The sequence below is a fragment of the Oncorhynchus kisutch genome, linkage group LG23, assembly GCF_002021735.2.
Source record: "Oncorhynchus kisutch isolate 150728-3 linkage group LG23, Okis_V2, whole genome shotgun sequence".
In the NCBI taxonomy this organism is placed as follows: domain Eukaryota; kingdom Metazoa; phylum Chordata; class Actinopteri; order Salmoniformes; family Salmonidae; genus Oncorhynchus; species Oncorhynchus kisutch.
The window spans coordinates 29,778,984-29,851,072 of NC_034196.2; the positions used below are offsets into that span (position 1 = coordinate 29,778,984).

The 72,089-nt window shown below is 41.1% G+C and overlaps 1 protein-coding gene across 1 annotated transcript; it reads right to left on the minus strand.

Moving 5' to 3' along the window:
* Positions 1-23,500: 23,500 nt before the first annotated feature.
* On the minus strand, positions 23,501-38,818 carry LOC109868523 (protein CutA homolog). Its single transcript, XM_020458142.2, has 6 exons — positions 38,410-38,818; positions 36,945-37,093; positions 32,546-32,605; positions 24,396-24,441; positions 24,233-24,282; positions 23,501-24,093 (listed from the first exon to the last, which is right to left on the minus strand). Exons 1-6 carry the CDS (start codon positions 38,512-38,514, stop codon positions 23,991-23,993), a joined length of 513 nt encoding a protein of 170 aa, XP_020313731.1. The 5' UTR covers positions 38,515-38,818; the 3' UTR covers positions 23,501-23,990.
* Positions 38,819-72,089: the final 33,271 nt, after the last annotated feature.

Consider the following 72,089-nt stretch of genomic DNA (forward strand, 5'->3'; position numbering starts at 1 on the left):
ATTAACTTGCAGGGGATGGGTTAAGCTACCTAAATGTGAAACCATGCGCTCACTGGGTTCTCACGCGTGCAATATCCCATGTTAAAATTTCCCCTATGTCCTATGTGTTCATTCTCCTATATTTTACTGCAACGGAAGCATATAGCCTACAGTAGGCTAGTTGTCAGACACACATCTCACCATAGAGAGAGAGAGAGAGAGAGAGAGAGAGAGAGAGAGAGAGAGAGAGAGAGAGAGAGAGAGAGAGAGAGAGAGAGAGCGCATGTGTGCGGGTAATGTGATTGTTGACAGCTGCTCCAGTGACATTGCCAGTTTTCTCTGTAAAGCTGAAGAGATATTCCCCCGTTCTTTGTTCCCTCCACAGAGACCAATGACAGCAGCGCCAACACTGTGCTAGTACCCTGACTGACATGGCAGATTAAACTGTCCAGTCAGCGGTATGCTGTAGCCTATGCCGGGGGATATGCAAGGCACACTTAACCAGCATGGCCACCACAGCATTCTGCAGCGATATGACATCCCCTCTGGTTTGCGCTTAGTGGGACAATCATTTGTTTTTCAACAGGACAATGCCCCAACACACCTTTAGGCTGTGTAAGGGCTATTTGACCAAGAAGGAGAGTGATGGAGTGCTGCATCAGAAGACATGGCCTCAACAATCACCTGACCTCAACCCAATTGAGATGGTTTGGGATGACTTGGACCGCAGAGTGAAGGAAACGCAGACAACAAGTACTCAGCATATGTGGGAACTCCTTCAAGACTTGTTGGAAAAGCATTCCAAGTGAAGCTGGTTGAGAGAATGCCAAAGCTGTCATCAAGACAAAGGGTGGCCACTTTAAAGAATATCAAATATATAAAAAAAAAAGTCTAACACTTTTGGTTCCATATGTGTTATTTCATCGTTTTAATGTCTTCACTATTATTCTACAATGTAAAAAATAGTCAAAAATAAAGAAAACCCCTGAAATGAGTAGGTGTGTACAAACTTTTGACTGGTACTTTATATATAATGGATTATGTTTTAAATGCTCACAATGTTGAGGTAATCATTTTCCTGTTTCAAAAATATATTGTTCAAAACAAGCTGTTCAGTTACATTCTAAGCTGCTCCTCAGTGACTCTGCTAACATCAGCTCCACAGGCGCATAGGCCGTAAAACATTGCTTGGGTTGTTTTGCCAGCTATTTGCTATAAGGGGGAACTGCCCCAATGAAATTGCAGGGTTCACAGGATTTCATAGCATAAATTATAACAGCACAAAGTAAATAGACCGTCCTGGGGCGCTCAAATGTGCATTCAGTCAGAACTTCTGGGTCTGCTCTAATCTCCCTCTTAATGAGTCTCTCGCGCCATATGGCTTACTCCCCCACATGAGACTAAATCGGCTCTATCCAGTACAGATGATGCGAAAGCAAAAAGCTAATTGTGATTAACTTGTAAATAAATAATGGCCATAGGAGCCTCAGACCTGATAAACCAGATATCTACATCCAACAAGAGTCGAAGGACAGAGGGCTACACTAGCTACGACCTTGTCATCGTTGGTCTGGTAGGACAAAAAAGCATGACTGTGGCTGGCAAATTTGTTTCCCATGGTCTGGACTAAACCAGTGGACTAAAACAGCATAAAAACGGTTGTATCACAAAGCATAATGAAATTAATTAGCCAGCTACAGTGATTTTGAGAAACATTGATAAATAGTTGTAAACATTTTTTGGGGAGGGGGGTCAAATTAACCAGTTATCTACCTTTTTGCTAAGCAGTTAGCTATAGCTAGGTGGTTCTTTGGTAGCTAGTTTGCTCCCATGACAATTTCAAGTCTTTCTGAACTAATCTGACTAACTCGGAACATATGAAGTTATTTCAGAATTAAAGTTAACTGGCTAGCGCATCATGCTTTGTGACATTATGTTAGCTAGCTGTCTCCTGTTAGATAATGTGTTTTCACTTATTTCATCTGCATGCTTGTTGCATTTTCCCTGGTGCACTCGTTAGCTCGTGAGCTGGCTGCTCGTATTATAATCAAATCTGTTCAAAAGAGTGGCAGCATGTGCAGTAGTGGTCAATCAATTCCAACCACCCTGGGTCCTGGGTATGCAGCCAATCAACGGCCACTAATGCTCTAGTAAAATAAGATGATGCATTGCCAGTTGATGATATATAAAAGGCACTGGAATATGATGGGATGTATAGACATTATGGACAGTATGTAATATATCTGAAGAATATGTAGGATAGAATAGTGTATGTACAGCAATAGTTGAATAGGGTGGCCTTGACTAGCATACAGTATATACATATGATATCAGTTAAACAGTAGGTAAACATTATTAAAGTGACCAGTGCTCCATGTCTCTGTACATAGGGCAGCAGCCTCTAAAGTGCAGGGATGAGTAACTGGGTGGTAGCCGGCTAGAGACAGTGACTAAGTTCAGGGCAGGGTACTGGGTGGAGGCCCGGCTTAGTGGCCAAAGCATAAAATCCAGAAAAACCCCCCCACCTCAAACATGTATCTGAAATAGACTGTTTGCTGTCATACTCATAAAGAGGACGAGTTGGACAATCAGCTGTCTATTTGCATTCATATTTTTAATGACTGGTGTACGTCCACACCATTTTGTTGTTGGGGTACGCTCACAGCATTTTGTTGTTGGGGTACGCTCACAGCATTTTGTTGTTGGGGTACGCTCACAGCATTTTGTTGTTGGGGTACGCTCACAGCATTTTGTTGTTGGGGTACGCTCACAGCATTTTGTTGTTGGGGTACGCTCACAGCATTTTGTTGTTGGGGTACGCTCACAGCATTTTGTTGTTGGGGTACGCTCACAGCATTTTGTTGTTGGGGTACGCTCACAGCATTTTGTTGTTGGGGTACGCTCACAGCATTTTGTTGTTGGGGTACGCTCACACCATTTTGTTGTTGGGGTACGCTCACAGCATTTTGTTGTTGGGGTACGCTCACAGCATTTTGTTGTTGGGGTACGCTCACAGCATTTTGTTGTTGGGGTACGCTCACAGCATTCCAACACAGAAAAGCTGCGTTTTAACATACTTTATTTACATTTTTTTGTAAGGAAAACTCTTTCACTCATATTGTAATTACTTGTACAGTAGGTCATATTTCATAGAAATCTGGAAACCCTGGGCAGTTACTTTAAGCACTTACAAATTCGTAACATATTGTATGAATTGGAATTCGTATCATATACAAATTGCAAAAAATAAGATGCAGTTCGTAACATATCATACAAAATGGATGACGTAGTACACAATTCTGCACATTTTTTGAGGAAACATTTTGGCTCGTGAGCACTACTTTCAAAACTCCTGGCTGAAATAATTCAAAAGCTCTGGAGCATCACTTTAATGTACAGCTATGATTTATATGTCATCACTATTTATTTGATATCACCGTCAGCCTCATGAATAGTGGGTTGGGTTCCTATGAGACTAAATCACATTATTAGCCTTATTTCAGCGTATTGTAGTGACAGGTTGCTGACTGATCATGCCTACTCCAAGTGAGCACCGTCCGACACTGACGTCCATGGACGTCTATACATTCAAGGATTGCAAATGATGTGGTTACCATCACTGTACTGTACAGTAAGAGACAGATGGATAGATAGGCCCACTTTCCATTTTGTCTGGCTACATTTATTAAAGGATCTAGGTCTATACATGGAAAACGTTAACTAAGATTAAATAAAGGTGTTTTAAGTGACTCTGAATTAGTTATGAAGCATTAACAGCTCAACATGGAGGATATGACTATAGGTCTTGCCTACCTGGGAAATGTATTTGTCACGCCCTGACCTTAGTATTCTTTGTTTTCTTTATTATTTTGGTTAGGTCAGGGTGTGACATGGGTGATATGTGTGTTTCTTGTCTCATCTAGGGTGTTTGTACTGTCTAGGTTTTTTTTGTAGATTTATGGGGTTGTTTCCATCTAGGTGTTTATGTAGGTCTATGGTTGCCTAGATTAGTTCTCAATCAGAGGCAGGTGTTTATCGTTGTCTCTGATTGGGAACCATATTTAGGCAGCCATATTGTGGGTGATTGTTTCCTGTGTCAGTGCCACACGGGACTGGTTTGTTTCCATTTCACTTTGTTATTTTGTATTTGTGTCATGTTCAGTCTTTTCTATTAAAACATGGACACTTACCACGCTGTGTATTGGTCCGATCCTTGCTACATCTCTTCAGACGAAGAGGAGGAAAACCGTGACAGTATTTTAAGAAGTCGGTAATGTTGAATAAACTCTTATAATTAAACTTGAAATAATTAGACAAATGCTCTTACTCTGTCATGCTCAAATCTCTGAGATATCATTCACACCCAATGGTCAATAGTAAAACCATATGACATATGGCTCAATGTTTTTTGCCTTTGTGTGTAATTAAACTCTCTTCAGGGAACCAACTAGATAACATGGCAATTAAGTAATGGCTACATCACGTCGCCTGTAGTGCGCTCCCGCTGAGTATGTTAATAAAAAGAGGATAAAATTAACTAACAGCAATTACAATCTCTGCAGAGAAAGAGGGAACCCACTGGGTGGAAAACCATCTAACCAAGGAGGGAGGAGTTCCATTGGCTTTGACTATTTATCCACATGTCACGTTGTCTACATCTGTCTTTAATACAATTTGTAGTGGTGGTGACCACTATACATGTAACTACTGGTGACCATTGTCATATTTGTCAGGGTTGCTGAAAAAACTCAAACTTCTGTTGGAAACTTACGATCTGACAAAAAGGAACAACTTTATTCACCCACTGGGTCAAACAACTGCATAAGAGAAAGACATGTTTACACAAGCCCATATATTTATACCCTCTTTCTAGGCGGGTGCTCCTCCTTGCACATCTGGACAGCAAATACATCTCTGTTGCTAGGCAGGAACTCAAGTGGCAACTGTTCCTTCTCACTTCATCTGACCTGACCTCTGCCCGCATTCATCACTCCTCCCTAACTCACAGCTGTCCTACCTTATCAGTGACTGAAACCAGACTGTTGCCCTTCTCTCCATAGGATACATTTAACCATAACATTTTCTAACAATGTAAACGTTCTGTACTTTATCACTCAGTATTTCCATACACTCAGTTCTAATGTTAACATGAACAACGGTATTTCAAGTTAGAACCCAACAAAACTTTCCTTTTACAGCTCAGTCTTTTACAAACTATTTACAGTGGGACAAAAAAGTATTTAGTCAGCCACCAATTGTGCAAGTTCTCCCACTTAAAAAGATGAGAAGCCTTTAATTTTCATCATAGGTACACTTCAACTATGACAGACAAAGAGAAAAAAAATCCAGAAAATCACATTGTAGGATTTTTTATGAATTTATTTGCAAATTATGGTGGAAAATAAGTACAGTGTAGGATAACTCTAATCTGTGAGGGGACATGCCCAGGTGGCTGGAAGGTTTGTTATTTTAGCTGTCTGATATTGTGTTCTTGTGTATGTCTTAACAGTTTTCTGATTGTACTCTTGCGCTAATAAAGTGATGGCACAGCTCTATGTGAGCTTAAGTCTAATGTTGTTTATAGAAAGTACGAACTGACAGCATAAAAATGGTATGGTACGTACACTGTAGTTGGAGGAAACATGAGAAAGTTATGCTGCTTTGAAAGTTGATAAACTTGTAAAACCACTCAAGGACCATACACATCTGACATTTGTTCGCTTGCTGACTGTGTGGTGTGTTTTGGGGACAACCCGCCAATAGTGCCTGACTGCCAACATTTGCTAGCGTTTGTAGATGACGGGGTTTCCTCATTGGCTAGAGACATTTCTACTCTGAGCCAATCAGAGAGCATGGACCACGCGGACACTTCTTTGAGAGGAGGGTGGAATAAAGAAACAATGACAGCAAAAAAATAGGGAACTTTCCGGTGAGCCATATTTAATTGAACTAGTTTGCTAGCTGGGTCATTCTACGAAATGAGTGTCCCTTTGCATCCCTTTGATATTTTAAGAAGTAATTGTGCACCATTATTGCTTTTTAAAGCCTGTTACATTCAGCAAAGCGCCCTTTTAATATAGACAACATGGATAATTCCATAAATCATATTTTATACCAATAAAGACTAGCTAAAGTGCAGAAACTCAGTATTTTGAAATGTCTCTCAGTGCGTACTCCGTGAATTCTAGGAAGATTTTAGTATTTTATTAGGATCCGCAATTTGCCACATCTTTCTGGGTTCCAAACAGGAAACAAAACACAACAAATAAAATACATATACAATATAACATGTACTTTAAACTCATTTAACCCCTAAATATATGCAAGATTCACCATCATTGTAAAACACTAGTTATTTTGCTTTGACAAAGTAATTTCTGAGGAGCATTATTTATTTCATGTAATTAGTGATTCATAAAAAAATACAAATAATATGTACCTCATTTTAAGGTCAACCCTGTTCCGTGATCTGAACTGTGATTTTAAAATGGTGAATGTCACATTCTGACCTTTATTTCCTTTGTTTTGTCTTTATTTAGTATGGTCATGGCGTGATTTGGGGTGGGCAGTCTATGTTTGTTTTTCTGGTTTCTGTTTCGGCCTAGTATGGTTCTCAATCAGAGGCAGGTGTCGTTAGTTGTCTCTGATTGAGAATCATACTTAGGCAGCCTGGGTTTCACTGTTGGTTTGTGGGTGTTTGTTTCCGTGTCAGTGTTTGTCACCACACGGTACTGTTTCCGTGTCAGTGTTTGTCGCCACACGGTACTGTTTCCGTGTCAGTGTTTGTCGCCACACGGTACTGTTTCCGTGTCAGTGTTTGTCGCCACACGGTACTGTTTCCGTGTCAGTGTTTGTCACCACACGGTACTGTTTCCGTGTCAGTGTTTGTCACCACACGGTACTGTTTCCGTGTCAGTGTTTGTCACCACACGGTACTGTTTCCGTGTCAGTGTTTGTCACCACACGGTACTGTTTCGGTTTCTTCACGTTTCTTTTGTTATTTTTGTATTCCGTGTTCAGTGCTTTCTTTGATTAAATTTATGGACACTTACCACGCTGCATCTTGGTCCGATCCTTACTCCTCTTCAGACGAAGAGGAGATCTGCCGTTACAGTGAAACTATTTCCTTTTAAAAACAAAAAATGTAAAAAAAAACATTTAACTAATATCCAAATCATAGAGCTAGTTCTACCCTTTTTGGCTATTTTCTGTTTTTTTGTGCTGGAAAACTGAGTGGGTCGATAACACATCAAGCATCACAGCGTAGCATCGATGTTACCCATAGACAGACAGGCTGGAATTGTTTTTTACATGTATTTATTAACTTGCATTCATTTGGCACTCCCTGATGCACTCAAGTTTCCAATCCCCCTGTCACAAGAATATTTATGTCTGATTTAAAATGAAATCATCAACCCTGTTACTTTATTTGGCACAATATAGATATAGCAGTTTCGTTGCTAAGATCGGAATGAAATGTCTTTAGTTATTCAGTAACCCCATGAAATAACGTAATTGGCTGAGGTTCTGAGGCGCTGGGGCATCCAAGATAGGCTTGACCTTGGACAGAGCTCTATGAAAGCCTGTGGCATCGATGATATGGCCGAGGTATTCAACCAATGATTGGAAGGATGGACATTTTGTCGTTGCGAACTCGCAGTCTGTAGTCCTTCAATATCTGTAAGGTCACATCCAGGTTCTGGAGGTGGTCCTCTTGATCTTTTCCAGTAATGAGGATGTCATGCAGGTAGTGTTGTTCTCCTGGCAATCCATTCAAGATCTGGAACAGCGCTGGCGTGATTCCAAACGGTAGACGAGAGTACCTGAAGAGATCCTTGTGTGTCACAACGGTCAGTGCATCCTTTGAATATTCATCCATGTGCATCTGCAAGTAGGCTTGTCAGAGGTTGATTTTTCTGAACTTTTGTCGCCCAGCTAAACAACCCGCGAAAAGGTAGTCTGTGTGGTAGCGGACACTGCTCAGCAGATAACACAGAGTGAACTGTGACTTTTTAAAGTCTCCACATATCCCTGGTTCCACCATCCTTCTTAACTCTTAAGTCGACCCCCTCCTTTTTCGAAAATTCTGTTAAAAATCGCGCAACATTTCAGCGCCCTGCTACTCATGCCAGGAATATAGTATATGCATATGATTAGTATGTGTGTATAGAAAACACTCTGACGTTTCTAAAACTGGTTAAATCACGGCTGTGACTTGAACAGAGCGTGTATTTCAGCGAAAAGCGCAAGAAAATCTGGTCACTGAAAACTGAAAAAAGTATCAATCCGCCACTTCCACCGATTGTTAAATGGAAACTAAATTACATAGGGCAGAGATTGCAATTCCTACAGCTTCCACACGATGTCGCCAGTCTCGTCATTTCCGGGTTGTTTATTTCTTGGTCAAACCAACCTGAGAGATCACTTTCCATCCGGTCTCCGACTGGAAGGTATGGAAGAAAGATTTTGGAAGATGATTTGAAATCGTGGAGCTATTGAATACACATCGCCCTGTGATCATTTTGATAGATTATTAACGTTTACTGATACCTAAAGTTGGATTAGAAAAGTATTTCGAAGTGTTTTGTGAAAGTTTATCGTCAACTTTTTTAATTAAAAAAAATGACATAGATGGCTATTTTAGGTATATATGGACCGATTTAATCGAAAAAAAGACCTAATAGTGATGTTTATGGGGGATATAGGAGTGCCAACAAAGAAGATCTTCAAAGGTAATGAAAGTTTTATATTTTATTTATGCTATTTGGGTAGCGCCGGCTACGCGAAATCTTTTGTTTACGTAGCATTCAGGTATTTCGGGGTGTTGCATGTTCTCTTATAATAGCTTCTCATGCTTTCGCCGAAAAGCATTTTAAAAATCTGACTTGTTGCCTGGATTCACAACGAGTGTAGCTTTAATTCCATACCCTGCATGTGTATTTTAATGAACGTTTGAGTTTTAACGAGTGCTATTAGCATGTAGCATAGCGCATTTGCATTTCCAGATGTCTAGTTGGGACGTTTTCGTCTCAGGTAGGAGCAAGGGGTTTAAGGAATGGTACGATGGGTGTAGCCCATTCATTCACGCTAACCAGCTCTAGCACTTTGTTCTTGACTAGAGCGTCCTAGTCAGCCTTGACTTTTGGTCTGATAGCATTTCAGAAACGTTGGTTAACTGTCTGGCTTAATATTAATGTAATGTCTTTCATACTACCCAGCTCTCCATGAAATACTTATCTTTAAGATGGCAGGTAGATCTGTGTCTCCATGTGTGATTGTATGCACCGTGTGATTTTCTCCAGCCACGAATGTCCCAGTAGTGATGGATAGTCTCCTTTCACACGTAGAGTGGCAGCTTTTCAGTTTGCCCGTTCAACGGAACTCTGACCTCAGTGATGTCTCCCAGCTACAGATTCACCTGGATAAGTCTTCAACATGATATGTGCTGGCTGAAGTGGAAGGAGTTTCAATGTCTTTATGTAGACTGTGTCTGACATAAGAGATACAGCTGCCCTATGTCAAACTCCATACGCACCGGCTGCCCCCTAGCAAGGTGCAGCTCCCCAGCTACAGTCAGTATATCCAGTGTGACTTCCTCGTCTGAGTGACTCACATCTGTGTTCTCCTGCTCAAGAGCATGAACATGTCCCTTTTCCTTTCATTGGAATGTCTCTCTATTTTTGTTTCTGCAGGCTCGTTTGATGTGGCCCTTTTGCCACGGGCTCAGAAATCCATGTCCTTATACCAGCATGTAGATACCTAATGTCCCACTTTGCCACAGCGGAAGCATGTGCCTCGATTTCCCCGTCTCTGATTTTCAGTTGCAACTCTGAACTCGTCCTGACAAACCCAACTGCTGAGCCTCTTTAGCAGCTAGTTCCATGGACATACTGACTTCAATAGCCTTTGCTAAGGTCAGATTACTTTCAGTCAATAGTCTTTTTTTGTGTAGCTTCACTCCATAGCCTACATACTAGACTGTCTCTAATGGTGTCATTTAGAACATCATGAAACTGCCAGTGCTCTGATAGTTTATTTAATGCAGTTTCAAACATTGTCACTGATTCTCCCTCTTCCTGATTTCTTCCATGAAACCTAAACCTTTCAGCAATAACTAGTGGTTTTGGTGAAAAGTGTCCTTTCAGTATTTCCACAATATCCCCATACATCTTATTACCTGGCCTGTCTGTCTGTAGAAGGCTGCGTAGTAAATTAAATGTCTTTAGCCCCATTACACAACAAAATGTAGGCACACTTTATACCTCATATGTCATTTGCAAGAACAACATTTTCAAACGGTTTCCATCTTCTGTAACCTCTTTAGACATCTACCAACATACTAGCCCAACACATGATACATTTCTGAAATCCTCAAGTTGTTTCCTAATCACACACAAAACACATTTTTACATCATATTCACAGGAGTCAAAACCATATTTTTGTTGGCATTTGGTAGAGTGGGACAGCAGGTTAGATGAACTGACACATCTTTATTATAGACCCAATTGTACCCCGATGACAATGAAAATGTGGGATTAGGGAACATCTGTGGATTTCGGAAATGTATCATGTGTTGGGCCAATATGTTGGTTGATGTCTGAAGAGGTTACAGAAGACAGAAATGCAAAAGGTCTCCCACTTTTTCTGAATTCACTCAAATAACAGTACTAATAACAGTACTACAAGGAAAAAATGTACAGGATATAGTATTACATTAACCAGAGCCCTGCATAACGTAAGTACAGGGGTCCCTAATGTAAACTGGATCACTTTCCTCCATTGGAAAAGTCTATAAGACTGTCCCACTTTAGCTACTACATGCTGTCCTACTTTATCACTTTAGGTAGCTATGGTTGGTAAAATGGGACAAAACATTTCTGAATTACACAAATTTAGACAATGTTGACAACCTTTTTATGTATTTTGATGCACAAGTATATAGTGTGCATATAGCAATTTGTCACAGTGCATTATTTATGACAGTTTTATTACCTTAACATCAAAACTTTAAAAAAACGCTGTGTGCTTCGGGGGGTGAGCATCTTGTTTGAAGCTTGCTCTGCCCCCCTTTATGATATCTCAACAATGAAGTGATTTGATTTTTATCATGTGGAGACCAACCAGATTTTTGTTTTGAGAGCCCATGCTCTTACAATGGAAAGTATAGGGGCATATCCAAATCTCCCAGATTGCAATTCCTATGGCTTCCACTAGATGTGGAAGTCTTTGTTCAAGGTTTCAGGCTTGTTTCTTCCAAAATGAAGAAGAATAAGGAGTTTTAGTACTGTGATACAGACTTAGAAATTCTTGAATGCGCACATCGCTTTCCTATTGAAAATACTTCTTTCCATATGAAATATTATAGTTTAATTACATTTTAGTGTATGTGAGGATAAAATAGAAACATATTTTGACTTGTTTCAGCAAAGTTTAGAGGTAGCTTTTTGGATTCCTTTCTCTGCATGTTGAACGAGTGGATTTCTCAAATTGATGGCACCAACTAAACTGACTTTTTGGTATATAAAGAAGGATTTTATCTAACAAAATGGCACTACATTTTGTAGCTAGGACCCTTTAGATGACAAATCAGAGGAAGAAGTAAGTTCATATTTAATTGCTGTTTGTGAATTTATGGAACCTGTGCTGGTGGATAAATATTTTGATGTGGGGCGCCATCCTCAAACAATCGCATGGCATGCTTTCATTGTAAACGCCTATTGTAAATCGGACAGTGCAGTTAGATTAACAATAATTTAAGCGTTTAACCAGTTTAACACTCTTGTATGTACCTAAATGTTTAATATCAATGATATTTATGATTATTGATTTGAATTGCGGGCCCTCCAATTTCACAGGAAGTTGTCGACAGGTGTCCCGCTAGTGGGACCCCTAGCCCATAACAATACTTTAAACTTTCTCTTGTCAGACCAAGAAGTAAACGCGTTAGGATTAAGCTGTCCCAGTTCACATGATGTCTAACTCTTTCTGAATTCATCATATATGAGCATCACTGCTCAATACTTTCATCAAACCTTCCAATGTTTCCAACAATTCCAGCCATTTTTCATTTCTCAATAGGCTCATGATTGGCACTCACTTCAATATTGTCCTCAAGCACTGCAATGTTTTCCTCAGTCAAGTGATCTTGATTGATTTCACACGCTGACGTTTTATCCTCAAGTTCGCTCATTGTGCAGTTTTTTTATTCTAAAATTCATCGTACAGTTGAATAAATATCCTTTCCTTTAATCACTGTATATTCCTCCCTTTTTAATCATGTTGTTTTCTGCTCTGACATCAGTCTGAAATCCTTTTCTGCTGTCCATGACAATGCTAACTCTCTCTCCTAGATAGCTCGACACTTGCCTCTGCAATACACTATGCTATCATTAGCCTAGACTGTAAAACAGAAAATAACAGTTTTCAACTTGACAGTGGCTTGCGAAAATATTCACCCTCTTGGCATTTTTACTATTTTGTTGCCTTACAACCTAGAATTAAAATTGATTTTTGGGGGGTTTGTATCATTTTATTTACACAACATGCCTACCACTTTGAAGATGCAAAATATTTTTTATTGTGAAACAAACAAGATATAAGACAAAAGAACTGAAAACTTGAGCATGCATAACTTTTCACCCCCCCCCCCCCAAAGTCAATACTTTGTAGAGCCATCTTTTGCAGCAATTACAGCTGCAAGTCTCTTGGGGTATGTCTCTATAAATTTGGCACATCTAGCCACTGGGAGTTTTGCCCATTCTTCAAGGCAAAACTGCTCCAGCTCCTTCAAGTTGGATGGGTTCCGCTGGTGTACAGCAATCTTTAAGTCATACCACAGATTCTCAATTGGATTGAGGTCTGGGCTTTGGCCATTCCAAGACATTTTCATGTTTCCCCTTAAACCACTCGAGTGTTGCTTTAGCAGTATGTTTAGGGTCATACTCCGTTCCAGTCTCAAATCTCTGGAAGACTGAAACAGGTTTCCCTTAAGAATTTCCCTGCATGTAGCGCCATCTATTGTTCCTTCAATTCTGACCAGTTTCCCAGTCCCTGCCGATGAAAAACATGCTGCCACCACCATGCTTCACTGTGGGGATGAGATTCTCGGGGTGATGAAATGTGTTGGATTTGCGCCAGTCATAGCGGGCGGTGCTCTCTTGGCAGGTTTGTTGTGGTGCCATATTCTTTTCATTTTGAATAATGAATTAAATGGTGCTCTGTGGGATGTTCAAAGTTTCGGATATTTTTTTATAACCTAACCCTGATCTCTACTTCTCCACAACTTTGTCCCTGACCTGTTAGGAGAGCTCCTTGGTCTTCATGGTGCCACTTGCTTGGTGGTGCCCCTTGCTTAGGGGTGTTGCAGACTCTGGGGCCTTTCAGAACAGGTGTATATGTACTGAGATCAATTGACAGATCATGTGACACTTAGATTGACTTTATTTAACTAATTATGTGACTTCTGAAGGTAACTGGTTGCACCAGATCTTATTTAGGGGCTTCATAGCAAAGGGAGTGAATACATACGCACACAGTTTTTTCAGTCTAAAAGTTTTTTTTCCATTTCACTTCACCAATTTGGACTATTTTGTCTATGTCCATTACATGAAATCCAAATAAAAATCTATTTAAATTACAGGTTGCAATGCAACAAAATAGGAAAAATGCCAAGGGGATGATTACTTTAGCAAGGCACTGTAAAAACCTGACTTCTTCTGGAAAGAAAAGTTCCTGTAGGTTGAAGACTTACTCGTCACTAATATTTTGTCATATCTTGTGGGTTTCATAATCACGTCTTTATAACAATGGAATAATGATGAGACAGGAGAAATTAATCAGTTCAACCATATATCTGGAACATGCTCATCTTAACACATGCAAAACTCCATGATGCTTTGTGACACAACCCCAATAGACAACAGTAGGAACTAGCACCAAACAACCAGCTTCCTGAATCCCATCACCTATATGTATGAAAAGTACCTTGAGGGGGCAAGAAAAATATCACTAAATAAAATCATAATTATTGATGATGTTGATGATGTTGTTACTGTCTGATGATGAAAAATCTGATGTTGATTACTTTTACTTTTTTAAATCATTTGGCAGGTGACTGTTGTGGACGTAATTATTGATGATGTTGCTGTCTGATTATTTAGAAAAATCTGATGTTGATTTACTGTTACTGTTGTTATCATTAGGCAGGTGACTGTTGTGGACACTGTTGGCTGGAGTGAGTTTTCTGTGCAAGACACTGAGCAGCAGGAGATCAGGAGATGTGCTGAGTTTGCCCCAGACGCTGTGTTGCTGGTGATCCCTGCAGACCTAGTACCTGCGCTCAGTGGACCAACACCTTGGTCTACTGGGGGATACAGTCCAGAGTCCTCACCAACTCAGTGGCCTTGTGGTTAGTGTTCGCCGGCCTTACGTAATGCTTACATTTTCGGACACACTACTGTTGCACTTTTTAAGTGAAATATTTATATTTTTACAAGATAATTTTATCAGAACTCTTATAGGTCTCAGCAAACTGTTCAGGAATGTCCTAAAATGTTGACATTGATATAACATTTTAGACTGTAAAGACACATTCTCATTACAGGTGCAGCTCAGCTGCTCTCAGAGTTGAGGATGGTGCTTCTGGGGGAGGGGAATGCTGTCAAGAGCTCTACAGGAAACACCATCCTGGACATAAATGCATTTGGGCAGTGGACCTCCAAGCACCAGAAGGCACAGGCTGAGGTGGTAGGAAGCAGAGTGGTGGTGGTAGACACTTCTGGCTGACAGAAGAATTCCACAGCTTTCTCACCCGAGCAAGATATTGTGGACTGGGTTTGTCAGTGTTCCCCAAACTTCATGCTCTCCTCCTGGTCATTAACGTGCTCATCATTCACAGACCCCCAGTGGAGGTCTGTGGAGCGACGAACGGGGCTACTAGGGAAGACCATGGTGCTGTTCACTGGAGCAGACATACTGCAGGGCACAATTATAGAGTAAAAGAAAAAAGCATTCAAAATCTTTTAAGAATTTGTGGGAACAGATATCACATTTTCAACTATAGGAACAGGGGGAATAGCTCTCAGGTCAAAGAGCTACTGGAGGATACCGAGAAGATGGCCCTGAAAACATTGAAATATTCTGCCTCCTCTCTTTTCTGCCACAATGTTAGACTGTCTATCTTCTCCAGCAGCTCTTTGACTTGGGAGTAGTCTTCAAACATCTTCTTGCTGAAAACATGGTACCTGTCTCCACATCTACCAAGCCATTAGAGATCTTCACCCGTTTTCAATGTGCTCCTCTATAGTATTGTCTCCCAGCTGATCCCCTCTGGTGAAGAGAACTATGTTGTTTATCCACACCTTCTCTGCGAGGCAGGCAAGTTGCTCCTCTATTGCAGCTCTTTGTGTCTCTGTGACAGGACTTCTTAAGTCAACAACAATAAGGAATGTGTGGGGCCCAGGGCCACAGAGACACACATCTCTCTATCTCTGATGTGATCAGTTCTGGGCTCTTGGTGAAAGCAGAAGGATAAGTGTGCAGCGAATTCTAAAAGATGAAAAGCTGAAATGAGTGTAACATCCTGGCATTTAAAGCATACTCGATTTTCTAGATTTCACATGCTATAAAACATTCCATTTTTGCATACCTAAAATGCCTACTATATAGAATGCAAGTATGGGTATTCGGACGTGGCCATTGTCTTTTTTCACCAAGAACATTATTTGAAGATAAATAACCATAGACACTTGAGTATTTCACATTTAAAAAACAGTAAGATATTTCCCTACTAATTATTAATTTGTATACTCAACTAAATACTATATACTTTACATATACTCTTGTGTACTATAGTTTTTAAACACTATGATTTGTCCCCTGAAGCTAATGTAACCCACTATATTGCGCTTTTCAGTGGACGGAGATACTCCAGCCTCCTCAGAAGGACATCAGAAGGCCAAACCGGAGAAAACAGCAGGGAGATCACCACTTGGATGGTGGACAATCTTCAATGGGGTCAGAGTACAGGAGTGAGATATAGAAGGAGAAACATTTAGGAGTGGGAGAGAGAGAAATGAGGAGCTGGAATGAGATTGCCAGGGAGTTGTCATCAAATATAGCAGTGAGTTTTTGAGATCATGTTGAGAACAGAGAGCTTACTGGAGTTGTGACTTAAAAACTACTATCACCAGTATCAATATCATGTTCTTTGTTATTGTCAATGTCATTGGTCACCATACTGTTACTGGTTTAATATAGTGGCTCTATATGTCCTGTAAATATTGATTTCACTCAATGTATTTATTTGAAGGATAAATAATACACTGAGTTAGCAACACCTTCCTAATTGTATTTATTTTTATTTTACCTTTATTTAACCAGGTAGGCAAGTTGAGAACAAGTTCTCATTTACAATTGCGACCTGGCCAAGATAAAGCAAAGCAGTTCGACAGATAAAACGACACAGAGTTACACATGGAGTAAAAACAAACATACAGTCAATAATGCAGTATAAACAAGTCTATATACAATGTGAGCAAATGAGGTGAGAAGGGAGGTAAAGGCAAAAAAGGCCATGATGGCAAAGTAAATACAATATAGCAAGTAAAATACTGGAATGGTAGTTTTGCAATGGAAGAATGTGCAAAGTAGAAATAAAAAATAATGGGGTGCAAAGGAGCAAAATAAATAAATAAATTAAAATTAAATACAGTTGGGAACGAGGTAGTTGTTTGGGCTAAATTATAGGTGGGCTATGTACAGGTGCAGTAATCTGTGAGCTGCTCTGACAGTTGGTGCTTAAAGCTAGTGAGGGAGATAAGTGTTTCCAGTTTCAGAGATTTTTGTAGTTCGTTCCAGTCATTGGCAGCAGAGAACTGGAAGGAGAGGCGGCCAAAGAAATAATATTGAGTTGCACCACCTTTTACAACCAGAACAGCCTCAATATGTCGGGCATGGATCAAGGTGTGGAAAGCGTTGCACAGGGAGGCTGGCCCATGTTGACTCCAATGCTTCCCACAATTGTGTGAAGTTGTCGGGATGTCCTTTGGTCCACCACCCATTCTTGATACACATGGGAAACTGTTGAGCATGAAAAACCCAGCAGTATTGCAGTTCTTGACACACTCAAACCGGTGAGCTACTACTACCTACTACCATACCCTGTTCAAAGGCACTGAAATCTTTTGTCTTGCCCATTCACCCTGTGAATGACACATAATCACAATCCATGACTCAACTGTCTCAGGGCTTAAAAATCCTTCTTTAACCTGTTTCCTCCCCTTCATCTACACTTATTGAAGTGTATTTAACAAGTGACATCAATAAGGGATCATAGATTTCACCTGGTCAGTCATGGAAAGAACAGGTGTTCATAATGTTTTGTATACCCTGTGTATGTTTCTGTGAGGAAAAAGCTATATTCTATTAGCCTATGTATTCAGTTATTAGAATAAAAGCATAGCCATGCCAATTGTATCATCTGACAATTTTTTAAATTAATCTACAACAAAACTAAAAACATTTTCAAACCCAACCTTACTTCTTTACAAAAGCTTTTCTCACAAGCTTAGACTTGATGTTCATATAGAGCTTGCCAGCTTGTAGTCCTAAAAAACGGAAATTAGTTAGCATTTTATACATCTAGTTAGTAAAAGGAGAAAGAATAGGATTTTGGAATAAACTCAGAAAATAAGGTCTGAGGTTAAAACCAGCTTGGGAAATCTTGTATGTTTTGTTCTATGAGATAATATCAGTCAGTTAACATGACCTTTATGAATTTTGAAGCTTTAGTGTGATTTATGTGCTTGTTTTGATTTACATAAATGCTTAGAAATTCCCAGTAGGCGACCATTAGTTGATGAAGATAGAACAAAATGTATAATAAGATCTCCTAAGCCTGTGTTTATTATATATCTTATTTTCGCCATTTATCCAAAACCTCTAAAAAAATATAAAAAATACCCATAGGCTTTGGCCAACGTGCCAAGGCGGAGTTAGCCGCCATTAGTGCCTACGAAAATAAGCCATTACATTACATGTGGTCCCATGTGGCTCAGTTGGTAGAGCATGGCACGTGCAACACCAGAGCTGTGTTCAAATATTCATACTATCCACACTAACCGTACTATTTGTGACGTGAATTTAGTATATAGTATGCTTATTGGTCATAGTATTGATATAGTTAGTATGCCAAAAATTCCCAGATGTCGTGCTAAGTTTGCCAAAATATGAAGTATACACGAGGAGGACACTATTTCCGTACTTTAGGGCCCATAATGCAATTCTTCAGGAATTGGGCTTGGCGTCACATCATTTTCAGATTTGAAGAAAAATATGCAACTGAAGTCCAACGATAGCTGATACAAATTCATTGCTTTAACTATTTATGACAAATGTTAACAAAATGTTGAGCAATGTAATAAAGTAATTACTTTTCAAATAAATTACCGTACACGTTATGTTGGCTGACAATTTGTTAGCTACTCTGTCCTTATGGCATATCATTACAGCAGTATGTACCGGTATGTTGGCTAATCACCTTACGTTAGTTGGCTACTTATACATCAAACTTACCAGTATATTATGTATGGGCTATCTAACTAACTACCCAATGTTTATTGATTATTCCAGTCATTCTTAGCTTAGCTAAATGATATAGTAATTGTGCGTTTTCAATGGACGTTCGGAAGCTTTCATAAATTTGCTCTGGCTACCTACTCCGATTTTGATTTCAGAGCCCTCATGCAGTGTTGCCAACTAATTTTCAGGGTAAATTGCTAGAGGCAGATTGATTTGTTGCTAAATTACATTGTGATGTCATTACGTAGAATACACAATAACGTTACTCAAATTGACTGGCCATCTCAACGAAAAATATGATTTGACATTTGTTCAGGTACAGACTCCCACTCTTTTCTGTGCTTCTGGCTGTTGTTAGAAATTGGATATGTAGACGGGCGAGTCGGTCAAGGATCGATTCAGACAAGGTGGTAAATTGTATGACAAGCAACAGTTTATTCAGAGTGAAGATATCTAGAACAGCGTAATTATGGCTCTCCCGCTGGTTCGTACGGAACTGCAGACAAAGAGACCGATACAATCAGTACACCACTTATATATAGAACAGAAAGTAGGTTGATTCTGGAAGATCGGATCTTTGGATTGGTTCAGCTGGGGTGTAGTCTGTAGTCTTCCGCCATTGGCTCAGTTGTCTGTCCGTCATCGTAGAATCCTCTTCGGGCACACAATGTTCAGCTACAACTGAGATTATGTGTGTGCGCGCTGGTTTTGTCAATTAGTGTAATGCGGGAGCTATCCTGTAGGGGACCCCACAGGCTTTACTTTGAGTTGTAGCCCTTTATTAACAATAGTTTGGTCACCTGCATAAGAAATAGCATTTCTCTACACTGTACACATTTGATTGAGAAATGTTATAAGTTCTGTTCAAGATCAAACATTCGTGACAAACTATATTCATTGGGTTTGTCTCGTCGAACCTGTACTACTGCTGCTGCAGTCAGCCAACAATGTTTTACAATTTGCTGAAATTGCTGCTCGCCTGCTGCCTGTGCACGTGCTGAGCGCCTGCTGCTGACGTCACTCACAATGCCCTTTTGGAGCCAGGCACGTGTGTTGTGACTGAGTGTGTGACAGAGAAAATTGTTTTTGTGTCATGCGTGCATTTTAGCCACTTTTCAAAAGTTGCTAAAAGTTCAAAATAAATTTTTAAAAGTAGCTACATTTGTTGCTAGGTGCTGTTTGAAAAAAACTTTGCGAGGGTAGTCTGAAAAGTTGCTAAATCTAGCAACAAAATTGCTAAATTGGCATCACTGCACTCATGTGAGCACAGAATAATGCACAGAATAATGAATTTGGCCGGTGTCAGATAGTCAGTAAAAAATTGTTTTTAAATTGTTGCCAGTAACACAGTTAATCACCAACGCTCTAGATAACATGAAAACTGCTCTAAAAAAAAAAAAAAAAAAAATGCGTAACGCTCTTTACAAACGGACAATCTGACAATGCTCTGAATGTATGAGCGCACTCTGGCAACACAGTCATAAAATGTCTAACAAGTCATCTGTTTATGCTAACTAGCTAGCAAGAGGTTGCATAGCAACAGCATCAACTTCCGGTAGTCCGGAGAAGAGCTAGACGCTCAACTGAAAGGATACTGTTTCGTCTACAGTACACTAAAATGAACTAATAGTATTTAGTATGTAGTATATACTCATTAAGTATGTAGTATACAATATGTTAGTACAGTTATTCGAACACAGCTCAGGGTTGAGCTCAATTTCCGGGGGTGACCACTATGGAAAAAACACACAAATGTATTCTACTATTGTAAGTTGCTCTGGATAAGAGCGTCTGCTAAATGACAACAAATGTAAAAATCTCTTAGGCAATATACCACTTAAACTAGAATAATATGTGAAGTGTTAGAAGTCCAAAGTTATTGGATGTGTGTGATGAGTACCCTACAGTAGCAGTGCCCTCTAATGGCATTGCAATATTACTGCAGCACTTGACAATTTCAAAATAGTGGCTGTAGTGTCCCCATCTAACCTACAAAGCCCAGTCAGTCACTCATTCACGGACATAAATCAGTTAGGACATACTGACCCCTTCCACATCCATCTGCTGACCTTTGGGGTAAAGTAGATTATTGGTAAATCCACAGGAACAAAACCTTGCTTAGCAATGTCGGCATTTCCTTTGTGAGGCCTTGATGCCAGAATTGGGGACTAACCCCCATTCTATCTTCAGCGAGGTAAGCGAGTATGGCTGCATCAAATTATAGAATGGTTTAACCAGCCAATGCTGGTTAAACCATTCTATAATTTGATGCAGCCATACTCGTATGTAAGTCTCAGAGGAAGCAAACAAAACTTCCTCTGACAATTGTACCATGATAAGTCAATCCCCTCAGACTGGGCCTGTTTGAGAAAAATGTTCAGTCAGTCAGTGTACACTATGTTCACTGTGTGTGTGTGTCTATAAACCAGAGCTCAGTACAGTATCCAATGTAAACAGTGACCAGACTGCTTTAATGTTCCGTCTGGGACCTGAACAGCTGGACCTTTATTCTCTGTGCTCTGTGTACCCAGGGGATGTGTTTAATGTGGACACAGCTTCCTCTCTGGATCTAAGAGCCACGGATCACTGGCTAAAAATGCATAAACACAACAAACGACAGTATACATTGAATTTGAGTGGTAGTGCATGCTCCTAATCTCTTCTTCACATAAGGCAAAAAAAACTGAAAATATGGATAGGGTATATGAATGTGGAAATAGATTAAATATGTCTTTCAATAAACATTCTCTTAAAAAAAATATGAACTGTAAAAGCTCCCACCCCACCATCAAATTCAGACTTGTACGTACAACGTATACAGTTGAAGTCAGAAGTTTACATACACTTAGGTTGGAGTCATTAAAACTAGTTTTTCAACCACTCCACAAATTTCTTGTTTACAAACTATAGTTTTGGCAAGTCGGTTAGGACATCTACTTTGTGCATGACAATTTTTTCCCAAAATTGTTTACAGATTATTTCATTTATAATTCACTGTATCACCATTCCAGTGGGTCCGAGGTTTACATACAGTAAGTTGACTGCGCCTTTAAACAGCTTGGAAAATTCCAGAAAATGATGTCATGGCTTTAGAAGCTTCTGATAGGCAAATTGACATAATTTGAGTCAATTGGAGCTATACCTGTGGATGTATTTCAAGGCCAACCTTCAAACGGAGTGTCTCTTGTTGTAGTTATTGTTACATATAGAGACAGATATGACACTATTGTGCAAAGATAGGTATACATAGACCACAAACAAAAAGCGGACAGGAAACCAAAGATTAAACAGACATAAGTGTAATGGCCGAAGCCATACGTGCCTTAAAGTGCATAAGGGCTTAGGGCAAAGAGGAGGAGGTGACCCTTAAATACATGATCTATTATGGAAAAAGCAGGACACCATTATAAAGATTAGATAGAGAGGAACAAACATAAGTGCTTAGGGTAAAGGCCATAAGTGCTTAGGGTAAAGGCCATAAGTGCTTAGGGTAAAGGCCATAAGTGCTTAGGGTAAAGGCCATAAGTGCTTAGGGTAAAGGACATAAGTGCTTAGGGTAAAGGACATAAGTGCTTAGGGTAAAGGACATAAGTGCTTAGGGTAAAGGACATAAGTGCTTAAGGTAAAGGACATAAGTGCTTAGGGTAAAGGACATAAGTGCTTAGGGTAAAGGACATAAGTGCTTAGGGTAAGACAGACATATATTAATTTTAGGACACGAGAGGGTCCTGCCACCATTGTAATCTAATCAAGAGCGGATACAGGCGTTATTAGGCATGAACATGGAGGAAGCCTGGACTGAAAGATAATGGTGGCCGATGACCTGAGGGAAGTAACTCCATTAACATATGGAATGGACTCAGATACTGTGTGTGTATAAATACAGAGCCAGTGCTCTGGGAAGGTGTGTGTTCCGCAGACTATCTAGGCTTCTGATATGTTTGTATTAAAAGCCTATATTGAATTCACAGGTTCTTGTAAGTATTATATTTTGTAACGATCCTCCACGACACTCTTTGCTTGACATCATGGGAAAATCAAAAGAAATCAGCCAAGACCTCAGAAAAAAAATTGTAGACCTCCACAAGTCTGGTTCATCCTTGGGAGCAATTTCCAAATGCCTGAAGGTACCACGTTTATCTGTACAAACAATAGTACGCAAGTATAAACACCATGGGACCATGCAGCCGTCATGAACGTACTTTGGTGTCAAAGTGCAAATCAATCCCAGAACAACAGCAAAGGGCCTTGTGAAGATGCTGGAGGAAACAGGTACAAAAGTTTCTATTTCCACAGTAAAATGAGTCCTATATCACATTAACTGAAAGGCCCCTCAGAAAGGAAGAAGCCACTGCCCAAAAAAACAGACTATGGTTTGCAACTGCACATGGGGACAAAGATCGTACTCTTTTTTTTTTCCTGCTGCAGGAGGGATTGGTTCACTTCACAAAATAGATGGCATCATGAGGCGGGAAAATTATGTGGAAATATCGAAGCAAAATTTAAAGGCGATGCTACCAAATACTAATTGAGTTTATGTAAACTACTGACCCACTGGGATTGTGATGAAATAAATAAAAGCTGAAATAAATAATTCTCTCTATTATTATTCTGACATTTCACATTCTTAAAATAAAGTGGTGATCCTAACTGACCTAAGACAGGGAATTTTTACTTGGATTAAATGTCAGGAATTGTGAAAAACAGAGTTTAAATGTATTTGGTTAAAGGTGTATGTAAACTTCCGACATAAACTGTATGTATCACCTTAAGGAATAAGGAACGCATTTGGGCCATCATATATTACAAAAAGTTATCCTTAGAACACAAATCTCAAACAGTGTTCAAGATTCCCTCTCAAAATGCAGTGCAATCAGCTTTTTGGTTCACAGTGAAACGGTAAACAGAGGTGCTCTGTCATCAAGAGAGAAACCAGATAAGTAAAAGGAATGTGATTTAATCTAACATGAATCTGATGTTTTAGGAATACAATGCAATATAAATTATTTAAAATAAACAGTCTAATGTAACTAATACCTTGAATCAACACTGAATATTATGATTTCATGTTGAATGTTTTTCCGAGATAATTATCTGCAGATCTGGAGCTACAAACTCTTTCAGCTCTGACAAACTGACATTGAACGTTAGAGGTCATGTCAAGCTCGGAATTTCAATGGTAACAACAGGACCTGTATAAAACAGCCAAAACAACTCTGAGTCAATATCAATGTCATGGTGGGAGGAGCTAAACATTTAGTATCTGTGGATCAAGTTCAAAAGCAAGAGTTTGAACTTGGAACCCCTCAAGCCAATCCAAAGCTTGCTGGTTCCCAGCCAATCGCTGTTGCCTTACTCTCCAGTTAACCAATAGATTGGAGATTCACGGCCAATAAGATCACAAGTCATTGAGGATATTCTCCCTCATTGGTCAGTCGTCAGGAACAGCCTCATCCACCCACTTCAAATAGGGCAGGCTCCCGTCCTCCACAGGGAAACTAATCACCTCTGGAATCTCATAGGGATGCACAGACCTGGGGAGGAGCAACAACACATACATTATGTAGCAGGTGCCTAAGTTAGCTTTGCTACTGCCTTCCTGAGACCTGAAGTTCTGTTTCCCGAGACCCAACTGCTTGGGATCATTTCTATAAAAAAACAAATGTAACTTACTTGACATAGTCTATGAGCCTTTGGGTCTTCGAGGTCCTCGTCTTCACCAACTACAATACAGAAAAATCCTAGCTATTACTCTGGAAAGTTGGTTTCAACAACCAGTGTAATACTGAACGACCAGCCAGAGACATGAAAGCATAGCTCTACTAAATAACTTTACCATCAGAATTTCCGTCGCATCTTGAATCTCCCCTTTCCAGTAATACCTATGGGACAAAAAGAAAAACCTTTGGGACATTCACAGTAGTAAACTGTACATGGGTTGTTCAATGAAACGAGTGCCTTTGATATTTTAAGTAGATATTGAGCGCAAATATTGAATTTTAAAAGCATGTTATTAAATGATGTGCCCTTTAATATAGACCACATGGAACATTCAATAAAATGCAGCATTTTGACATGTCCCTTTGTACATCCTCTGTGACTTCTAGGAAGATTTTAACTCACTTAACCCCAACATTTATTCAAGTTTACACCACCATTGTAGTTATTTTGTTCCTTTGACAGTCATTTCTGAAGATTATTATTCATTTCATGTGATTCATATTAAGGTTAAAAAAAACACAAAAAAAACATGTCCCTCATTTTAAGGTCGACCCTGCTATGTGAACTGTTATGCGAAATCATAGTGGAAAGCAGGTGAGCTGGTTCTACTCTTTTTGACCATTTTCTGGTGTTTTGTGGTGGGAAAATGAGCAGGTCAAGCATAACACATTAACCCTATTACAGGCTAGAAATGTTTGAACAATTTAATGTCCAGTTTTGTGAAGTTTGCATTTAATTACCACTCCCTGTTACACACAACAAGCTTCCAATCCTCCTGTCACAATTGGATTTATGGATGTATTAAGACGATGTCGTCAACCCAGTTATGGTAAACCATGTTACTTTATTTGGCACTTAATAGGCACATACTATAGTCTTTTATTTAACATTTGAGATGGGAAAATAGTTTTTATGAAGTTGAACGTGCTTTTTATGACAATGTTAAAATTAGGTGAAATAAAATAAATTAACCAATTTACACTATTCAAAAGGCACCTATTTGGTGGAACGACCCACATACGCAGATGTAGTAAACGGTGTACTTCTGTGTAGTGTGATAGGCTAAATAATGCTCTTCAATGATAGAATAGTTTTTCTCCAACATTAATCTCTACCAGGAAGTTCGTCTCAAGACAAGCAAGCCTATCAGTGTACACATACACTTTGATTGACAGCTGTCCGATATTCACAGTTTCTCTACAGTGCCAAAGTCACACAATGGCCTGTTAATGTGAGGGTTCTTCACCTGTTTCTGGCCTGGTGGCTGTTGCTGTATCTTAATCCATCTTAGGTCAATAATAAGAAGAATGTGTGTTGGTTCTTGTATGCTTGTCAATGGTTAACCAGCTACTCAACAGGGTGCTACTGGATTTTCACCTTCAGGAAACAGAACAGCAGTGCCCTGCTACTAAAATAGTTACTTATCAATCAGTTAAAGCAAGAGCTCCAGAAGACTATTAGTATTCAAATGACTGTTGGTCTGTTTTACAAGTGTTTCATTAACGTTCGACAAACTTTCCTTATCTGACTCTCACCTTCTTTTGTTGACTCAATCACTATGTGATTATGCATTTACAGGCTTATAGACTTTAGAGAGAAACTTTCCCACTCTCCTACTAGTGGTGAGAGTAATTTACATTCAGACAACTAAACCAAAACAGTGGTTTGCACAATTTAGACAGAAACTTTCCCACTCCCTTAGAAGCTGTTGGGGATGCTGCGAATTTTCGCAGCTTTTTGTTAAAAATCGCGCAACATTTCAACGTCCTGCTACTCATGCCAGGAATATAGTATATGCATATGATTAGTATGGATGGTTGGATAGAAAACACTCTGAAGTCTCTAAAACTGGTTAAATCATGTCTGTGGCTATAACAGAACGTGTTTAGGAGTAAAAATCCCAAGGAAAACTGTTCACAAAAAAAAAAAATCATCCGCCAGTCTATGTATTGTCTATGGCAAGAGAAAATAGATAGAATCCCGTTTACAATGCCTACAGCTTCCACACGATGTCGCCAGTACTGGCATTTCATTGCTAGTTTATCCTTGGTGTGATGACGATTAGGCACTTCCTGTCTTGGGGTACACCGAGGAAGTTATGAAAGGGAAAAAATGGACGATGATTTCAAGACTTGCTGCTATCGAATACAGATCGCCCCGTGATCAATTTTATCGATTATTAACGTTTATTAATACCTAAAGTTGGTTTACAAAAGTAGTTTGAAGTGTTTTGTAAAAGTTTATAGGCAACTTTTTTATTTAAAAAAAATGACGTTGCGTTTTGGAAAGGCGCTTTTTCCTGGATCAGACGGGCTTCATAAAATGGACATTTTGGGTATACAATGACGGATTTAATCGGGAAAAAGACCCAACTGTGATGTTTATGGGACATATAGGAGTGCCAACAAAGAAGCTCGTCAAAGGTAATGAATGTTTTATATTTTATTTCTGCGTTTTGTGTAGCGCCGGCTACGCTAACTCTTTTGTTTATGTCTCGTTCAGGTATTTCGGGGGTGCATGCTATCAGATAATAACTTCATGCTTTCGCCAAAAAGCATTTTACAAATCTGACATGTTGGCTAGATTCACAACGAGTGTAGCTTTAATTGAGTACCCTGCATGTGTGTTTTAATGAAAGTTTGAGTTTTATCGAGTACTACAGTTGGCGCTCTGAAATTTCCACTGATTTTGGTCCCTGTACAGGGACCGCAGCCGTAAAAGGTTATTAATGTTGAGAGTAATTTACATTCAAGTAACCACAACAGTGGGAGGGGGCTGTACACATTTATTTTTACAATAAATAAAAAAACATATACATACAAAAACAACATACAGACCGACGCACACAAACATCAATGACATCACACCTGCCCAGATCCACCTGTTCTCACCCCTATTTCCCATGCCCTTTCAATATTTAGATAACGAAGCATATGATTTTTCAATGGAGGATTGGTTGAATTCCATTTTTTTCAAGATAATTAACGAGAATAGTATTTTTCAACCCATCAGATATCTCACTGCACCCTCATGACGTCTTGAAATATGCAGACAGACGGATTAAATGTACATTTACATTGTAATACTTCTGACAGCCAACTTTCTAACTCTGCCCATAACTTTTGAACTTTATAGCATTCCCAGAAGGCATGGATTATTGAGTCATTGTTAGTTTTACAATTAACCCTTGTGTTGTCTTAAGGATAAAAAATGACCTGCCATCCACACCTTTTAAAAAATTTCGCCTGAAATGACATACCCAAATCTAACTGCCTGTAGCTCAGGCCCTGAAGCAAGGATATGCATATTCTTGGTACCATTTGAAAGGAAACACTTTGAAGTTTGTGGAAATGTGAAATGTGAAAGGAATGTAGGAGAATAACACACAATAGATCTGGTAAAAGATACAAGAAAACAACAATCATTATTTTGTATTTTTTTGTACCATCATCTTTGAAATGCAAGAGAAAGGCCATAAAGTATTTTTCCAGCCAAGGTGCAATATACATTTTGCAGTGTATGTGCCATTACATTTATGTTAAATGTTGTATCAAGACTGCTCAAATATGCCTAATTTGTTTATTAATAACTTTTCATGTTCAAAATTGTGCACTCTTCTCAAACAATAGCATGGTATTATTTCACTGTAAAAGCTACTGTAAATTGGACAGTGCAGTTAGATTAGCAAGAATTTAAGCTTTCTGCCAACATCAGATATGTCTATGTCCTGGGAAATGTTCTTGTTAATTACAACCTCATGCTCATCGCATTAGCCTACGTTAGCTCAAACGTCCCGGGGAAGGGACACCGATTCCAAAGAAGGTTAATGAAGCTAGGGGGCACTATTTTTATGTTTGGAAAAATAACGTTCCCAAAGTAAACGGCCTATTTCTCAGGACCAGATGCTTGAATATGCATATAATTGACAGATTAGGATGGAAAACACTCTAAAGTTTCCAAAACGGTCAAAATGTTGTCTGTGAGTATAACAGAACTGATATTGCCCTGAGAAAAATCAAACCAGGAAGCGGCCTCTATTTTGAAAACTTCATGTTCCATAGCCTCCCATTGCTCCATTTAAAGGGATATCAACCAGATTTATTTTCCTATCGCTTCCTCAAGGTGTCAAGTTTGTTTTTAACCTTTATTTAACTAGGCAAGTCAGTTAAGAACAAATTCTTATTTTCAATGACGGCCTAGGAACAGTGGGTTACCTGCCTGTTTAGGGGCAGAACAGATTTGTACCTTGTCAGCTCGGGGGTTTGAACTTGCAACCTTCCGGTTACTAGTCCAACTCTCTAACCACTAGGTTTCCCTGCCCATGCCACCTTTCTCAGTCTTCAGACATAGTTTCAGGCTTTTATTTTGAAGAATGAGCGTGAACAACCACATTGCGTAAGTGGATAGGTGGGGGCTCTCAGAGTGAATTGTGTGTAAAAGAGAAAGGCGGCCATTGTTACTCCCGGTCCTAGTGAAAAGCTGTCCCGGTTGAAATATTATCAAATAGATATTTGAAAAACACCCTGAGGACTGATTATAAAAAACATCTGACATGTTTATGTGGACATTAGGGATATAATTTGGAATTTTTGTCTGCGTTGTAATGACCGCTCTTTACGGTGGATTCCTGGGCATAACGCACCAAACTAACGGAGGTATTTGGATAAAATATCTTTATGGAACAAAAGGAACATTGGTTGTTTCTAGCAGACCACCATAGTCCCTGTGCCCAAGAACACAAAGGCAACCTGCCAAAATGACTATAGACCTGTAGCGCTCACATCCATAGCCATGAAGTGCTTGAAAGGTTGGTAATGCATCACATCAACACCACTACCCCAGAAACCCTAGATCCACTCCAATTTACACACCGCCCAAACAGATCCACAGATGATGCAATCTCTATTGCACTCCACACTACCCTTTCCCACCTGGACAAAAGGAACACTTATGTGAGAATGCTATTCATTGACTACAGCTCAGCTCACCATAGTACCCTCAAAGCGCAACACTAAGCTAAGGATCTGGGGACTAAACACCTCCCTCTGCAATTGTATCCTGGACTTCCTGACGGGCCGCCCCCAGGTAGTAAAGGTAGGTAGCAACACATCTGCCACGCTGATCCTCAACACTGGAGCTCCACAGGGGTGCGTGCTCAGTCCCCTCCTGTACTCCCTGTTCACCCAGGCACGACTCCAACACCATCATTAAGTTTGCAGATGACACAACAGTGGTAGGCCTGATCACAGACAACGATGAGACAACCTATAGGGAGGAGGTCAGAGACCTGGCCGTGTGGTGGCAGAATAACAACCTATCCCTCAACGTAACCAAGACTAAGGAGATGATTGTGGACTACAGGAAAAGGAGGACCAAGCATGCCCCCATTCTCATCGACGGGGCTGTAGTAGAGCAGGTTGAGAGCTTCAAGGTCCTCGGTGTCCACATCAACAAACTAGAATGGTCCAAACACACCAAGACAGTCGTGAAGAGGGCACAACAAAGCCTATTCCCCCTCAGGAAGCTAAAAAGATTTGGCATGGGTCCTGAGATCCTCAAAAGGTTACACAGCTGCAACATCGAGAGCACTGGTTGCATCACTGCCTGGTACGGCAACTGCTCGGCCTCCGACCGCAAGGAACACTACAGAGGGTAGTGCGTACGACCCAGTACATCACTGGGCCTAAGCTGCCTGCCATCCAGGACCTCTCCACCAGGCAGTGTCAGAGGAAGGCCCTAAAAATTGTCAAAGACCCCAGCCATAGACTGTTCTCTCTACTACCGCATGGAAAGCGGTACCGGAGTGTAAAGTCTAGGACAAAAAGGCTTCTCAATAGTTTTTACCCCCAAGCAATAAGACTCCTGAACAGGTAATTAAATGCCCCAAACCCTCTTTTTACGCTGCTGCCACTCTCTGTTTATCATATATGCATAGTCACTTTAACTATACATTCATGTACATACTACTTCAATTGGGCCAACCAACCAGTGCTCCTGCACATTAGCTAACCGGACTATCTGCATTGTGTTCCGCCACCCACCACCCACCAACCCCTCTTTTACGCTACTGCTACTCTCTGTTCATCATATATGCAGTCACTTTAACCATATCTACATGTACATACTACCTCAATTAGCCTGACTAACCGGTGTCTGTATGTAAGATCGCTACTGTTATAGCCTCACTACTGTATATAGCCTGTCTTTTTACTGTTGTTTTAATTCTTTACTTACCTGACATCTTTTTTGCACTATTGGTTAGAGCCTGTAAGTAAGCATTTCACTGTAAGGTCTACACCTGTTGTATTCTGCGCATGTGACAAATAAACTGTGATGTTATTTGATTAGATATTTTTATTTTGTTATAGTGTTCTTAACTATGAAGATGTTAATGTTCTTAGCTTTATCCTTTGAAAAGAGACATGTGTAAAGTTTCAGTCGGTGAGCATGTGTATCTCTTTAGTGCACTTAACAATAAGTCTTGGGTGGCGAGTTGATACAATTCCAAGTCTCAGTAGTTTCCTTAGCAATGGATATCCACACTCAGGAAGGGTGTGTTTGTGTGAGTGTGTGTGGGTTTGTTTGTCTATCCTTGTGGGGACCTAAAATCCCCAAAAGTCCTCACAAGGATAGTAAATTCTCACATCCCAAGTGGACAAAGGCTATTTTAAGCTTATGGGTTAGGTTTAGGGTTACAGGTTTTTTTTTATTTTTATTTAATTTGACCTTTATTTAACTAGGTCAGTCAGTTAAGAACAAATTCTCATTTTCAATGACGGCCTAGGAACAGTGGGTTAACTGCCTGTTCAGGGGCAGAACGACAGATTTGTACCTTGTCAGCTCGGGGATTTGAACTGGCAACCTTCCGGTTACTACTCCAACGCTCTAACCACTAGGCTACCCTGCTACCCCTGAACAGGCGTTTAGGGTTAGGTTTAGGTTTAGGGTTAGGGTTACAGTTCAGGTTACTTGAAACTCTCAACCTGCTATAGGGGCTAGAGTTACAGTTTGGGTTAGGGTAAAGGTAAGGGGTTAGGGTTACAGTTTGGGTTAGGGTAAAGGTAATGGGTTAGTGTTAGGGTTACAGTTTGGGTTAGGGTAAAGGTAAGGGGTTAGTGTTAGGGTTACAGTTTGGGTTAGGGTAAAGATAAGGGGTTAGGGTTACAGTTTGGGTTAGGGTAAAGGTAAGGGGTTAGTTTTAGGGTTAGTGTTACAGTTTGGGTTAGGGTAAATGTAAGGGGTTAGGTTTAGGGTTACAGTTCGTGTTACAGTTTGGCTTAGAGTAAAGGTAAGGTGTTAGGTTTAGGGTTAGTGTTACAGTATGGGTTAGGGTAAATGTAAGGGGTTAGGTTTAGGGTTACAGTTCGTGTTACAGTTTGGCTTAGAGTAAAGGTTAGGGGTTAGATGTAGGGTTACAGTTCGTGTTACTGTTACAGTTTGGCTTAGAGTAAAGGTAAGGGGTTAGGTTTAGGGTTAGTGTTACAGTTTGGGTTACAGTTTGGGTTAGAATAAAGGTAAGGGGTTAGGTTTAGGGTTAGTGTTACAGTTACCTTTACCCTAACCCAAACTGTAACAGTAAGGGTTTAGGTTTAGGGTTACAGTTAGTGTTACAGTTAGGGTTAGAGTAAAGGTAAGGGGTTAGGTTTAGGGTTAGGGTTAAAGTTTGGGTTAGAGTAAAGGTAAGGGGTTAGTGTTAGGGTTACAGTTTGGGTTAGAGTAAAGGTAAGGGGTTAGGTTTAGGGTGAAGGTTACAATTTGGGTTAGAGTAAAGGTTAGGGGTTAGGTTTAGGGTTACAGTTCGTGTTACAGTTTGGGTTACAGTTTGGGTTTGAGTAAAGGTAAGGGGTTAGGGTTAGGGTTAGGGTTACAGTTTGGGTTAGGGTAAAGGTAAGGGGTTAGATTTAGGGTTAGTGTTACAGTTTGGGTTAGAGTAAAGGTAAGGTTTAGGGTTAGGGTTACAGTTTGGATTAGAGTAAAGGTAAGGGGTTAGTGCAGCGTTTCTCCTTTGTGGTCCTGAGGAACGAGTTTGGAAAACCCTGGGTTAGTGGTTAGGTTTAGGGTTATGGGTTAAAGTTGTGTGTGTGTGTGTGTGTATCCTGTATGGCTCAGTTGGTAGAGAATGGTGCTTGCAATGCCATGATTAGCTTCCCTTGGGGCAACCAGTACGGAAAATGTATGTAGTCACTACTGTAAGTGGCTCTGGATAAGAGTATCTGCTAAAATTGAAAACTTTGTGTGAACCAGACTGACACTGGCAGTACTTACATGGTGGAGGTCCTGGGCAGAATATTGATGCATGCTGCCATCCTCCTCTCCATAATGGCTCTGTTGGAGAGAAGAAGACAGAAGGGAGGAGAGGAGAGAGACAGCAACAATTATGATATCATTCAGTTATTTTGCAGATGTGTTGTTATTTTAAAGAATATTCGGCCTATTTAGTATATGGCCCAGGGCCGTGCACAGAGCTTTCAGGAGACACGTGCTGAAACTGTACAAATAAATATCTCGAAATTCGCAGGATGCCTACAACTGCTTCTGTAGCAAAAATGTTACAATTTTTGAGAATAGGCCTTTTTAATTCTGCAACAGCACACTCACTCATCACAAATTGTAAGCAAGCTAGTTACAGTGCCTCCTAAAGACATGATTGACATCGGTGTAACGGCTTTCCTCTTCCTCTTCTGATGAGGAGTAGCAAGGATCAGACGAATACGTAGCGTGGTAAGTATTCATCTTGGTTTTAATAAGAACACTGAACAAAACAATAAACAACAACGTGAAACAAAACCAAAACAGTTCCATGTGGAAACAAACACTGACACGGAAAATAATCACCCACAACTCAAAAGTGAAACCAGGCTACCTAACTATGGTTCTCAATCAGGGACAACGATTGACAGCTGCCTCTAATTGACAACCATACCAGACCAAAAACAGAAATCACAAAACATAGAAAAAGGAACATAGACAACCCACCCTACTCACGCCCTGACCATTCTAAAACAAAGACATAACAACAGAACTAAGTTCAGAACGTGACAATCGGGAAAAGATGGTGAGCTATCAATTGATCATTCATATTGATGATTGATGTAAATCTGCTAGTTAGCTAGCTCAATTTGTTTTTAGAATTGTGATTTATCTCCAATGCTCTTAAATAATAACTTCATAATATACACTAAACAACATCCAACAATTTCAAATATTTTACTGACATACAGTTCATATAAGGAAATCAGTCAAGTGAAATAAATTCATCAGGCTCTATTCTATACATTTCACATGACTGGGAATACAGATATGCATATCTTGGTCAAAGATACCTTAAAAAAAGTAGGGGTGTGGATGAGAACCTTTCAGTGTCTGGTGTGACCACAATTTTCTTCATGCAGCACGACACATCTCCTTCACATAGAGTTGATCAGGCTGTCGACTGTGCCCTGTGGAATGTTGTCCCACTCCTCTTCAATGGCTGTGCGAAGTTGCTGGATATTGGCAGAAACTGGAACACGGTGCCGTACATGTCGATCCAGAGCATCCCAAACACGCTTAATGGGTGACATGTCTGATGAGTATGCAGAACATGGAAAAACATGGACATTTTCTGCTTCCAGGATTTCTGTACGGATCCTTGTGACATCGGGCCATGCATTATCATGCTGAAACAGGAAGTGATGCCGGTGGATGAATGGATGAATGGCATGACCGTGGGCCTCAGGATCTCGAGTATGTCTGCTGAAACGATGTGGCTATGCAAAATCACTTGATGTTTTTGGAACTAGTGAATCTAAGACACTAATGTAAACTCAGATTTTTTTAATATAAATATGAACTTTATCAAACAAAACATGCATGTATTGTGTAACATGAAGTCCTATGAGTGTCATCTGATGAAGATAATTCAAGGTTAGTGATTAATTTTACCTCTATTTCTGCTTTTTGTGAATGCTATATTTCGCTGGAAAATGTCTATGCTTATTGTGGTTTGGTGGAGACCTAACATAATCGTTTGTAGTGCTGTCCCCAGTCCACCTGGCTATGCTGCTGCTCCAGTTTCAACTGTTCTGCCTGCGGCTATGGAATCCTGACCTGTTCACCGGACGTGCTACCAGTCCCAGACCTATTATTTGACCACGCTGGTCATTTATGAACATTTGAACATCTTGGCCATGTTCTGTTGTAATCTCCACCCGGCACAGCCAGAAGAGGACTGGCCACCCCTCATAGCCTGGTTCCTCTCTAGGTTTCTTCCTAGGTTTTTGGCCTTTCTAGGGAGTTTTTCCTAGCCACCGTGCTTCTACACCTGCATTTCTTGCTGTTTGTTGTTTGAGGCTGGGTTTCTGGACAGCACTTTGAGATATCAGCTGATGTACGAAGGGCTATATAAATACATTTGATTTGTTTTAAAGTGTGACCTAGGTTATTCTGATTTTTTTAATGAAGCCCACATACTGTATTCTCAACAATTTGAGACCAATTTGAGACCTCTTATGTGATAGATCTTTTCACACAGCCTCATCATTATTTGTTTAACAATTTATCAATTTCTTTTCTACAGTCTAGCCAAATATGGAAGGTTTGTTTCAATCTGGTAATGTTAAAAATATATTTGAACTAATTTCACTTCTGCAGAAAGTGTCTCACTGCCCTCACGTTTGACCATTTCCTTGTTTCTTTCCTCTGAAATGGTATAATTGTTAAAGAGATTTCCTCTTTTTAATAAGTATCTGGTGAGTGGCAGAATGAGTCAGAAATTATGTTGTAGCTTAGCTGAGAATGTCTGCATGACAACAAATTGTTGTTCTGATACTCTCACTCTGAAAGTTTTAAAGATGCACTATGCAGGAATCGCTCCGCCATTTCCTGGTTGCTAAAATTCGAAATGATCAGTTTATGTGTCAAAACAAGCAAGCATAGTGTAGAGAATCATTGTACCATCTAGCCCACTGGGAAATATATTTAAAAAATATATATATATAGCATTTTCAGCTGTTTGAAGCTGGTGTACAAAATCAAAAGTAAAAGATGCAAATAAACTCAACTTAAGAATGGGACACAAAGAAAAATCACACATTGAATAGATCTACCGCTTTGTTAGATTTGCTTTCAATGAGAATGACAGATCTAAACATTTTTGTGTGAATTTGATCGGGTCGCCCAGAAAGTTACGTATTGCAGCTTTAAATATATATCTATAAATGTTATATTAATTTCAGTTTGTCTACAAATTAATAGTGGATATGTTGGATTTGCGTCTATATCTCAACCAAAACTCAAGGTTAAAGAATAGGACTAAATCAAATTAAATCAAATTTCTGAAGAACAGAAGTTAGGTGATGCAACAGGACAACAACCCAAAAGACAGAAGTAAATCAACAACAGAATGGCTTGAACAGAAGAAAATGCGCCTTCTGGAGTGGCCCAGTCAGTCCTGACCTCAACCCAATTGAGATGCTGTGGCATGACCTCAAGAGACTAGTTCACACCAGGCATCCCAAGAATATTGTGGAACTGAAATAGTTTTGTAAAGAGGAATGATCCAAAATTCCTCCTGACAGTTGTGCAGGTCTGATCCGCAACTACAGAAAACGTTTGGTTGAGGTTATTGCTGCCAAAGGAGGGTCAACCAGTTATTAAATCCAAGGGTTTACATACTTTTCCACCCTGCACTGTGAATGTTTACATGGTGTGTTCAATAAAGACATGTACAATTAGAATTGTTTGCGTGTTATTAGTTTAAGCCGACTGTGTTTGTCTATTGTTGTGACTTAGATGAAGATCAGATAAAATGTTTTGACCAATTTATGCAGAAATCCAGATCATTCGAAAGGGTTCACATACTTTTCATTCCCACTATATACTGTATATATATATTGTCTTTTTTTTGTTGAATCCTGGGTTGAATTGAAATAATAGCTGTATACTTATGCTAAAATGTTTATTATATTCTATTGAGCCATTTACTTTATATTCTTATCTTTTATCATTTATTATTGTTGTTGCATTTTCGAGAAGGAACCTGCAAGGAAGCATTTCGTTGGACTGTAATAATTAATAAATAAGTAGTAATTTTTATTAATTTATTCTATTTAGTGAGACACACATTTAGTGAGACGCACACAGACGAAACATAATTTCCCTCCCATCTAAATGATTCTGTCCTAAAAGAGTTTTTCAACACTGCCGTGCCGCTCAGCCTCTCTAACCACTAACTCAATATCTAGGGTGAAGGTACCCAGGTTAGGACAAGATAATAATTCCATGAGGAAGCTTTTGAAAATAAACAGATTCATGGAACCAGCACCAACTAGCATCGCTGGTCCCATTGTTGAGAATTCTTCCTCATTTATGCAATGCATTATGGCATATTAGAATCTTCTTGTTTTAACCTCTATCTTCAACCTAGCTCATTCTCAGAAAATGCTCTAACCCTAACTCTACCTCATCAAAAGATGACAAAGTGTTTGAGTGATCCTGTTTCACACAGTCGAAGTTGTGTTCAAGGTTTTTCCCCTCATTTTGTTTGGGTGCATGATGTTGTTAGGTAAACACAACCATCACATTGATTGGCCTAGAAGCATTTCACCACTGTGTGTAGTTTGTGTGTGGTGGGGTAGTATTGTTTAGTTACAGTGTGATAATGGTAGGCTGGACTGTAGCCTACCGGCCGATGTCCTTGGCTGTCTGTTCGTTGGGGCAGTTGACGAGGAGAACAGAGTGGTGTCCAGGTAGATAGCTCCCTGTAAAGGAAGAATGGAGCTTTCCACCCAGGAACCTCAGCATGGGATACATAGACATGGTCAACACCATTCCCTGGAGAAGAGGGAGGAGGAGGAACAGCAACATAATTCATTTCCCACCCACCTTGTGATCAGAATTTTTGTATTTAACCTTTATTTAACCAGGCAAGTCAATTAAGAACAAATTCTTATTTTCAATGTCGGCCTGACAAGAGGCAAAAGGCCTCCTGTGGGGACGGGGGATACATTTTTTTTAAAACAATGTCAAACGAAATGGACAACACAGACAGAAGACACTGGCAACAGCACAAATACAACAGCAAACAAACTGTGGATGTTTGTGTGAAGTATAACAACATGCTTCCTTACATAAGGCAATTCAAACTCTTGACATAGGGTGACAACTACAAACAACTACGTCTCAAAAACCTATTCATCTATGTGTCCTTTGAACTCCTCCAGGGACACCAGGTCTTGGGGTTTTAGGGAATTCCAAGACCAGGGGGCTGAGTAATGACAGGACTGTTTTCCATGCTCGGTTCTAATGTTCGGGACCGTTAGCATAAAACAAGATTGAGATCTAAGCATGTATGTGTTTTCATTTCGAGCTAGAAGAGAGGATAGATAAAATGGCCGTTTTCCTAAAATGGCCTTAATAGTAACAATGTACTGATTGATGGCATGCCACTTATGCCACATACCAAGTGTAATGCTTTCACATATCACTCCAGGTAGAACAAATTGTCCTTAAAAGACAGATCTAGGATCAGATACCCTACCTTTGACCCTGCATCAGTTGTTAGGCTATTGGGCAAAATCCCCCCTATTATAATCACATCTCTGTGTTGAGGTCACTTCAGGGCAAGTTGTGGAAGGAGTCAGGACATGGTCCCTGATGGTAATTCATTGGTCAGTGAACAATGCCAGGTATTATCCCTGCTGTCCCATCAGAATGTTGTGTCCGGGCTTAATCTTGGTGACTCTCTGTTCCCTATCCTCTTATTATTGTGCTCCCACAGCTGAATGGCTAGTTGGAACAGACAGAGGCCAATTTATAATCCTCTCTCTCTCGCTGCAGCCTCTCTCTGTCTCTCTGCAAGCAGCATGGCATGAGATGGAGTGATTGGCATTTGACTAAATAACAAAGTGACCCCTCCCCCCAAAAACATCTGTCAATAATTGTTTAGTACGAGAGAAGCATTTCACTTTAATAAAATAAATCTTTGACTATTTGGGGAGGGGTTTTCCCCCAGATATTGTATTGTTATAGGTAACTGATCTTATATAGACATTTGTGAATTATTGCAACAAAACTGCATTCCAAAACATTATTAATTTGCCATCTGGATACATTTCTATAATTGTATTCAACAAAAATAATGAACTTACCATACAGATCACGAACAATCCAAAACGACAGAGAGTTTGAACTAGGGACTGCTTGTGATATCGTGGGGACAGGAAGTCCATTTTACTGCCAGCAACAAACGTCATTCCGACCAAGAGATATTCAGACTGTCAGGCCCGGGTTTGAGAGGGAGAGAACAGATGGCGTCTTGTGCGCTCAACTTGAACTGGAGAGGGTGGAGAGGATCTGTAAGCAGCTATGCGCTTATACCCTCACCAATAAAGTTCTCCCTTCATAGTCCGTTGCCCATTTCTTGTGAATAATAGTCTATTTTTAATGTGCTAAATCTGCAAAGGTGAGCTTTTCTGCTGGTGGAGCCACATTGTTGTGGATAGATAAGTGCAGTGACAGGTAGGTCGGATAGAACGGTCAACGACAGCACAGGAATCCGTGCTTGTCATTGGACGTTTGACACTTCCTGATACACCAACGTCCAACCAAACACCGGCATTGAACATAGGGCGCCACCCCCGAACCCTGGCCGTAAGCGGCTTTCACTCCCTAATAAACATAAGTGCTTTTCACTGGATGAGAGGTAGAGGCTAGAGAGGTAGGCCTCTGTTGTGTGCAGATTAAAAATATAAACGGTTTTATTTTAGTGGGTGAGTTAATACTGTGGGGGTGGTCTTTTTGCCCGAGATGCAGATGGCTATATCGGTCTGCTAATACAGGACTATTAAAGGCCCAGTGCATTACTTTGGTGAAAAAATATACTGTAGTTTTAAAAAGTATTATTCTTTATTTGATTATTATTCAGATTTTACAGGGGTGCTGCATCACCCTCAGCACCCCTACTTCCCGCAGCTATGCTCGCTCATTTGAAAGGAACAATTGAGTAGATCTGCAAAAATAAATAGACCTATGATAAGACATTTCCATTTATCTGTTCAGAAACAACCGCGGTTGAGTTTATTGAACAAGCAATTTATCATTATAAAATATAGAACATGTTTTATGATAAGAAATTACATGCCCTAAACATATTGCTATACTGTAACTCACCTGTTGCATCATTGTAACAAAGAGTCACACACGAGAATACATCAATGTTAATTTGAGGAACATGTTTTCCTTTTCAGACAATACTGTTGTTCCTTTATTAATCAAGACAATACTGGCTTCGTCCCAAATGGCACCCTATTCCCTAATGGCATTTGTTAAAAGTTATGCACCATAAAGAGAATAGGGTGCAATTTAGGACACAAACACTGTCTTCCTATAACCCTCAGAGAGGAGGCACATTTAGGGCATGGTCATTTCGGGCATGGTCATTTAGGGCATGGTCGAGTAATTTGACAGGCCCTTTTACTGCACAAACACAGATATTGTAACTAAGATCCTACTGGAAGATGAAAGGTTTGCATCAAACACTGTCTGTGGGGTGATAGTGCACAGTCAGTTGTTACAAACTGACTCCAATAATTCTATGACTAGGCCTATATGCCATTGTTATTGTGTTATGCAGCCGTTATGACAGTGATACAAAACCGACAAAGCAGAGAAGATGACAAGCAAAAGGATAATAAACAGCTCCACGATTTCCCCTTGTTGAGTTATAGTTGATAGCAGACAGTCAACTGACTTCTGCTTTTCAGGAGAATGAACCAGAACCAAACACCCGTCACAAAGGGTCTCTAGAAGGGATACAGTTTGTCAAATTGAGGCTAAAATATATATAATTTTTTTTGCATTTTAGCTCACCCTAGTCCTAAATCTTTTTCTAACCTTAATCTAATTTTTACATTGGTTGTATCCCTTCTGTACAAAACTGTCTCAAAGCCTGAAGTCAAATCTGTGGTGCCAGAATGCAGAGTATCCACTAGATGGCGGTGTGGGTTCACATATATTCTCCTTCAGTCTAATCCTGCCTCCCAACGTAAAAACCTGACATTCAGGGTACTCAATCCCCATTTCAAAACAGGCAATAACCGGAATATATTGTAACGAAACAAGGCTTGTTCCAAGAATGAAAGTAGTGTGACTCATCCATCCTATTCAATCTCCCTCCCCACCCCTGTGCTTGTGTATGCATGTGTGTTTGGCTGGCTGTCTCATCCTGCTAGGGGGCAGATCAGAGAGTTCACAGCAGGGTGCGCCATCAAGGCCACAGCCCCCAGAACAAACCAATTCACTTTCCCTCTCAGCCGACTCACAGGCTTCATTTGAGAGGCCTGTCAGAAAGCTCAGCCACTTAAGCCAGTGTTCCGCAACATGAAAGAGGATGACCGAAATAGAGGGATGGGTGGGTAAAAAAGAGAGAAAGGGAGAAAAGGGAATTAGGGAGAGAGGCGTTTGATCTACTCGTTCTGGGGCGTAGCTTGGGGGGAGAGGTTATGTTCACTCCGTTTATGGTCCCTTGAAATGTGTCATTCAACAAATCATTTGTATTTATTTATGTTTTTGTGTTTTTCATCTGTTTTTACCAGCAGACTTAAAGTGGAATGTGGAGAGGCAGATAATGAGGCCACAGGTCTAAACATACAAGTGAGGAATAAGTTAAAGAAAGAAGAGGGGGAAGAGGGATGAGGGGAAAAAGTGAGAGGATTGACAAAGGAGAGGAGAATAGAGAAGCAAAATAAAGACAGTAGGGAGTCAAGAGGCAAAGGAGGGCTGAGGAAAAAGAAAGAGAGAAAGAAGAGAGAAAAGAAAGGAATCATGAAAAGAGCAGAAGAACAGTCAGAGGAGACAGGGTGAATAGTAAGACCGATGTAGAATATTTCAATAATTTAATCTCCTCCCTCTGTGTGTAGGTTGAGGAAGGGATGGTAGGGTTGGAAGGGGGAGTGGTAGGGGGTCAAGTGGGACCTAACAAAGGGACTCCCCAGTAGTGATTAGAGATGAAGTAAAAGGAGGCTTCTCCTCCCCATGGAGGTAGGCAGGCAGGGAGTTGTTTTTCTCATCACTACTCTGACCCCCTACTCTGACTCTAACCACCTCTGAACCACCACCAACATCCTCCTCTTGGACAGAGTGAGTGAGCCATCCATCATGTTATTCCTGGGGTGGGTTGGTTCCAGCCTTGCTGCCTATACTGCTGCAGATGACTCAACCACAGCCACAACAACCACTGACTGACTGGCTGTGACAATAACAGTGACAATAATGCCACTGCTCTGTGCAATGACCACCAGCATATTCAATGACATTCCTCCTCAACCCTGCATATATTGTCACAGGCAGACAATTTCTTCTTGTGATAATCAACAATTGAATTTGTGCATTTTCATGTCATGTCATCTATTTGGTGACCACAACTACCATCCTTTAAAAAACCACATCCTTCCTGCCATAATTGCCACCTTTCAAAAATATATATATAAAAACTCCCCCTATTTGGTTGAGTGGTGCCAGGAAAATAACCTCTCCCTCAACATCAACAAAATGAAGGAGCTGATTGTGGACTTAAGGAGACAGCAAAGAGAGCACACCCCCATCCACATCGACAGGGCCTCAGTGGAGAGGGTGAAACAGCTTCAAGTTCCAACCTGAAATGGCATATCCACACAGATAGTGTTGTGAAGAAGGCGCAACAACTCCTCTTCAACCTCAGGACGCTTAGGAAATTTGTCTTGGCCCATCAATGCCTGGTACGGCAGTTGCACTGTCTGCGACCGCAGGGCTCTCCAGAAGGGGGTGCAGTCAGCCCAACACATCACCTGCATCACAGGAAGGCCAAGAAGATTGTCAAGGACCTCTAACAACCTGAGCTACGGCCTCTTAACCCCACTACCATCTAGAAGGCAGAGACAGTACAGGTGCATCAAAGCTGGGACCGAGAGACTGAAAAACAGCTTTTATCTCCAGGCCACTAGCCCAGTACCCTGCCCTGAACGTAGTCACTGTCACTAGCCGGCTACCAGCCGGTTCTCTGCCCTGCACCTTAGAGACTGCTGTCTTACGTGCATAGTCATGGAACACTGGTCACTATAATAATAGAACACTGGATATTTTAATAATGGAACACTGGTCACGTTAATAATGTTTACGTACAGTTTTACTCCCTTCATATGTGTATATAATGTATTATAAACTGAGTGGTTCGTGCCCTGAATGCTGATTGGCTGACAGCCTTGGTATATCAGACCATGTACCACGGGTATGACAAAACACTTATTTTTACTTCTCTAATTGCATTGGTAACCAATTTATAATAGCAATAAGGCACCTCTGGGGTTGTGGTATATGACCAAGATATCACGACTAAGGGCCGTGTCCAGGCAATCCGCGTTGCATCGTTAGCCATGGTGTAGTGGCCACATACCACACCCCCTCGGGCCATATTGCTTAATTCTAGTCATGGCTCATCCTATATACTGTAACTAGTGCTGTACACACCTTATAGGGTCCTATTCATATACTGTCCACACACACACACACACACACACACACACACACACACACACACACACACACACACACACACACACACACACACACACACACACACACACACACACACACACACACACACACACACACACACACACACACAGTGCCCTCTAAATGTATTCAGACCCCATGACTTTTTCCACATTTTGTTACATTACAGCCTTATTCTAAAATGGATAACATTATTGTTTCCCTCAATCTACACACAATACCCCATAATGACAAAGAGAAAACAGATTTTTCAAATGTCAGAGCAAAAACCAAGCCATGATGTTGAAGGAATTGTCTGTAGAGCTCAGAGACAGGGTTGTGTCAAAGCACAGATCTGGGGAAGGGTAGCAAAAAGATTCACCTTCCAACAGGACAATGACCTTAAGCACACAGCCAAGACAAGGCAGGAGTGGCTTCGGGACAAGTCTCCGATTGTCCTTGATTGGCCCAGCCAGAACCCGGACTTGAACCCGATCGAACATATCTGGAGAGACCTGAAAATAGCTGTGCAGAGGTCTGCAGAGAAGAATGGGAGAAACTCCCCAAATACAAGCTTGTAGCATTATACCCAAGAAGACTCGAGGCTGTAATCGCTGCAAAAGGTGCTTCAACAAAGTTCTGAGTAAAGACTTCTTATGTAAATGTGATATTTCATTTATTTTATTTTATACATTTGCAGAAATGTAAAAAAAAAACTGTTTGCTTTGTCATTATGGTGTATTGTGTGTAGAATGAGGGAAAAAATATATAAGTATAAGGCTGTAACGTAACAAAATGTGAAAAAAGTAAAGAGGTATGAATACTTTTCGAATGCAGGCAATACATGCAGCATCAAAATTGTCAAGAAAACAGCAGAATTATTTAACCCTGGGGCGCGGCCTTCAACAGGGTTGCAATCTGAAGCTCGCACTCTTCAATATTTACATCAACAAATTGGCCACTATTCTAGAAAAATCCTCAGCCTCTGGTGTTCGTCTCCACAATTCAGAGGTTAAATGCCTGCGCTTCTCAGATGACCTGTGCCTGCTGTCTCCCACAGCACATGGCCAACAGCAGAGCTTGGACCTGCTAGAGTGGTACTGCCAGACCTGGGCTCTGGCAGAATATCCCAAAAAGACAAAATAATGATTTTATATTGAGTACTGCAAACACTACATTTACTTAGGTTTACAAATAAGCTTGACTGGACACCTAAATGAGGCAGTGAATGAACTCAGAGAGAAAGCATTAAGGGCATTCTACGCCATAAAAAATGTATTCAAATAGAAATTTTTACATTTGGCAAAAACTAATTGAATGTGTCATTGAACTAATTGCACTTTATGGCTACGAGGTGTAGGGTCCTTTTGCAAAACAAGCTTTCACCCAATGGGACAAATACCCAAATGAAATCCTGCATGCAGATTTCTGTAAGATTCTCCTACATGTCCAGAATAAAACTACACACAAGGCATGCAGGGCAGAATTAGGCCAATATCCACAAAAACTAAACTAAAAAAAGAGCATTTGAGTTTTAGAAACATCTAAAATACATTGACCCCCTCTAATATCATTGCCAAGCCCTGCAATGCCAATGCAAAGAAAAGAGTCCCCTCATCCAGGCGGCCTAAGGCTGAGTTCACAAACCTGTTCTACTAACGCACTGAAGTCTCAGGACCAGAACATCCAATCATTCTGAATAAACCAAAGCACAAAAGCAAAATGCACTGCTATCTGGCCCTAAATTGTAACGGCCGTTGTTGGTGGAAGAAGAGGAGGACCAATGTGCAGCGTGGTAAATGTCCATATTGATAATTGATTATCATGAACACAACACAAAACAAAATAATGAGAACGAAATGAAACAGTCCTGAACGGTGAATACAAAAACACTGAACAGAAAATAATCACCCACAACTCATAGGTGAAACCAGGCTACTTAATAATCAACCCACCACTCAAAGGTGAAACCAGGCTACCTCAGTATGGTTCTCAATCAGGGACTACGATTGACAGCTGCCTCTGATTGAGAACCATACCAGGCCAAATACAGAAATACCAAATCATAGAAAAAAGAACATAGACTACCCACCCCAACTCACGCCCTGACCATACTAAAACAAAGACAAAACAAAGGAACTAAGGTCAGAACGTGACATAAATCGACTGTACACCACGACAAGCTATTTGACCATGGTTACTGATCAAAACTTTTTAAAAACCTTGACAAAGTACAGGCTCAGTGAGTACAGCCTTGCCATTGCGAAGGGTACAAACAGGAAAACCTGGCTCCCTGTAGAGGAAAAGCTGTGTAACCACTGCACCACAGCAGATCCCGAGACAGAGCTGCATTTCTTGACAAAATGTAAAAAATATAAATCCATTTAGAGTGTAATTTCCCCAAATTTGAAACCCTTATTCAAGGTTTCAAAGACCTCTCTGATGAGGATAGGCTACCCGTCCTGTTGGGGGAAGACACAGAGAGCTGTGGGTTGGCAGCGCACTACATTGCTGCCTGCCATAAGATGAGGGACAGTGTCTGACAGACCAACCAACCTGCCCTCTATGACTGTTCTTGTCCATGATATGGTTATTTTGACCCATGGTTATTGTTGTTACTGATTGTCCCGTTGACAATCTTGATTATTATTGTTTTAATTATGTTAATTTTGTAAATTAATCACTTAATCTTCAAAGTAGGCTTTGGCAATATGTATACTGAACAGAAATATAAATTACATGAAAAAATGTAAGGTTACTGAGTTATAGTTCATATGAGAAAATCAGTCAATTGAAATTCATTAGGCCCTAATATATGGATTTCACATGACTGGGCATGAGGGCATAGGCCCACCAACTGGGGAGCCAGGTCCAGCCAATCAGAATTTTCTCTACAAAAGGGCTTTATTACAGCCATAAATACTCCTTAGTTTCATCAGCTGTCCGGGTGGCTGGTCTCAGACGACTCCGCAGGTGAAGAAGCCTGATGTGGAGGTCCTGGCCTGGTGTGGTTACACATGGTCTGCGGTCGTCAAGCCTGTTGGACGTATGGGATAGCTCCAGTCATCTGACAGCAGCACAGAAGGGTTGACGCTGTTCAACACAACCACCTTGACACATCCACATAGACAATGCTGTCACAACACAACCACCCTCACACATCCAGTTTGACAATGCTGTCACAACACATCCACTCTGACACATCCACATAGACAATGCTGTGTCACAACACAACCATAGAAAAAATGAAGGAACATAGAGAAGTGACTCATGGCACAGACAGACAGACAGACAGACAGACAGACAGACAGACAGACAGACAGACAGACAGACAGACAGACAGACAGACAGACAGACAGACAGACAGACAGACAGACAGACAGACAGACAGACAGACAGACAGACAGACAGACAGACAGACAGACAGACAGACAGACAGACAGACAGACAGACAGACAGACAGACAGACAGACAGACAGACAGACAGACAGACAGACAGACAGACAGACAGACATGTGCACCTACATGGACATACGCAAACACACACACAGACAAACACAAGCAAGCATGCATGCATGCAGGCAGGCAAGCAAGCACACGCACTCACATTTTTTCCTTTGGGATCTCATGTTGTCCAGTATGACTTCCCTCCAGGTATCACAGGTCTGGGTAGTGGATATAGCTGGCCATGGTTCTGGAGATTATTAAATAGACCAATCCGTGTCACAGTGGGGCAGGGATGGTTCATCTTGTGGCCAGAGCTTGTTGTTACTGACACACACACACACACACACACACACACACACGATGGAGATTTGATCTGTCAGTCAGTCCGGTTCAGGACGCACACTAAAAATTCTCCAAGGCAAAAAAAAAACACCTTGCAGCAAAGTCATGAACAGAAAGAAAATCAATCCACTCATTGACTTACTGTCCCCTTCAAATCCAACTTTGAGCAATATTCATGACTGTGGTGTTTATGTCTATCTGTGTGTGTGTGTGTGCAGGTGCATGTGTTGCTGCTGCTAATGTGTGTGTGAGTCTGTGTGTATGTTTGCGCACATATGTGTATGTGTGTGCCCCCTCTGGATGCGTCAGAGAGTGAGATGATGTAAATGAGTTTCATTAAAGCCAGGGGCCTCAGGCTTACCCGGGGCGAACCTCTCTCTACGTGATCAACAACCTATTACCTATTACCTTTCATCACCCCACGTCTCACCCAATGACTCACCTCATTCACCCAAACACACGTTGACCACCTCTTCTTATCTCTCTCTGCTCTCCTCCCCTCGGTCTCTCTTTGTACTCCTCTCCCACCTCTTCCCAAACAAACACAAGCCCCGTTTCCTGTTTTAATTGTCCCCTAAGTGGCCCCTGTGCTGGTGGTTTATTATGCAGCCTCTCTCTGCCAGGGAGCTGATAACCTCTACCTCTCTATCCCAAATGGCACCCTATTCCCTTATAAGGCACTAATTCTGACCAGAGCCGTATGGGCCCTGTTCAAAAGTAGTGCACTATATAGGGAATAGGGTGCCATATGGGACGGAGTCTTCTATCACTGTGAGCAATTAAACCAGCACACCTACCGCTCAGAATGAAGAACCAGAGAGAGGAGGGAGAGAAGGATGGAGGGGGGTGGGAGAAGGGGAGATAAAGGAGATAGAGAGGGGATAAAAAGGAGAGATGGAGGGAGAGTGAGAGGGGAGAGAAAAATATAGATTGAGAAGATAGATCAATAGAGCGGTCATTCCACAAAATGAGTCCCTTTGGGTGGTGTAACTTGGTGAAAAAAAACTGTTTGATTTCATCAAATTTTTATATTTTGTCATGAAGAGCACAACTTCATAAAAAACATGTTTGCCTATCTCAAGTGGTAAATAAACAAAAGTACTACAGTAAGTGCCAATTGAGTGCTAAATAAAGTAACAGGATTGACCGTAACAAGGTTGACAATTTCATCCTCAACCAGCCATAAATCACCTCGTGACAGGGGGAATGGAAGTTTGTTGTGTGCAACAGAGAGGGGCACTTGAATGCACACTTCACCCAAAACATTTAATTGTAAAAGAAAATCTAACGCGTCTATCTATGGGTAACAGGGTTAAAGTGTTATGCGCGACCAGGGAGGTGCTGCTCAGTTTTCCACCACAAAACACCAGAAAATTGCCAAAAAGAGTGTAACCAGCTTACCTGTTTTTACACTATGACCTGACTATTAGATGTTCAATCTTTCTTTTGGAAATATTTGAAAAGGAATAGTTTCACCATATTATTATGAGAGTTCAGTTTACGTAACAGGGTTGACCTTTTTCTTCCTTAAAATGAAACACTAATCACATGAAATAAATACTCATCTTTAGAAATGACTTTGTTGAAACAACTGGATAACTAGGGCTTTAAATCTAGGAGTTAAGTGGAATAAAATCTTCCTAGATGTCACAGAGTGTACACAGGGACATGTCAAAATGCTGAGGTTTGGCACTATAGCAAGTCTTTATTCATATAAAGAAATCTGATTTATATAATTGTTTTCATGTGGTCTATATTAAATGCCACTTCCTTTAATATAACAGCCTTTTAAAAATGTCTATATAAAATACCAAAGGGATGCAAAATGCTAATATTTTCATGGAACGACCCATAGAGTAGAAAGAGAGAGAGAGAAGAGGGCAGGGAGAGACGAGGGAGCTTTTTTTAATGGTTATTCAAAGGGAAATCAATGCTAATGATTGGGACTGTTCATGCTGCTTGGTGACAAGGAAACAACCCTCAGAGAACGCAAGGTGCCGAGGTGTGTGTGTAGTATGTGTGTGTGTGTGTGTGTGTGTGTGTGTGTGTGTGTGTGTGTGTGTGTGTGTGTGTGTGTCTGTGTGTGTGTGTGTGTGTGTGTGTGTGTGTGTGTGTGTGTGTGTGTGTGTGTGTGTGTGTGTGTGTGTCTGTGTGTGTGTGTGTGTGTGTGTGTGTGTGTGTGTGTCTGTGTGTGTGTGTGTGTGTGTGTGTGTGTGTGTGTGTGTGTGTGTGTGTGTGTGTGTGTGTGTGTGTGTGTGTGTGTGTGTGAGACTCCATCTCAGTTACTGATAAGGCGAGTAGCCAGAAAGGAGAATGGACAACGTGACCCATTGAGCCCTGGTCACAATTAAATATTTGGCTATTGATTATGAACCTAGCAGCAGTGGACTGATGACAAAACGTTCACTAAAGATGTCCTCCCTACTTCCTTATCATGCACAGTAGTTCCAAAACACTCACTAAGCAACAGAGCTGAGGTCTAATACAGGTATACCTGTATTTGTTTTCTTTCAAATACTTTGAGCTCCTGGATCAATCAAATACTTTGAGCTCCTGGATCAATCAAATACTTTGAGCTCCTGGATCAATCAAATACTTTGAGCTCCTGGATCAATCAAATACTTTGAGCTCCTGGATCAATCAAATTCTTTGAGCGCCTGGATCAATCAAATACTTTGAGCGCCTGGATCAATCAAATACTTTGAGCGCCTGGATCAAATCAAATCAAATGTTATTTGTCACATACACATGGTTAGCAGATGTTAATGCGAGTGTAGCGAAATGCTTGTGCTTCTAGTTCCGACAATGCAGTAATAACCAACAAGTAATCTAGCTAACAATTCCAAAACTACTACCTTATAGACACAAGTGTAAGGGGATAAAGAATATGTACATAAAGATATATGAATGAGTGATGGTACAGAGCGGCATAGGCAATATACAGTAGATGGTATTGAGTGCAGTATATACATATGAGATGAGTATGTAAACAAAGTGGCATAGTTAAAGTGGCTAGGGATACATGTATTACATAATGATGCAGTAGATGATGTAGAGTATGTTACGGCTTTCTTCCATTGAAGGAGAGTCGGACCAAAATGCAGCGTGGCTATTGCAATCCATGTTTATTAAATAATAAAGAAACACGAACTTACAAAAACAATAAACGTAATGTGAAAACCGAAACAGCCCTATCTGGTGCAAACACAAAGACAGGAACAATCACCCACGAAAACACTCACAGAATATGGCTGCCTAAATATGGTTCCCAATCAGAGACAACGATAATCACCTGACTCTGATTGAGAACCGCCTTAGGCAGCCATAGACTACGTAGACACCCCACAAAACCCATAAGACAAAAACACACCACAATAACCCATGTCACACCCTGGCCTGACCAAATAATTAAAGAAAACACAAAATACTAAGACCAAGGCGTGACAGAGTACAGTATATACGTATACATATGAGATGAATAATGTAGGGTATGTAAACATTATATTAGGTAGCATTGTTTAAAGTGGCTAGTGATATATTTTACATCATTTCCCATCAATTCCCATTATTAAAGTGGCTGGAGTTGAGTCAGTGTGTTGGCAGCAGCCACTCAATGTTAGTGGTGGCTGTTTAACAGTCTGATGGCCTTGAGATAGAAGCTGTTTTTCAGTCTCTCGGTCCCAGCTTTGATGCACCTGTACTGACCTCGCCTTCTGGATGATAGCGGGGTGAACAGGCAGTGGCTCGGGTGGTTGTTGTCCTTGATAATCTTTATGGCCTTCCTGTGACATCGGGTGGTGTAGGTGTCCTGATCAATCAAATACTTTGAGCGCCTGGATCAATCAAATACTTTGAGCGCCTGGATCAATCAAATACTTTGAGCGCCTGGATCAATCAAATACTTTGAGCGCCTGGATCAATCAAATACTTTGAGTGCCTGGATCAATCAAATACTTTGAGTGCCTGGATCAATCAAATACTTTGAGCACCTGGATCAATCAAATACTTTGAGTGACTGGATCAATCAAATACTTTGAGCGCCTGGATCAATCAAATACTTTGAGCACCTGGATCAATCAAATACTTTGAGCGCCTGGATCAATCAAATACTTTGAGTGCCTGGATCAATCAAATACTTTGAGCGCCTGGATCAATCAAATACTTTGAGTGCCTGGATCAATCAAATACTTTGAGTGCCTGGATCAATCAAATACTTTGAGTGCCTGGATCAATCAAATACTTTGAGCGACTGGATCAATCAAATACTTTGAGCACCTGGATCAATCAAATACTTTGAGCGCCTGGATCAATCAAATACTTTGAGCACCTGGATCAATCAAATACTTTGAGCGCCTGAATCAATCAAATACTTTGAGCGCCTGGATCAATCAAATACTTTGAGCGCCTGGATCAATCAAATACTTTGAGCGCCTGGATCAATCAAATACTTTGAGCGCCTGGATCAATCAAATACTTTGAGCGCCTGGATCAATCAAATACTTTGAGCGCCTGGATCAATCAAATACTTTGAGCGCCTGGATCAATCAAATACTTTGAGCGCCTGGATCAATCAAATACTTTGAGCGCCTGGATCAATCAAATACTTTGAGCGCCTGGATCAATCAAATACTTTGAGCGCCTGGATCAATCAAATACTTTGAGCGCCTGGATCAATCAAATACTTTGAGCGCCTGGATCAATCAAATACTTTGAGCGCCTGGATCAATCAAATACTTTGAGCGCCTGGATCAATCAAATACTTTGAGCGCCTGGATCAATCAAATACTTTGAGCGCCTGGATCAATCAAATACTTTGAGCGCCTGGATCAATCAAATACTTTGAGCGCCTGGATCAATCAAATACTTTGAGCGCCTGGATCAATCAAATACTTTGAGCGCCTGGATCAATCAAATACTTTGAGCGCCTGGATCAATCAAATACTTTGAGCGCCTGGATCAATCAAATACTTTGAGCGCCTGGATCAATCAAATACTTTGAGCGCCTGGATCAATCAAATACTTTGAGTGCCTGGATCAATCAAATACTTTGAGTGCCTGGATCAATCAAATACTTTGAGTGCCTGGATCAATCAAGCGAAGTGTTTTATCTGCTTTTACCTTGTGAGCCATAGGCCATGTGGGCAGATCTGGTTAACTTCCAGGCCCTAGTGTTATTGCGATAAAACAGCCTTGTGTTGGATAGATGTAGATTTAAATCCAACTGTGGCTCTCTCAGCTCTGTCATGCCCTGCATCCTCTATTGAGGTACCCATCCAGCGGTTATAGGGGGCCATTGACATAGTAAGAGAAATATCAACTCTCCCCATGGCACTTTTCTCCAGAGGGACTTTGGTTTTAGATGCCCATTGTAACAGCACAATCATAGTCTGGTGTGGTTTTAATGATGATTACAAATAGTTTTAAATGAACAGCTATCAGGTGTTTAAATACACAGAGGGGCTGTTTTCTGTTTTCTGCTATGATACAGCTAATTACAGTGGGAAGGTGTGAGAGAAAACAGCTACAAAGTGTGGTCTCCTGTGGAAAGAGATCCACCATTTTGTGGGTTTGCAGAATGAATATGTTTACTCTAGCTGTTAACCTCCATGTGGTACTAGCTGTTGCCTGGCTGCAACGCTCCCCAGCACCAGACTCAGCCTAGTGATAAACAAAGGGGGTGTGGTGGAGATCAAATGGTTTTATTTCTGTTGTTCCGGGAAGAAGGGGCCTCTTTCTCTGAGTCCTCCGGGAGTGGTGCTCCAGATTCCAAATATTTTCTTTTTATTTCCACTCGTGGTCCTTTGAAATATTTAGTGATTTTAGCTAGCTATCTCCCCACAATACACACACACATGCAGGTACACACGCAAACATGTACAAACATTTAGTGATTTTAGCTAGCTATCTCCCCACAATACACACATGCAGGTACACACGCAAACATGTACAAACATTTAGTGATTTTAGCTAGCTATCTCCCCACAATACACACACACATGCAGGTACACACGCAAACATGTACAAACATTTAGTGATTTTAGCTAGCTATCTCCCCACAATACACACACACATGCAGGTACACACGCAAACATGTACAAACATTTAAGCCATTTGTGTGCTACCTTTTCAAAGCATTCAACATGTGGACTTGGACAGGCTGTCTCCCAGACCAGAAAATTTCAGATCTCACCATGACTCTCATCCCAAGGGAGTCCTTCCCAGAACCCTCAACTCTACCCTTCATTCCCCTTCACCGTACCCCCCCCCCCCCCAAACACCTAAACCATCACCACCAGCACCACTACAGCTCCCTTTCTTCTCTATTCTCCACTTTCATCTAAAGAGGTGAGGAGCGGGAACAGAGTTGCTGCCTTCAGATCATTAAATGCTTGCAGGCTTTTACAGGAAAGCCGATGGATTAGCTGTTATTGGGGGAAATGTCAGAGGGGCCAGACTGCAGTCACCCAAATACACTTCCAGAACAAACACTTCAAGGTAAAGTTCAAAGCAAATTGAATCAAAAGAACATTGACCTACTGCTGTTGTTGCTGAGAGACAGAAAGTATTACAACGCAAAGTAGTGTTAAACGAGAGAGAGAGAGAAACAACACGTTATACAAGAAAACGACAGATCATCCTGACATAGCTGTTTGTTACCGTGTTATATACAGTACAGGCACCATCACAGAGACCCTTTAACTCACTGCCTACAGTATGTTATAAAAGATCACAACAGGTCAAGGCTGATATGTTGAATGTGTTGTATACAGTTCACACACCATCATAGGGACTCATTAACGCAATGCCTCACACTTACCACAGCCTCCAAGAATAACACTGCAATCAGTAGCAACCCACACTGACAGGCATATGCAGCCGGTTGTATTAGTAACCCTAACACATGTCTTGTTATCCATAAAGACGAGAGAGGGGAATAGACCAAGCAGATTGTCTGGGAGAAAGAGAGACAGAGGACGCCACAAACAGAACACCATCACACACCCCGAGACACAGAGACGTGTTCACAGTTTTCACGTCAACAACTGACAGCACTCCAATTCCACTCAATTGGCCTTCATTTCCTGGTTCGGAACCAGGGAAACTGTGTGTTGGCTATGCCAGCTGTATGTATGGTAGGGTATACAGCTTGTGCCTGGTGAGATTTCATGTATTATAAATTGTGACGACATGATGAATAATTCTATGCTCCAAATATCTGCTGGGATCTATGCCAATTTGGGGTAATATGATATTTGGTGCTGTTGCTATGAGAGTACAGTTTTCCTAAAGTATTTAACATGGTCTTGTCTTTAGCTAGACTTCCTTCTCTACCTTCCCACTTGCAGTAAATCAAGATTAAATATGCCAATGTGTGACATTAATTTAGCCAGACTTCATGAGCAAACTTACTTCCTGCTGAGTCGGTTGTGAGCAACATCCTCCTGACAGACCATTTACTTGATCACTGAATCGAGAGTCGAATCTATCACAATCGATTCACAGCTCACTGGCCGAGAAGCTTCCAATATTGAAAGTGTAATTCTTCCAGAAACCCTGTAAGTAGTGTTGTTCGATTTCCCCCTTTTTCTTCCCTTTTCAGAGGGGTAGAGGAGATGGAGGAGACCATTGTACTTGCCTACGGAGCAGCAAGAGGAACTGCCCCTCCACACCTTCAGGCAATGTTCAAACCCTACACCCCAACCCGAGTACTCTGCTCTGCCACCTCTGGTCTCTTGGATCTCCCACTCCTATGGCACCCAAATGGTGGAACCAACCTCCCCCTGAAGCTAGGACAGCAGAGTCCCTGCACATCTTCTGAAGACATCTGAAACCCTACCTCTTCAAATAGTATCTTAAGAAATCCCACAGCACCCTTGTATGTGGTTGTCCCACCTAGCTATCTTAAGATGAATGCACTGACTGTAAGGGGCTCTGGATAAGAGCGTCTGCTGAATGTAGTGAAAGAAGAAGAAGAGGAGTATGTTTTGGAAACTGAAACTACTGCCTCTGAGGCTGGAAGAGATTCAAATACTCTGATTCAATGTAGCAATGAAACATGCTAGTTTCATATCATATCAATGTTGAGTAACCATATATACAGCAGGTCCACATTCCATTAAATTGAACTAAATGTTTTCTCTCTCGCCAGGCAGTCATACACTCCAAATGATTCAGATTCTGCTGTCTATTTAAAGCAGTAGTCGTGTGGCACCAAACTGTATCTAATGTGGTATTAGGTAAGCTATGTTCTCTGAAAGCACATAGATCCATTAAGTTAACAGCTCGACAGAGAACATTTCTTTAAAAAAAATCTGATTACATTCTTATGATAAACAGAAAGAGAGAGAGAAGAAGAAGGTGAGCTAAGAAGGTGAGAGAAGAAGAAGGTGAGAGAAGGTGAGAACAGCAGCAGCAGAAGAAGCAGAAGAAGCAGCAGACAGAGAGAACTTAACAGAGAGTGAGAGAGCAATAAAGAGATAGAAAGCTGAGAGTTTGGGATAACGATTGCTACTGTAAGTCAGAGGCATTCTGTTGTTGTCCTCTCCATTGTTTTTCCTAGTAGTGATCTGCCATGGCCCTGTGGTCTGTCTCAGTCTCTATCACAAAGAAGACAGACGAGCTGCTCACTGCTCTGCTCTTTCCAAAGCTCTCTCCTCTGTCTCCCTACAGACTCACCATGGCTCACTGTCACAGAGCTGCAGGAGCTTAAATGAAGACAAACACACCAATGGACCACTTTCACTCTCACACACACACACACACACACACACACACACACACACACACACACACACACACACACACACACACACACACACACACACACACACACACACACACACACAATCTTGCTTCTACCAACACACGCTTGGACACATCACACACACAAACACATGTGCGTTGTTTATGAAGCATGTGACAAATAACATTTTATTGTAAGGTATTACTGGAGCCTATATACTGACAGTGTGACATTACTTCAACACAACAGAGTGGACTGGAGAAGAAACACCAGTGACACATACTGTATTCTCCACTCTCACTATCAATCATATTTAACTCTGATTACTTAAATCAGAGTTATTAAATAATTAAATAATAAGGCTTTAATGAACTACATGACAATATAAAAGAGTAATGACACAGTCTTGTACAGCAACGTGGTAGGCTATGGGCTATGGTACCCGTCTGAAGAATGAGTCATATGGTGTTTCTGCTCTGGACTCCTGAGGGATACTATAAGATGGCCCCATTACTTTTGGTGCCACATACAGATGTAGGATCTAAATTGTGAGCAAGTTTTCTAAAGCAGGAAGATAGTCCTGCAGCAACAGAAAATGTGAATTATTATGTGGATTATAATTAATGGACATTTATGTAGGGGTGAATACATTTTTTTGTATGTGGAAATTACCAACTTCAGTAGCCTTTTTAAACTTCAAATACACTACACATTTTACAATTCTTGAGTCCTAAATGGCACCCTATTCCCTATGGGGTAGTGCACTTCATAGAAAATTCAGTGAAAATATTGAAACGCCTGATCGAGATCTATAGAGGTTTAATAGTGAAAAGGAAGCCTATTTATTTAACTAATCTGTAAGAATTTGCTAGTGAGGACAAATCCTATTCTCGTCTCCTCCACAGCTTTTCCTCACCTGTCATTCATTCTCTCGTTTCACACACTTCTCACCATATGATATTTTGCTGACTGCAGTGGCCGTGGTAATAACACAATATCAACTGGACTTTAACCTCTCCCGTAGGTGCACTATGCATTGAAAATCAATGTCTGTAACAATGAAAAATTGCTACTTCTATTCTATTCTCAGAGTATTTCCTGTAAGAGGGCCCAGTGGCCATACAGTATATGAAGAGCCATATACCAATATACTAACGTTAACCCTAAGAATTATTACGATAAATACACACGTTACTGTGTGGACAGAGAGCAATGCTTGTAACGATCGTTGTTGGAAGGATGGTCGGACCAAGATGCAGCATGGGGTAGGTTAATCATTTTTATTTATGATAACCGGCACAAAACAAGAAGGAGTAACAAATAGAATTTAAAGCTTTGTAAGGCTAAAAAGCAACAATACAAAATCAAGATACCACGAACAACAGGTGGGAAAAGGCTGCCTAAATATGATCCCCAATTTTTTTTTTTTTTTTTTTTTTTTTTTTTTTAACCTTTATTTAACCAGGCAAGTCAGTTAAGAACAAATTCTTATTTTCAATGACGGCCTAGGAACAGTGGGTTAACTGCCTGTTAACTGCCTGTTCAAGGCAATCAAAGACAACAACAATAGACAGCTGCCTCTGATTGGGAACCATACCAGGCCAACATAGAAAAGAAAAAACTAGACTACCCACTGAGGGCCAAAACCCGTGTGTGTGTGTGTATATATGTGTGTGTGTGTGTGTGTATATATAATATATATATATATATATATATATATATGTGTGTGTGTGTGTGTGTGTGTGTGTGTGTGTGTGTGTGTGTGTGTGTGTGTGTGTGTGTGTGTGTATATATATGTGTGTGTGTGAGTGTGTGTGTGTCTGTCAGTGCCAGGAACTACAAGCACTGGCCACAATTTATTTATAATTGTTTTATTTTATAGCATACATTCTGACACACATAGAGACTACAATACATTACATTACATTTGCCATCAATTTCAAAATTACAGCTGGCTCCCTGTGCTGTTCCTATAATATGCATTTATGTGCAGAGAATAAAACATATGGTGATCTGTAGAAAAAAGGAAAAAGGGGAGGACAACCAGCCTCCAAGGGCATCCTTCCAACAATATTATTAGTTTTAGATTAAAAAACACAAACGCTACCCATGAGGCAAAGCAAAGCAACAGTTATTCTGTGACATTTCAGGGAGTGGGGGGGGGGGGGGGGGGGTACGCTGCACAGTGATAAGCCATTAAACTGCTCCACACAAACAATACTACTATCAAAATAATCGGCATCAGTGAATACATTTCTCCTCACCATTACCAGTGTAAGCAGAAATACTATACTGTCGATGTGTAGGGTAAATCCAGGTGAAAGCTATGATCCAGGTGAAAGCTATGATCCCTTATGTCACTTGTTAAATCCACTTCAATCAGTGTAGATGAAGGGGAGACAGGTTAAAGAAGGATTTTTTAGCTTTGAGACAATTGAGACATGGATTGTGTATGTGTGCCATTCAGAGGGTGAATGGGCAAGACAAAGGATTTAAGTGCCTTTGGGCAGGGTATGGTAGTAGGTGCCAGGCACACCGGTTTGTGTCAAGAACTGCAATGCTGCTAGATTTTTTACTCTCAACAGTTTCCCATGTGTATCAAGAATGGTCCACCACTTAAATGACATCAAGCCAAGTTGACACAACTGTGGGAAAAATTGGAGACAACATGTACCAGCATCCCTGTGGAATGCTTTCAACACCTTGTGGAGTCCATGCCCGACGAATTGATTCCTGTTATGAGGGAAAAAGGGGGTGCAACTCAATGTTAGGAAGGTGTTCCCGAATGTTTTGTACACACAGTGTAGTAGCTAATGAAAACAATATGTTTTACTTCTGCTGTTTTTCTCCAGGCTATTGTTCATTGCATAAAGGCGTCAATGGTTACAAACAGAGCATAGGGAATTCCACACAATAATCGCAGGCACCAAGACACAGACATGACATGACCTCTGTGTGACTTCTGCGTGGTTGTGAACCATGACTTTAGGGTGAAAACCAACATCCTGTAACCCTGTGGAGGTACAGAGCAATGGTTCTCAGTACCGCCCTGTCACAATTCCCCCCCCCCCCCCGCGCCTCTATCTCTCCTCTCATTTGAACTCTGCAGGTTCAGTTTTACATAAATAATAAGACAACACGATAAACAATATACATAATATACTCAACTAGAAAACAAAGAAAAAAAGAAAAATAAGAATACCTATAACGATACTATACTTTAGACATGTTAAACACACTGGGCAGACGGGTACAGAGGTTAAAGGGCAATCTGTAGTTAACTGTAGTTAACAGACACCGGATAGGGGAGGAGAAATGCAACCACTCACACTCACAGACAGTCATGGCCATAGACTGACCATCCGCTGGACCAGAATTAGAGGTTAGAACTCAAGCATCATAAAACAATTTGAAGTTCCTGTGTGTATTGAATTTGTTTTAAATTCTAATTTCAGAGAGCACCATCACATCTCCCACCTAATATTTATAAGATGGGGGAGCTGCCATCTTCCAGTTCTGGAGTATTAGACGTCTAGCTAAAAGAGTTGTATAAGCAACAGTGTCCGACAGGATTCTTGATAGGGGGGTACCCATGGGCAGTACTCCAAAAAGTGCTGTAAGGGGAGACGGATCTATAACAGTGCCATGTATATCAGAGAAACATTTAAATATGAATTCCCAGAAACCAGACAGTTTATGACAGTTCCAAAACATATGACACAGTGTTGCTGGTTACATTTTACATCGAACAAAAGTAGTATTAAAATCAGATAATATTTTTCAGTTTGGCCCCAGAGCAGTGGATACGATGAACCACCTTGAATTGAATGAGGCTGTGTCTAGTGCTAAAAGAGGAAGAGTGCACCCTGTGCAGCACGATTCCCAGGTGTCATCCCAAGTTCCTCCCCCAAATCCTTTTCCCATCGAGTCTTTGAAGGCAACCAATAAGGGTTGTGTAAGTCATGAATGATTGCCCTCTTGGGAAGTTTGATTAGCTCTAAGATGCTCTCTATAGCTGTACTCGCAGGCCTATTGGGAAATTCAGGTGTGTTAGCTCTAACAAAGTTCCTAGTCTGGAGATAGCGTAAGAAGTGGGATTGTGGAAGGTTGAACTTTCCTGTAACTGAGCAAAAGAGAAAAATGTATAATTGAAAAATAGTTGGACTGGTGAGGAGAGGCCCAGTGAGTGGCAAATGCCAAAAACCTAGAGCGGACTTGATCCAGTAGGATCAGTCCGGTACAAAAGGGCTCTGAGATGTGCAGCCCAATAGAGCTAAACCACCCAAATGCCCTAGGCTTCTGGAAATGTTTTTTTTTACCAATCTGTGGTACCTTGCCATCCCAAATAAAATGACTCAGTGAATAAAAATAAGATTTTGGAATAAAAATGGCTAAACATTGAAATAAAAATAATAAATTGGGCAACACATTCATTTTAATGAGTTTAATCCTTCCAATAACAGAAAGAGGTAGAGACTTCCAAAAAGTAAAATATTGTTTCAAACTGTCTGCTAGAGCAAATAAAATAAAATAAAATGTAATTTGTCACATGCGCCAAACACAACCTTAGAGTGAAATGTTTACTTACAAGCCCTTAAACAGCAATGCAGTTTTAAGAAAAATAGTATTAAGAAAGTATTTACTGAAATAACCTGAAGTAAAAACTATATATATATATTTTTTATATCAATATAGCAAAAAAATAAATGTCCTCTCACTGTCAACTGCATTCATTTTCAGTAAACTTAACATGTGTAAATATTTGTATGAACATAAGTTCCACAGACAAGTGACTAACTAACATGGATTAATGTGTCCCTAAACAAAGGGAGGGTCAAAATCAAAAGTCAGTATATGATGTGGCCACCAGCTGAATTAAGTACTGCAGAGCATCTCATCCTCATGGACTGCACCAGATTGCCAGTTCTTGCTGTGATATGTTACCTCACTCTTCCACCAAGGCCCCTCAAATTCCCAGACATTTCTGGGGGGAATGGCCCTAGCCCTCACCCTCCGATCCAACAGGTCCCAGACGTGCATAATGGGATTGAGATCCGGGCTCTTCGCTGGCCATGGCAGAACACTGACATTTTTGTCTTGCAGGAAACCACACACAGAACAAGCATTATGGCTTGTGGCATTGTCATCTGCGTTGAGATTGCCTGCAATGACAACAAGCTCAGTCTGATGATGCTGTGACACACCGCCCCAGACCATGATGGACCCTCCACCTCCAAATCGATCCCGCTCCGAAGTACAGCCCTCGGTCTAACGCTCATTCCTTTGACGATAAACGCGAATCCGACCATCACCCCTGGTGAGACAAAATCGTGACTCGTCAGTGAAGAGCACTTTTTGACATTCCTGTCTGGTCCAGCGATGGTGGGTTTGTGCCCAATGACAACGTTGTTGCCAGTGATGTCTGGTTAGGACCTGCCTTACAACAGGCCTACAAGCCCTAAGTCCAGCCTCTCTCAGCCTATTGTGGACAGTCTGAGCACTGACGGAGGGATTGTACATTCCTGGTGTAACTCGGGCAGTTGTTGTTGCCATCCTGTACCTGTCCCTCAAGTGTGATGTCCGGATGTACCGATCCTGTGCAGGTGTTGTTACACGTGGTCTGCCAGTGCGAGAACGACCAGCTGTCCGTCCTGCCTCCCTGTAGCGCTGTCTTATGAGTCTCACAGTATGGACATTGCAGTCCTCATGCCTCCTTGCAGCATGCGTAAGGCACATACACGCAGATGAGCAGGGACCCTGGGCATCTTTCTTATGGTGTTTTTCAGAGTCAGTAGAAAGGCCTCTTTAGTGTCCTAAGTTTTCATAACTGTGATCTTAATTGCCTACCGTCTGTAAGCTGTTAGTGTCTTAACGACCATTCCATAGGTGCATGTTCATTAAATGTTTATGGTTCATCGAACAAGCATGGGAAACAGTGTTTAAACCCTTTAGTGAAGATGTGTGAACTTATTTGGATTTTTACGACTCGTCTTTGAAAGACAGGGTTTGAATTGAAAATTGATCTCTTTATGTATAACTGTGGTAGCACCAGACAGGGTCCTTATTTGTGGGATTAAATGTGAGGCCTCAGATTTACGGATCTGATGTGCAGGATTTTACTGGCCTTGTCACCTTGTTCATCCACTCTGTGTCGAGCTCATAAGAGTAATGGTTCAGTTTGTCTGGTAGAGAGCTCGTCAAATTCCGATTGTAATGGCTGGTGTTCTTTATATACTGTGGGGCAAAAAAATATTTAGTCAGCCACCAATTGTGCAAGTTCTCCCACTTAAAACGATGAGAGAGGCCTGTAATTTTCATCATAGGTACACTTCAACTATCTTCTACACCTGCATTGCTTGCTGTTTGGGGTTTTAGGCTGGGTTTCTGTACAGCACTTTGAGATATCAGCTGATGTACGAAGGGCTATATAAATAAATTTGATTTGATTTGATTTGAACTATGACAGACAAAATGAAAAGAATAATCCAGAAAATCGCGTTGTAGGATTTTTTATTAATTTATTTGCAAATTATGGTGGAAAATAAGTATTTGGTCACCTACAAACAAGCAAGATTTCTGGCTCTCACAGACCTGTAACTTCTTCTTTAAGAGGCTCCTCTGTTCTCCACTCGTTACCTGTATTAATGGCACCTGATTGAACTTGTTATCAGTATAAAAGACACCTGTCCACAACCTCAAACAGTCACACACTCACACAAGACCAAAGAGCTGTCAAAGGACACCAGAAACAAAATCCCAGAACCACACGGGGGGACCTGGTGAATGACCTGCAGAGAGCTGGGACCAAAGTAACAAAGCCTACCATCAGTAACACACTACGTCGCCAGGGACTCAAATCCTGCAGTGCCAGACGTGTCCCCCTGCTTAAGCCAGTACATGTCCAGGCCCGTCTGAAGTTTGCTAGAGAGCATTTGGATGATCCAGAAGAAGATTGGGAGAATGTCATATGGTCAGATGAAACCAAAATATAACTTTTTGGTAAAAACACAACTCGTCGTGTTTGGAGGACAAAGAATGCTGAGTTGCATCCAAAGAACACCATACCTACTGTGAAGCATGGGGGTGGAAACATCATGCTTTGGGGCTGTTTTTCTGCAAAGGGACCAGGACGACTGATCCGTGTAAAGGAAAGAATGAATGGGGCCATGTATCGTGAGATTTTGAGTGAAAACCTCCGTCCATCAGCAAGGGCATTGAAGATGAAACGTGGCTGGGTCTTTCAGCATGACAATGATCCCAAACACACCGCCTGGGCAATGAAGGAGTGGATCATTTCAAGGTCCTGGAGTGACCTAGCCAGTCTCCAGCTCTCAACCCCATAGAAAATCTTTGGAGGGAGTTGAAAGTTCATGTTGCCCAGCAACATCCCCAAAACATCACTGCTCTAGAGGAGATCTGCATGGAGGAATGGGCCAAAATACCAGCAACAGTGTGTGAAAACCTTGTGAAGACTTACAGAAAACGTTTGACCTCTGTCATTGCCAACAAAGGGTATATAACAAAGTATTGAGAAACTTTTGTTATTGACCAAATACTTATTTTCCACCATAATTTGCAAATAAATTCCTTAAAAATCCTACAATGTGATTTTCTGGATTTTCTTTCTCATTTTGTCGGTCATAGTTGAAGTGTACCTATGATGAAAATTACAGGCCTCTCTCATCTTTTTAAGTGGGAAAACTTACACAATTGGTGGCTGACTAAATACTTTTTTCCCCCACTGTAGATCAGAGGAAGGATCTGTAGTATACTTCTCCTCCAATGTAGCTATGGCTTCGCTCAGGTCTCGAAGAAGCTGAGAGCGAGCTTTGTTTTTGTTGGCTGTATAAGAAATAATTTGTCCACGTAGGTAAGCTTTGAGGGACTCCCATATGGAAGAAAAGGACATACCATGGGGTTGAATTAATTTTTTGGAATTAGGTGATTTCAGAATAAATGAAATTGACAAACTCCTTATCTGAGAGTAAAATGGGGTTGAGACGCCATTGATAACACATAGGAGGTTGCTGGGGAAACTCTAGCTCAAACACTAATGGTGAATGGTCAGAAATAATAATACTATCATACCTCTGAAGGTTAGGCAGAAGTTTTATGTCCAAAAATAAGTAATCAATGCGGGAATATGTTTGAAGAATATGAGGAAAAAATAAATACTGTCTATCTGTAGGGTATAGGAAACGCCAGGCTTCACAGATAGCATATTTCTGCAGAAAAGATTGAATAAGTAGGGCACATTTAGAAGGGCCGGTAGTTCTTCATGAGGACTTGTCAAGAACTGGATATATTGCACAGTTGAAATCCCCCCCTAAAATCACTAAATATGGTATAGCAGATACAAAGGTAGAAAGGAAACTTGTATCATCCCAATTGGGAGCATAATCACTAGCCAAAACAAGAGGCGAAGAAGCCAGTTTACCAGTTACTATGATGTATTGTCCCTTAGGCTCAGAATAACCTCAGAAGCTACAAAGGGAGTAGATGTATCCACCAAAATGGCAGCACATCTTGATTTACTACGAAAATTAGAGTGGAACAGTCTTTTGTAGAAATGTAACATTTGTGTTCAACCCTTTAAATGTGTCAGCACCATCTTACGTTTCACAGTGTTGTTAGGAAGTTAAAGATTGGTCGCAAATGGATCTTCTAAATGGACAATGACCCGAAGCATACTTCCAAAGTTGTGGCAAAATGGCTTAAGGACAACAAAGTCGAGGTATTGGAGTGGCCATCACAAAGCCCTTACCTCAATCCTATTAAATGATTAAATGTCAGGAATTCTGAAAAACTGAGTTTAAATGTATTTGGCTAAGGCCTACAGTATGTAAACTTCCGACTTCAACTGTATGTAAACAAACTCAATAGGTCGATGAGACAGCATGGAAACAAACAAATTACGTAAACCCTTACAAAAATGTAATAAAAATGACTGAATGTTTTTAAGGCAAGAACATTAGATGAACAAAACATTCGATCACATCAAATAAGCCTGAGTGCGTTCGCCAACTGCCCAACTATACAGGAAGAGTACAGTTATAACTAAACATAGTTATACCACAGGAGGGGTAGTTACTTACACAGTTAGAAAGCAACAGTTGCTGATCCATGAACAAGTTCAAGACTTCTTGATGTGACGTTGAACGTGAGCCGTAGCCTACTCCAGAGATTAAATTGTGCAGTATTTTTCAAGAGAAAGCCATAGACGGTCCGGAAATCGCAGTCCGTACTTTACACCTGGAAAGTCCCATAGTAGTCGTTTGGCCTGTTAGATAGAGAAGCTCTGTCCTTGAAAGCTGAGTGGTAATTGCGGGCTCGTTGGAGAATCTCCATCTTCTCATGGAAAAAGTGCACTCGATGTCATGGCGCCTCTCACTGTCCCGGTGCTTTGGGCGCAGTGACCGGTGGGCACGATCAAATCAAATCACATTTTATTTGTCACATGCTCCGAATACAACAGATGTAGACCTTACAGTGAAATGCTTACTTACTTACAAATCAGGGGCTTCTCATCCATGGCGAGAACATCCTTCAGCAGCCGACTCTGGGACGATACCAGTCTCAGGTTATTGGGGCGAGAAATTCCCTCTAAGCTCAAGCAGCCCAGAGAATCGATACAGCTCTCCTGTACCTTATTCAGATCCTCACTCAGGCATTTCACGTCAGCCTCCAGAGAGGTAGTCAGGTCGGAGACACTGGTAGCGGAGGGCTCCAGTGCTGCAATCTTCATGGTGTGCATCTCTGTTGTTGTTTTGAGTGATGTGATCGCTGGCACGTCTCGTTTCGCAGGATAGTTAAATCTGCTTTTAAAGTATCAGAAACCTCTGATATTCGGGCCTCAATCGTAGCAACTACCTCCGTTTTCATTTAAACTATCTCCGAGCATTGTAGCTTGATGGCCTCGAGAATGTTCATTTCAGCGCCACCAGGCAAAGCCACACCCCCGGGTAAAGTGCTAGTCTCCGGGCCCTCAGACTCAGGAGAGGGCGGTGATAAAAATTGGTCTTGTGTTTCGTTGACATGCTGACATTTAAAAGCAAAGTAGTCTTGGGTATTATGGAAAGGGATCACCAAACTAATATCTGAAAATAAATACAGTTTTGCTGCAAAATTCACATTAACTTTAAGAATACTGCGGGAGCCAACAAAAAACACGTCAGTCGCACATTGCGGGCCTCGCGGCGCCCTCTCTCTCTCTCTCTACCCTCTCTCTCTCTCACCCCCATATCTCCTTCACTCCCCCATCTCTCTTACTCTCTGCCTGCCAACATCTCTCTCTCTCTTTTGTTCTTGCTTTCCCTCCCTCCCGCTCTGCCTACCCCATCTCTCTCTCCACCTCTCTCTTTGTCTTTCTCTCTCCATACTCCCTCTCTCCATCTCTCAACTTCAAAGCCATTCATATCTCCCAGAATGCAGCTGTGTTTGGGCTAATTAAGGATTGATCGCTCAGCTCTCAAACCCCCCACATCCTGTATGTGAGTGGGGCCAGATGATTCCCCAGTGTGTGTGTATGTGTGTCTGCGTGTGTGTGTTTATTCGTAAATCAGAGACGGCGTATTAAATATCATAAATAGATAATAACCCAACCAAGATGGAAACCAGGGAGCCGCCTCCAAACTCCACACCACACACTGATTAAAAACAGGCTCAGCTAATGAGAGAAACCATATGTATGCACACAAACATACCAGATGAAAACATACACACACATATGCACCCATTTTCAAACACACACAAAGCACTTAACTGTGGAGACAACCATCGTGCTACAACATAGCAGTTCTATGACCACAGTTACAGTATCACAATAAAGCTCAACGTCATTCAAAGCCAACAGGTGGAGAACTACATCTCCACTCTGACTACATCATCATCATCAAAGCCCCTGGCAGTGAGTCCTCATGTTACCTCCCATGACCTCTTCGTTACACAACTTAATGATTAACTCACTTTTATTGGCCAATGTCAAAGATGAATGAAAGGTGGATGCTAGGTGGTGGAGAGTGGTGATAAGAGCAGGGAAGGCACAGTAATAGAATAGTACAGATCTGCAATTAATACAAGTGTTAATACAGTGTGCTGCCTGCAATTTGAATTGTATTCCTCCAATCATTTAGACACAGTGTAGTGGTCCTTTTGGTTCCCTTTGGTCACCCACTATGGTTCAGGAAACACAACCTTTCACCTGGGACTCCCGTTGTTTGGTAAGAGAGAGAGTGAGAGACTTTGTGATTAGGAAGAATATGGAAAAGCTATATATAAGGGAACAGCTGGTAGTGTGTGTGTGTGTGTGTGTGTGTGTGTGTGTGTGTGGAAAGTTAAGGAGACCATTTCCAATGCCACCCTCCATAGGGAATCCTCAACAGCATATGGCCAGATCATGCCAGATCAACAGCAGGCCAGATCATGTTTCTATGTATTAAAATCTGTTAATAAGCTGGAAATAACTGACGTGTGATGCCTGAATTTTCACACCGCAAGCTCTAATTAATGAGAATAAAATGAGGTTTGTTTCATTACAATGTTAATAAAAGTTCGGTTTCGAGGGAGCGTTTATGAGATTTCTACAAAATACGTTAATAAGTCCTGAAAATAATCATTTCGGGATGCGATTTGCAAGACACACAACCTACATGATGTCATGTCCAATTCTTTCTTTGGCCGCCTCTCCTTCCAGTTCTCTGCTGCCAATGACTGGAACGAACTACAAAAATCTCTGAAACTGGAAACACTTATCTCCCTCACTAGCTTTAAGCACCAACTGTCAGAGCAGCTCACAGATTACTGCACCTGTACATAGCCCACCTATAATTTAGCCCAAACAACTACCTCTTTCCCAACTGTATTTAATTTTAATTTATTTATTTATTTTGCTCCTTTGCACCCCATTATTTTTTTTTTCTACTTTGCACATTCTTCCATTGCAAAACTACCATTCCAGTATTTTACTTGCTATATTGTATTTACTTTGCCATCATGGCCTTTTTTGCCTTTACCTCCCTTCTCACCTCATTTGCTCACATTGTATATAGACTTGTTTATACTGCATTATTGACTGTATGTTTGTTTTTACTCCATGTGTAACTCTGTGTCGTTTTATCTGTCGAACTGCTTTGCTTTATCTTGCCCAGGTCGCAATTGTAAATGAGAACTTGTTCTCAACTTGCCTACCTGGTTAAATAAAGGTAAAATAAAAATAAATAAATAAAATGTAAGCTAGCTTGCTTACAACGTGCAAAAAGTTCAATGCAACTCGAGCCGCTACTCACACAGGTCCAGGATTAGTTTCAGCCAGGGTTTGTTTGCGTTTCACAAATGCTTTATAGTGTGGATCATTAAACACTCCAGGACACAGATCATACAGGGATATGTGAAAGTGCCCTACTGTAATTGAGAAAGAGAAAGAAAGAAGGTGAGAGAGAAAGAAAGAAGGTGAGAGAAAAAGAAAGAAGGTGAGAGAGATAGAAAGAGGATGAGAGAGAAAGAAAGAAGGTAAGAGAGAAAGAAAGAGGGTGAGAGAGAAAGAAAGAGGATGAGAGAGAAAGAAAGAAGGTGAGAGAGAAAGAAAGAAGGTGAGAGAGAAAGAAAGAAGGTGAGAGAGAAAGAAAGAAGGTAAGAGAGAAAGAAAGAAGGTGAGAGAGAAAGAAAGAGAACGAGAGCTTGAGTTTTAAAAAAAACATTATTGGGTCTAGGAACACACAACACAATAAACACTCAAACAAACAAAAACCTGGTTAAACATCCATTAAAAACATGACACAGAACCTTCCTCCACAGTAACTAAACACAACAACCTCTGAATACCACATATGCTCATAAACAGATCAATGTTGTTAACCAGTTTGTAATAAGCAAACTCAACCCTCAGTCTCGTTCCAACATCCCCTCCAGCATGCCACCATATCCAGAGACCCCTGTCCCCGAATACTGTTCTTTCATATCTTCCAGATTGCTAATTTAGCTGCCCCTGACACAAAGTTAAGTAGGAGAACTACACCCCTTCGACCAAACCTGTACTTCGGCCCAAATATAAACTGTTGGGAAGAGAAAACCTCTCCCAGAGCCTAGAACCAACTGGTGATCAGGTCAATCATTCCAACCAACCTGGGACACTGTAAAAACAGATGTGCCAGAGTTTCAGACTCAGCACAGAATGGATACCCCTCCCCAACAGTAGGATCCAGGTGTAGCAGATGCATGTTGGTGGATATAGCTCCATGTCTTATCCTCCATTGGAGGTCAGCTGTCCTCTTATCAGTAGGCAGTTTATATAAAGACCGCCAATGGCCTTTTGGGGAGGCACCTAGACAAAACACACTCGCCCACCTCATCAATTTGATCCATTCCAGGGTAGAAGCACGGGACACTTTTACACATATTATGTACATGGCCTTCTTCCCCACCGCCTTGAACTCCCCCAGCTCCGGGTTATCGAAGGAAAGCAGCATCCCCACGTCCTCCTCTAATTCCCCCGCTGCAGCACTAATATTCAGCGCAGGGAACACATAATCCAGACCCTTGTCCACCGATCAGAATTGGTTGTATCAGTCACACACTTCCGATGAAGTACTAGCAAGGAATCGCTGACCTCAGCCACCCCACACCTAACAGGCATGAATGTAGGTTTGCTGAACCCATAGCATGGGACTGGATGAAAAAAAGTATCTTTGAAAATCCATATCCCTGGTGGCGTGCCGGCCTTATGGGACATGTTGAAAACTCTCCAAGCCTGCATAACATACTCATAGAATGAAGTCAAGCCAGACAATTCACCCCCCCCTCTAGCTTTAAGAGGAATAGGTGCTTGTCTAAGCCCAAACAGCCCACTCTCCACATCAATGTATAGGCTGTACTGACCCAGCTAGAAAAGTCACTGTACAACAGTCTCTGTGCTGCTTGAAGCCGGAAAGCCATGATTCTAAAATAAATGTCCACCAGGCCTTGCCCATTCTCGTTCAGTGGCAGGTACAGGGATGCAGCTTAGATCCAATGTTGTCCAGACCAGAAGAAATCGACAAGGGTCCTTTGAACCCCCGGTAGCTGTAAAATCATTAGGCTGTGCCACAGGGTAGAAGCAGCTAGGTTATTGGCTACCAGCACCCTTCCCCTATAAGACAGCTGGGGTAGCACCCATTTCCACTTAGACAATCTGGCACACCTTCTCCCAGTTATTTTTTTGAAGGAGCGGACCTTATCTGAAGCTGACCTGCCCACAGCGATTCCCTCTTTTCCCAATTGACTCTGAGGAGGCCCCCTGAGGAGGCCCCCTGATACAAATTCAGAGCGTTTGAGAGAACCTTAACATCCTCACCCCCTGTAATAAAAACGGTCCCATCATCTGCATACGCAGACAGTGCAATCGTGGGATCCTTCAAAACCCCTGGCACAAAGAAACCAGTAAGCCTCGCTCTTAAAAAACAAAGCATTGGTTCAATTGCCAGACAACAATAATAATAACTCTCCTAAAATTGAGCATCCCTGCCTAATACCCCTATGGATGGGGATGGGGCAACTCAAACCACCCCCACCTTCATCATACATGAGGCTCCAGCATACAGTAAACTCATCCAAGACAAAAAAAACATCCCCAAACCCAAAGGCTTTCACTGTTTTGAACAAGCACTGGTGGTCCACACGATCAAAAGCCTTCTCCTGATCCAAAGAAAACAAACGCACATTCACATCAGACAGTTAACAAATGTCTTAAACATCTCTTATTAGAAACAAGTTATCAACAATGGAGCGGTCAGGTACACAGTAAGACTGGTCCATTTGGACCAACAGCCCCAGATATTCTTTCAACCTGTTTGAGAGAAACTTAGATATACAGTGGCATGCAAAAGTATTCCCACCCCTTGGTGTTTTTCCTATTTTGTTCATTACAACCTGTAAATTAACTAGATTTTTATTTGGATTTCATGTAATGGACATACACAAAATAGTCCAAATTGTTGAAGTGAAATGAAAAGCAAACACTTAAAACGTAAAAGTGGTGCATTCATATGTATTCAGCTCCTTTGCTATGATGCCCCTAAATAAGATCTGGTGCAACCAATTACCTTCAGAAGTCACATAATTATTTAAATAAAGTCCACCTGTGTGCAAGCGAAGTGTCACATTATCTGTCACATGATCTCAGTATTTCACCTGTTCGGAAATGCCCCAGAGTCTGCAACACCGCTAAGCAAGCGGCACTATGAAGACCAAGGAGCTCTCCAAAAATATCAGGGACAAAGTTGTGGAGAAGTAAAGATCAGAGTCGTGTTATAAAAAATATCTAAAACTTTGAACATCCCATGGAGCATCATCAAATCCATTATTAAAAAATGGAAAGAATATGGCACCACAACAAACCTGCCAAGAGAGGGACGCCCACCAAAACTCACGGACCATGCATGGAGGGTATTAATCAGAGAGGCAACAAAGAGACCAAAGATAACCATGAAGGGGCTGCAAAGCTGCACAGCAAGATTGGAGTATCTGTCCAAAGGACCACTTTAATAACCTTTTATGCAAGGGGGCAGTATTTTTAAGTCCGGATGAAAAGCATGCCCAAAGTATACTGCCTGTTAGTCAGGTCCAGAAGATAGAATATGCATATAAGTAGTATATTTGGATATAAAATACTCTAAAGTTTCCAAAACTGTTAAAATAATGTATAAAATAACTCATATAAAGTGATGTCTTCTGTAGCAACACAGCTGACCTCACAAACTTATCAACATCAAAACATCTGCCAATTTAACAGATTTCCCAAAGTCTGGTCCAGGAACACTATTTACCTCATTTAGATTGTAAATTGAGTTATCGCCAGCTGTTACCATGTCAACAGATCTGGCAAATCTGACCATAATTCTATCCTATTGATTCCTGCTTACAAGCAAAACTAAAGCAGGAAGCATCAGTGACTCGCTCAATACGGAAGTGGTCAGATGACGCAAATGCTACACTACAGGACTGTTTTGCTAGCACAGACTGGAATATGTTCCGGGATTCATCCAATGGCATTGAGGAATGCACCATCTCAGTCATCGGCTTCTTCAATAAGGGCATCGATGACGACGTCCCCACAGTGACTGTACATACATATCCCAACCAGAAGCCATAGATTACAGGCAACATCCGCAACAAGCTAAAGGCTAGAGCTGCCGCTTTCAAGGAGCAGGAGACTAATCTGGATGCTTATAAGAAATCCTGCTATTCCCTCAGATGAACCATCAAACAAGCAAAGTGTCAAAACAGGATTAAGATTGAATCCTACTACACCGGCTCTGACACTTGTCGGACTATTACGGACTACAAAGGGAAACCCAGATGCGAGCTTCCCAGTGACGCAAGCCTGCTAGACAAGCTAAATGCCTTAATGCTCACTTTGAGGCAAGCAACACTGAAGCATGCATGAGAGCACCAGCTGTTCTGGATGACTGTGTGATAATGCTCTCGGTAGCCAATGTGATCAAAACCTTTAAACAGGCCAACATTCACAAATCCGCTGGGCCAGACGGATTACCAGGACGTGTACTCAAAGCATGCGCGGACCAACTATCAAGTCTCATCACTGACATTTTCAACCTCTCCCTGACTGAGTCTGTAATACCTACATGTTTCAAGCAGAACACCATAGTTCCTGTGCCCAAGGAAGCGAAGGTAATCTGCCTAAATGATTACCACCCCGTGGCACACACGTTGGCAGCCATGAAGTGCTTTGAAAGGCGGGTCATGGCTCACATCAACAGCATCCTCCCGGACACCCTA

Coding starts and splice junctions, on each gene's coding strand:
- LOC109868523 (XM_020458142.2), bottom strand. CDS start 38,514: ATGACGTTTGTTGCTGGCAGTAAAATGGACTTCCTGTCCCCACGATAT. Junction 37,094..38,409: donor GATTGTTCGTGATCTGTATG/GTAAGTTCATTA, acceptor CCTCTTCTCCAG/GGAATGGTGTTGACCATGTC. Junction 24,442..32,545: donor CTGCCCAGGACCTCCACCAT/GTAAGTACTGCC, acceptor TTTGTCCCATAG/GTATTACTGGAAAGGGGAGA.